Source organism: Micrasema longulum, unplaced genomic scaffold, assembly GCF_059751315.1.
Source record: "Micrasema longulum isolate JH-2025_06_02 unplaced genomic scaffold, ASM5975131v1 h1tg000929l, whole genome shotgun sequence".
NCBI lineage: Eukaryota > Metazoa > Arthropoda > Insecta > Trichoptera > Brachycentridae > Micrasema > Micrasema longulum.
The window spans coordinates 25,209-97,297 of record NW_028278120.1 but is presented as its reverse complement, the minus strand read 5'-3'; the positions used below and the strand labels follow the sequence as shown (position 1 = coordinate 97,297).

Here is a 72,089-nt window from a genome sequence, read left to right as displayed (position 1 = left end):
ATCATCCATGTCCGCTCCCTAGTTGGAGCGTATGGTATCCACAAAGAGCCTCGATGCATCTCAAACGGCTGGCAACTTCTTTGCGTCTTCCCAAGTCAGGTTTTCGTCCCGAAGTTCTGACATAAACTGCCGGCGAACAGTCAGCTGTAGCTGACATAGTCAGCTGTGCCATCAAGATGACAAGAATTTTAAAATATGAAGAATTTGGGAGGGAACGGGATATTTTCAGCCTTACATGAGTTGCCCGTATAGAAAATGTAAAATCAGTACTTAACCTAAGCACTATCGACAAAATCGAGAAAGGAGCTCTGCGTTGGTTTGGACATGTAGAACGAATGGACAGCGAAAGAACGGCTAAAAATATTTACAATACGAATGTTGGATGCAGAAATAGAGGAAAACCGAGAACGACATGACATGACCAAATCTAACAAATACTTGAAGATCGACATGTTAAAAGTCGAAATAATCGACACGCGTGTATGAAAAGATATTTTTTTTTTTATGGATAACTGAAATAGTTCTATTTCCGTAATACATTACACAAGGGCACTTTACAAAGTGTTTATATAAAGAAATAAATTTAATTGTACCTTTTTCAATTTGTGAATGTAGAGGAAGCGAGATCTGTACGCAAAGATAGAGTGATGTCGCGTTCTATTCTCTCTGCCTACCCCTACGGGAAAACGGCGTGATGCTTTGTTTGATATTTAAATTCTTTACATTTTTTTTAATGCCAAGATATATTTATTTCATAAATTTCATGTGTATTTAATTTATAGACGAAATATGTTGTTATTTATTTTCCTAGTTACTTTAGACTTTGTACTGGTTATATAACTTGTTTGGGATTGCACTGCCCGTCCAATCTAGTTGAAATAAAGAATATTTTTATTATGTACGTACATAAGTTTATAGTTATAGATTTATTTATTTATGACAAAATTCATTGTTTTACTTTACATATTAAATATAAAATTACATTATATTTCATATTTTATTTGTACAAAATATTCCCAATCAGAATAAATGTTGGTATGAGGGGATATAATATGACACTAATAAAAGTAAATAAAATAACATCAACAAAAATCACATATCACTCGTCACACGGGCTGTAAGAACAATTTATTCAGGATGTTTTTTAAGTACGTAGATGTTTTGTATATATTTTAAGTCACTAGAAAGTGAATTGTAGAACTTTATTTCTGTATACACAAAACTGTTTTTTTTTCTGTTAGTCATAGGTTGTTCGTGAGTTAAATATTGTAAAGCTCTTGTTTATCTTGGATCTATTTATTTTGTTAATTATCTCTGTTTACTAAGTTAGTCTTCTTTGTTTATTTTCTAATGTAAAAACATTTCAAAAAAGTATATTGTTAAGTGTCTTCGGCACGCGTAACCCCAGTGAGGACACATTATTTTTATTATTAATTATAGTTTGTAAGAGAAAAATATAAATAAATAAATCAATCAATAGTAGCAATTGCACAGAAATATTTAATCCGAGTCATTTTAAAAAAAACATTTCGTTATCCAAGTGACTTGCTCTTCAAAGAATTCAGAGTACTGAATATTATTCAACAGTATATATTGAGAACGGTAGTGGTTACACACATCAATAGAGAAATTTACCCAAGCGTCACCCACAACTATAAAACAAGATACTCTAATAGGGATCTGATACTAAGTGAAGGGGTCAACACTGTTCTGGCATCGAGACAACACTATTACGTATGCAAAAAGGTCCATAACCTTTTGCCAGAATCGTGGAAAGACGGGAGTGTTGTCAAGTTACGGAAGGTGTTGACCTCGCTCTTTCATGACATTGGTCGTAGGGAGTCAGAAAAGTTGATGCATGCCACGGATTGAAAAACCTTACTGGATGTCAAAAATAAAATATAAAAATAAGGATTAATTAAAAAAATATATATTTATAGATGACAACCATGAAGTTTCGCATAAATAAATTGTCTATGTTTTTATGAATGTATGTATGTGTATGCGCATGGGTGTATGTACGTGTGTGTGTATGTACATGTGTATATATGTGTATATATATATATATATATATATGTGTGTATATATGTGTATGTCTGTATGTATATGAATCAAAATGTGTATCCAAATAAGTTTATATTTTGTTTGTCTGTGCTCTATATTAATTTGTTAACTATTATAATATATTAAAATGTAATTGCCTAGCTTGGAACGGGGTATGTACCCTTGTTAGCTGGGCAAAGTAAACATGGAATTGTATTTTGATAAAGAGTGTGAATAAATAAATAAATAAAGAGTGTGAATTATTTATTCATAATAAATAAATAAATAAAGTCATAATTTTATTATTTTTCATCTTAAATACTATCTTTAACTTTTCTATGTAAATCAACTTATTTAAATGAAGCATTTCTGTTATTTTATATAAATCTGTAGTTCTGGTATATTTATTAAAATTAAATGTTACTTCTAGTGCTTTATTCATTGTTTACCTAATTCTGACACTGCAACCAATATAACAATATAACACTGCAACCGTATTATTTTGTTAAGACCTGAAACCTTTATAAATTTAATCTACTAGCCAACGCCTGAATGTTCTCATAAATGTTTTCCCTCTCTGTTGCAACAAATTTCGATCTAAATAAATCGCTAGGGAGGAAACAGCCAGACCCATTTTGAGTATGTCCAAAATATTTGGACAGACTCGAAATATTGTTGATATTTCTACGTACTCCGAAACGACAACTTAGGACTTGTGCCATTAATGTGCGAATACATCAAAATATTTTTCCGTTATCACTTAATAACGACTAATAGAAAGTGGCTGACGATTTCAAATATCTTTTCCCAGTGCACATTTTTGCTATGATCCCGTTCCAGTTATTAAGTGGTTTCTAAACCCAGCGGGGAATCAAACTAGTACTAACTTCATCAGAAAGCGGTCACGTAGCCTACTCTCCGCTGAACCTGTCAAAAATACTTTGGCTCATAATTCCTACCTGAAAAACAATGTATACCTAGCCAATAAAACTTTGTTATTACACCGAAAACAGCCAAGACTGTACAGGAAGCATTTCATGCTGAAAGTTTTCGGTTTTTCAGTGTTTGCAAAGTTGTCTTTTGTGAAAAGTTTTGAAAGTTTTCCCGTTGTTGCTTTCTTTTTTGTAATTCTGGACAATCTAACATTATTGTTTTCGCCTTTCTCATCCTGTAGGCCATAGTAGGACAAAGTTCATAAAAACTTGAACACCATCTAACAATTGAAATGAAATTTCTATTCTTAGCAAGTTGTTTAATCATTGCTGTGCATAGGGCGCTGCATCAGTACACCAACCGTAACTTGTTTTAATATTTCTGTAGAGTTCATAGTCCATAATCGATGACACATACGAGCTAAAACGTTTTACCTGAAATAGTGTGATGACCAAAGAAAGCAATGTCATCATTTTCTATAGAATCATGTTTAATGCAACTCCAACAGTATTGCACATGAAATCGAGAGCATCGTTCTGCAGTACATTCACATCGTCCCTACCATAAAGAAATGAACCACAAAGGAACGTCGCCTATAAAGAGACTACATGGCGTGGCAACCTCAGTATGTTATATATATAATGATGAGGGGATAGATCAGTATGCGCGTTAATGCGCGTGCGCGGAAATTCAAACATTTGCAATAGGACTGGATTCTAAATGAAAATTAGTATCCAGGTTCAAAGCCCAAGGTACCTTTGTATTCAGTACGTTGATATAGGAAATAAGCATACTTAGGTATGTATGCTGAAAATATTGTTTGAATTTGACAATCGCATCCGCTCAAACATTTTTTGCGACCATTTTAAGATTCATAATTTTTAATAATAAAAAACATATTATTCACATATACATACATTCGGTGACCTAAGTAGTGTAGTGTTTAAGACACTTGAGTCACGCACGGAAAGTTTCGGGTTCGATTCCCGGTTAGAACACAAAAATAATTAATTTTTTTCAAGCCTAGGTGTTCTGCTTTGTAATTCACCACTATAAAACCACCACTAAAGAAATTCAAAAAAAATTTTTTTTTTCAAATATACAGGGGATGCGCCGTATCCACAGTATGTATAGGCGGAACGCGCCTGATGAGAATATGTTTATGTGTGGCCTATTTCATGATTCAAAATAATCAAATAATTAGTCAAATGTGCACCTCAAAACTGAACCGATTTTGCTGTTCTTTTTTAGAATCAAATTATCTGTGTCGGTACGTTTTGCTTTTTTCAAAAATAGTTGTTTTATTTATTTTTTATTTTCTTTTAATCAAACAAAGTTAGACTTGTTTCTAATAGACCAGTGAAGTTTCCATATTATATTATATCTAAGGTTATCAATATTTTCATTTTTTCGAGTACAAAAAAGAACGGAAAAAAACAAAAATTAATGTAGTTAAATTAAAATCAAAGTAAAAAAGTTATTTTAAAAGTACATTGTACATATTTACATTAAAATAAATAATATTAAAAATTAAGGAAAAAAACTTAAAGTAATTGAAAGGTATGAGTTAAAATAAATTATTAAATAAACTTGCACAAATCCAAGAAAAAAACATTTTGAAAAAGAAAAAACATAAATATACAAATATATTTTAAGGGATTAAAAAAAAAACGACGAAAATAAACTTTAAAAGAAATAAAAGACAACAAATTAAAGTTAATTTTAAAAACATCTTCAAAAACAAGTTATCATATTTATATAACGTACGTCCAAAGACATCAGATAAAACCGGACGCTTTGAAGGATTTTGGATGATTCTAGTTCCCATAATAAAAAAAATATGAACAAAACAAAACGATACGGACACGCCAATACTAAAATATCTATAGTATGTGAAAAAACCTTATCTAGTGTCATAATCCAGGGAGAAAATACGAGAATTCACGCAGAAAAGCAAAACCGTTTATTCTTAACCACACTAGCCTTCATTAAAAGGTAGCAGATACTCGTGGTCCTGGTTGCATACGGCTGACAGTTCACCACCAGTTCACGTCTGATCTAATAAACGCAGATCTGACTTGGGAGGACACACGGGAGTTAGCCGCAGATGGAGAGGCCCGGAGAGATTTTGTGTATACCATATGCTCCTCCTAGGGAGCGGACATGGAATAAGTAGTTAATTAAGATTATATCGCGGTCAGAATATATCTCAGTCACATTACTTTATCAAAAGTAATTAACTGACAATTTCAATACATTCATAGCTAGAGTATGCGCACAGATAACATCCATCACAAAAATTAAAACGTCGGCGTCCTTAAGAAAATTTGAAAGAAGAGAGAGACATGGTTTTTGATGCTAACATTTTGCGCTGCAAAAAATTCGAAATTTCTGTTTAATTCTGACGTTAATGCTAATTGTTTTTTTATATTCTGAGGGGGAAGGGTGTAAGTGCCATTCTTTAAAAGCTCTCTGATGAAAGTAAGTGCTTTTTGTCGAGATGATCGTATTACGCCCTTCGCAGAAAAGCTTCTCTTCATATTCATTTCTAATAATCCATTATTCTCCGTTCATAATACACTCTGAATCATTATTATAGAGAACCTACATAATGGATCTCCTTTATGTTCGTACAAACAATTTAAATGTACAAACCAAGAGTATAAACATGATTTTGTTTTCCGGTTTACAGCTTGATTAATACGATACGTCAAGGTCGTAATGATTGAAAAGCTGTGTTCAAGATATTATTATTAATTAATCTAAAATCAACAGTTTTCCCCACAACGTTGTATACATTTACAGACGAATGAAAAACATTCTCGCTTAATTTAAATTTTATTTATTCATATATATTTACATAACAAGAGTATCTGAATTCATACATGTAAAAATAATAAAAATAAAAAGTCAATAAAATTAGGTATGCATAAAAATACACGTAGGTATACATATTATCTTGAGAATAATATGAAAAAAAAGTTACAAAATCTTGTAACAAAAAACTCCCTCAGAGACGTAAAAAATATCATTGGCTATTGTTCAACATGGAGATAGCCCTTCAAATAGGCATAACCATTGGCAGGTTGCTCCTGTATGTGAGGTTCATTGTCCATGATCGACGACATACGCGTGTCTCATAATATCACCTGAAATATAGAGTCATGACTCCAAGAAGCAAGTCGGCATTTCATTAACATCGTCCCTATCATGGAGATATACCCACAGGGTGCAGTTAACGCGCAGTTCAGTTCAGTCAGGTTCAGTCCAGTTAGTTCAGTTCAGCCAGTTAGAAGACTCAGCTCAAAGCTCAGTCACTCAGTTCCAGCATGTACTCGAGCTCTTCAACTCCTCATCTCCATTACTCTCGCGCTCCACAACACTGTGTCATATACTTAACCAACATGCACTAAATATACGCATAAAACACCAACACCGTCTCCATCGTCAACTGGGACGGGATCACCACACCTAATCCTACACGTATATTGGAATATGAAACAGTGTACATGTGTGTTGACGCTGTCTGAGGTAACTATCTGGAACATGAAAGCTAGGTAATGCTTCGCATAATTCAGGTTTGTCAATAATACCGCGTAACAATCGAAAGAAATGTGTAGCTAAATAGACATTTCATCTGGTCTTTAATCTGTTGTAACCGAGCATACCCTGAAGAAACTCAGTGGGATAAAGCCATGGATAATATCCGCACTCCCTCATGCAGAGAAACCGAAGAAATTTCTTCTGATCCCTCTCCACCATAAGAGAGTACTTCAACTCACACGCTCCCCAAATCATCGAGATATATAAAGAATTCTTAGTTCTCTTGTATTATCAAAAACCTTGGCAGTACGCAAGACGAATCCTAACATCTGCAATGTAATAAAACACTGATTTTTTGTTTATCTCTTGCAATTGACTTTTTATCAATGACGTACGAGTATGTATCAGGGGCGAACCGTGTATAGAAGCGATTATGCACAGCTTACCATTATATTTGACTAACCATAATAATGTTTTATTGTAACTTTATTTACAGAAAAACAAATAAATAATTGCCATTTATTTTAAATCATTTCCACCGTTGGTATTTTTATCCTAATATAAATATAAATTTTTAAAAAGCGCGCCCAGCGCCTGCGGTGAGTCAAGAAACTAGCCGATTATTCCAGCTTATTTTTTCATACAAATAAGTACCTATACGATATTTTGAATGTATTTACCCCAGTGTGAGTTATTTCTCCTAGATTAAACTTGCAGATTACACAAATTATTTGAAGATTCTTGATTTGGAAAATAGTATTTCAATTTTTTTTTCTCAAGGACTATTTTTCTTTAGATGGTACTTTTGACATAAGACCATAATTACTTTCATGCATCATATTGCAGGACATAAAGCACTCCACGCGGCCGTTTTTAGCACTAGTAATTACTAGAACAATTTGGCCAGTTGACATTTCAATTAAATACCAAATATCGACTGAATTTATAGTGGTATTTTTTTTTTTTATGAATTATATATTAAAGTAATGGATAATATATCTATATAATATGATATATCACAAAGTTACATCGTTTGAGTTGATTTCATGGATGAGAGTTGATGTATCATACAGAACAACAGAAAAATATCAATTTATAGTATATATTACTTACATTATATTCTGTACCTCCTATGTAGGTACAAATATATGATATTTTTTTATCGCTAACCTGTAAATAAAATTACCATTCGCCACTGGTGTGTATACGTCCGCTTCGTGGTGTAATGGTCAGCGCATTTTTTTTTTATGTTGTATATTTATTTTTCATTGTGTATTTGCGCTATAATATTTCATAGTCTATGGACTGGAACCTAAAGCGTAATACTGATCATCTCATGTAAAATGATCTAGTTACGCTACGATTGGTGTACCAAGACAAGGCTCTATGCATCATGTCGGGAATATGGAATTTAAAAAACTATCAAAGCGGATTAACGTATTTTTTCTGAAGTGGGTTTTCGATAAAATAAATGAAAATATCTGAAAAATTTATATTTACTGTCCTAGAATGAGGAATCTGACCCTAGTTAGGCAGTTTGTGTAGGTGATTTGCCATTATTTTAGTATTTACAGAGATTTACCGGAATAGTTTAGGGAGATTTTTTTAAATTTATTATTATAATCTAATAGTTTCGTCAAACACATAAAACCGTTGGAAACATATGAAGTTATGTAAAAAAAAATTGTCTTCGAAATATAAAAAATCATATAAATATCATAATGCTAATCAAAAAGTAAAAATAAATTTACAAAAAATGTTCCTAATATGAGATACTCAGAGTTCTTATCATTATTGGCCCCCGGACACTCAATAATAGCATTAATGACGACAGGCTTTGCACTGAATTCACTCCTTACCTTTGATTGTGTGCCTTTTTCCGAAATGTCCCGTTTCTTTTGCAAGCCTTCCAGTTCTGTTTTAAAACCCGTCTGGAACTTGGTTACAATCTGTAAAATAAAAAAAATAGTTCTACTAGAATTCCATGTTCTAAACAATGTTCCTAATTTCAGACAGTATTCCACATAAGAGTAGCCTAGATATCCCATATTAGGAACAAGGTCAATACAAACTAACTTCAAAATATTATGAAATCATAAAATTAAGACTCCTATATTGCTCTTTCAGTAAATGATTGATAATTTTGAAAAATAATTACGTGTAAATATCAAATCGGAAGGGAACAAAAACGTAATCACTGCCACTGGCACTTGTGGTGCGTCTGGCATCCGGGCGTGTACTAACACATATTGGTCGGTTGGTAGGGAAGTTTTTGAGAAACACCGTCTTTTATATTAGGGACGTATGCCATATTTGGTACATCTCCTCTACATAATATTGACACTTCTGTATCTTATAACAGATGTGGGCAGAATGGTAATAATTTAGCTTAGCCAATGACAGATTATAAGCTCTCTTAAATGCCTTGACTATCATATTCTCAACAGCTTCATCTCTGCTGAAAAATTAAACAATCAAATATCGCAATAATCGCAAATCATCTGATAGAAAATAATCATAACTTCAATAAAGACACTGGATTAAAAGTACATCCTGTTGAAAAAAAAAAATTAAAATTAGACAACTTAGAAATCTTCGAAAAGCGATTCATAATAAGAAAACTATAATTAATAACCAAATAAACAATATTTCTTTAAGTCCTCTCCTGTCTTGCTTCGAAAATAATGATATCAAATTACCACTAGTGTAAGAAAAAACCACTTGATTTATTGGGTCCACGTGTAGTATTTAGTGAACATGATAGAAATAAAATAAAATGGAATCAATTCATTAGTTACGTAAACCTTGACAAAGAAGCTTGTTTGCTTTGACACCGGTCGGTGAAAAATAAAAATTAGTGGTTAAAAACAAAGTTGTTTTATTTATTTTATTTAAAATATTATTTCATTTAAATTATTTATTGACATTGGTTTTTTGGTATTTATGACAATTGGTCAAAATAAATAAGTCTAATTGTACAACATTATTTTTGGTACGTGTACTTGTACACACACAAATCTGGATTTTCTCCCAAGGGAGAGTAGGTATATATTTTTATTTATATCCCTACAGGGATGAAGTTGGATTTTTTTTTAAATTCAGGATTATGGATATTCGAGCGTTTACAGGGCTTATGACCTGTCATTGGCTGGGTTAAGTGGCCACTTTAAGTAGGTACTACAACATTCCCCATTTCGCTTATTAGCGAATATCCACACCAGGTAACATTTTTGATTTTTGTATTTATGTTACGAATTGAGAAACCATCCACAAGCAAAAATAAGTAAAAATAAATTGCAGAGTCATCTGCAGGCGATTACTAGTACTTAATTTAACTCGGAAGAGTCTTAACTACATAAAATAAAGTAATCTGCTAATTAAAATACTTAACTTCAATATCAATACATAGATGGCGCTCCAACTCGCTTGTGGATGGTTTCTTGATTCGTAACATAAATACAAAAATCAAAAATGTTACCTGGTGTGGATATTCGCTAATAAGCGAAATGGGGAATGTTGTAGTACCTACTTAAAGTGGCCACTTAACCCAGCCAATGACAGGTCATAAGCCCTGTAAACGCTCGAATATCCATAATCCTGAATTTGAAAAAAATTCTACCTCATCTCTGTAGGGATATAAATAAAAAAAAAAGTGTAATTGTACCAAGTATTTTTTTAATTAATAACTTATATGTAAATATAAATTATTACATCATCAATCAAATATTAATTCATATAACATTTTTAAGCTGTTTTTTTTTGTTTAAAAATAATGAGCAATCGAGCATATATAAAACAAAGGCGTTATTTTAATGTTTTTTTTTCTTGTACCTTATCTTTATTATGAAAAATCTATCTTTTAATCATGTAGTATTTTACTGCTGTGACAATTATCTGAACAAAAAACGCAGAAAAATTATATTTTGCTGCAGAACAAAACCCGTGGCGCATTTATTTATGTTTGCAGCCATTTCCATATTAAAACAGAAGAAATCCAAGAGACCAACTCAACAATAGCCCAGACAGGCGAGGGGGTGGAGAGGAATGAACGAGCGAGGGGTAGTCGAAGGGGGGGGGGGAATAGACAGATGTAGGTGACAATAATTCTTTTCGTAGGTACATAAATACGTAGGTTTATTAAGACTATGCTCTCTAGTTTTTGAGGACTGTGCTTAAGAAATATTTTAGCCGCATGTCATGTGATGTGCCTAAAATATTTATGTATGTCTTTCTTAATCTTGAGTATGCCTCATGCGTATGGAGCCCGCAATATCAAAATCATATAAATTCAATAGAATCTGTTCAAAAAAGTTTTTAAAGCACCTTTTGTATAAGTTCCAAATTTCTAACCCACGTTCAAATTCAAATTACGATCAGCTTCTAATTCTTTTTCATTTTAATTCTCTGATAAAACGCCGCGTTGTTTTCGATATAAAATTTATGTATAAAATATTAAACTGCAAAGTAGATACTAACCTCCTAAATAAAATACAAATAAATGCGGGATTGAGAACACTCAGACATCGGGAAATATTTAAGCTGCCTTTGTTTTCAAATAATGCTACCTACCACACACCCATGGCCCGCATGTGTCGGGAATATAATATATACTGCCGAAACAATAAAATTTACATTTTTCATAGAACTCTCTCAGCTTTTGCGAATAATCTCTTAGGAATAAATCTTATTCAATAAGTACACACGTACAACTTATTTTTTATTGCATTGTATCCTGTATAAAAAAAATATGTATTATAACTTTATACATAAATCTGTTTTGTGTAATTCTATAATTAAAGATATATATGCATGTAAAATTGTATCGACGAATGCTTTCAAATTGAATGTTTTCTAGTATGTATCTTTGTTGAATTACCTAATAAAATTAAAATAAATAAAATCCCATTGCATCATCAATATTATCATTTTCCTAACCGCATTCCGAAACCAGTAGTGTTTTGAAATGAACTCATGTGGTCTAAGAACAAAGTCTTTAATTAATTATTTATTAATCAGTAATGACTTTTGTTTGTTGATTAAAAAACATGTATTCTTGTATATGGCTTTTTAAGAGCATCATTATCATTATTATAAATGAAACATTTTTGAGAAGGAAATATGGGAGTCTAGGCATTTACAGGGCTAATGACCTCTCATTATGTGCCCTTAGTGGCCACTTTATACACTTTGTAACATTCACCATTCTGCCTATGTGTGAACATCCACGTTTCATCAACTCTTCCATCTGTTGACTTTTGTGAAGTAAAAGAGCTGAAACCTTTCTCACGTGGGTGACATTCATCCGGCTGAACCAATTTACCTACTAGGCAACGCCTAAAAACAATTTTCCATTTTTTTATACTTCTTCTTTTACCAGGTAGTTAATTCATGCAAGCGTTTGGACACACTCAAAACATTGTTGACTTAATTTTATTTTTACAAATATTAAGACAAAAATTTCGTGTCAATTGTTTCGCCTTGTTGGGGCATTTTTAAGCGAATGTTTAATACGGAGCTCTACAAAATAAACACCAAATCAATCAATAATAAATTATTCAAAGATTTATTTATAAATTTGTCAAGAGTTAGTTGAATAAGAGAGAGTTCTATAATATGCTGTGTCTCAATCACCCTACGTATTTGAATATAATATTACCACTATTACTATTGGTACGATTAAGCGTGGGTCCAGATGTTTATTGAAATTTATATTTATGTAATAATTTTCATTTGTAGTATTCTTTAATTGTATGCATGCAAACTAAAAATTTAAGACGTACATATAATAAAAAGACAAATAATACATAAAGAGACTCTTGTCAAAATAGTAGGAGAATCCTGCTCCGGAAAACCCCTTCGGATACATGAAACAGATCAATATCAAGAGGGATGTTGTTCAGCATAGCAGTAGTGTGTATCTTTATATGAATAAATAAATAATAATATTAAAAAATAAATTTAAAAAATACGGGTTGTCCATGGGGATCAAATTCTTCCATGATAATCGAAGATTCTATTTTATTAGATCCCAACTCAACACAGGGCTCTTGGCCTCATAGAGTTAGGGCGTTGTGCTTTTTTGTAATTCATTTATTTGAAAAATACAACCATTAAAAACTAAAAATGTAAGACGTACATATTATAAAAAGACAAAGAATATCTAAAGAGACTCTTGTCAAAATAGTAGGAGAATCGTGCTCCAGAAAACCCCTTCAGATACATGGAACAGATGATGTTGTTCAGCATAGCGATAATATGTATATTTATATCAATTAATAAATAAAAATCGGGTTATGGTCCTGTGGCTAGTGTTTCGGACTCACGGACCAAAGGTCCGTGGTTCGAATCCCACTCTACCCCAACATTTCATTCCATTTTCTAATAGTGAGTTAATTACAACTCGTTGAAAATGGCCCTCAAAATGAAATATTTTGGTAAATCATAATAACGCCAATATTTTATTTTTTTAAATAATAATAATAATAAATTATAAATAAAATACATGTTGTCCATTGGGATCAAATTCTTCCATGATACTCGTAACTTTGTTATTTCATTTACCGGTTGTTGCTCGATTAAGTATTCATTTGGCAGAAGTGCTGAATAAGATTCAATCATTTCATGAACATCTTCGTTGTTGAGGTTTATGTTTACTTTATCCATTCCATCTCTGATGGTTTCCAGAGTTTCTTCAGAATTTATGAAATCACTCATTTATAAGCATAATGGTTTCCAGGAACAGGAACCTTTTATTGTTGACACTTTTATTTCAGCCCATGAATCTCCAATCCGATCTCCAGCTTATTGCGCTCCATATATTACGATTCTTCCGAAATTCTCTAATTTTTTTGAATGCATTTTTTTTTTCGGATAACCAACAACTACATTTATCATATGTAAAAACAAAACAAATAACAAATAACAAATAAGCTAATTACAGGTTTTCAAAAGTGCACCAACGTAAGTTTAAATATATTTTCAAACATAAAATAAACAAATTCAAGAGAAAAAAAAAACTCGTAAAAATGTTAAATGATTTTGTTATTACCTACATTAAAATTATCGAAAATTCGCCATAAATATGAGTTTTGCTTGTAATTAGATGAAACAAGAGGATTATGAAGAAAAAAGTTATTCTTAAGAACTTTTGAAGGAAAATATAGAGTTTTTGGATAGTAATTCAAGATAGTCAACTGAACCAGAGACAATTTTTAATTGATAAATTATACCAGTTATTTCGTGACGTTTTTGCAGACGTGACGGGTGTTTTTTTTTACAAATTTAAATATATTTATCGGATTTAAAGTTAAGTTTCTTTTATATATTTTTAATGCTTGATATCTGCGCATTGTACATAGGATTTCATATTTCTGATGCATATTCCAAGTTGCTTCGCACAAATGTACAGTAAAGGATTTTGAGTGTCTTTGCCATGGCGAACGACGAAGAGCTACGCATCACAAAGTCAAGCGCACGTGAAGCCTTTGTTATGATGCTGTCAACATGGGTGTCGAAAAGTAATTTACTATCATGGTAGGCACCTAAATCCTTTAAAAACAATTAGCGTTGAAGGTCTTGATCCTTTAGCAAATAGTGAGTTGGTAAGAAAAATAATGTAGGCACACCTTCCCCGCCCGTTTTCTTGACAGTCTAATTGATTATTTTTCTCATGTTGTTTCACTATTTGAAGCGGGAACAACTGCATGGAAGCGAACGATTTTTGCATTATCGACAAAAGTCTGAAAAAAAACATTGTTTTTTTTAACGTGAGAAACAGCAAATTGTGCGGAAGTAAAATGTGCAAAAGTCGAGGGCTGCCTGTATTTTTTTTTTTTTGTTTGGCTGTTAGTATCAATTATTTTTTAAATGCCCTTTTTTTAAGAAATCAATCGCCAAGCTTCGATTTTAGAGGCTCGTTAGCAGGTAGGAAAGAGGTGATATTGAACGGAGTTATGAAAAATACACCACTACACCCGGACCAATTAAGAAAAAAAAAATTGCTGAGTTTTTACTTGTAATTAGCGGGAATCTAACCCGCGCCAGTTTCACAGTTGGCCATCAAACGAACTGTGCCACGGCACGCGCCTGTCATATATTTTAAAATATATTTTAACTCCATTTACGAGTACTTGTATGTATGTAGAATTAATAATGTATTATTCAACTTACTTTCAAAAGGCACAAAGTGCACTGAGGTGTAATTGAATAGAGATGATGCTTCATAAAATGATAATTGACATTATTTTATTTTATTAACATATACGGTAAATCTGCCTTTTACAAACATTTATAATACTAACATATTTGGCTTAATTTTTAAATTATTTTTTTTTTAAACATAAATTTCCTTATACCCAAGATTTATAAAAAAAATTAAACCTACAAATTATACAGCATATTCAGTAGAAGGTTTATATAATAAAACATTCTACAGTAATACAACAAGAAAATCATAAGTACTCTTTTATACAGCTGAGTAAAGTGAACAAAAAACTGTATATATTATAAAATCCATGAATAAATAAATATTATTACTATTCACCATCTTTGAAAAAGTTCAAAAGGTTTGTTCTATAGGAACAATACCCTACACTATATACATCAGATACGTGGGAATAACTATTCCCGAGTTCATGGAGTCTATTTAATACGACATTACAAGTATACACTGTCCGTGAATTGTTGCTACAAAACGATGGCTCCTGTCTAGTCATTCTTCCAGGCACCCTGAAATTAATGAGAGATAATAGTTCAGGCCAATCCCATATCGAATTTACAATTTTGAATAAATTTAAAAAGTCTATAATTTTTCTTCTATCGTTAAGTTTTAACGAATTTAATGTTTTTAGTAAAAAATCGTATTTTGAAAATTCATGACTGATTATTATGTTATTATGTTCCAAAAAATGAGCGTTGTCGCATCAACATTGCCGTGCAAAACGCGTAGCAGAATAAAAAAGACCAATACCCGTATGCAGAGACAAAACTTAAGGTGAGGAAAGTACATTACATACATACGTCTAATTTCAAATGCAGAGAATAACCCGAAGGTGAAGACAATAGAATGTACTCTCCTCACCTTAAGGTTTAACTGTCTATGCTAGTTAACTGTAAATTCAAAGCGGTACATCGCGCCTTTTTTCGCTGATTCACATTTACTGCCTACAAGTTAAGTTCAGGAACCTATGTTGAATGTTTGTCCTGTTCCAGAATACAGGTGCTTAGTGCTGCATCTAGTGTATACCAGGGGCGAATCGTCAAAATAAGCGATTATTCACAGCTCACCATTATATTTGACATTCGATAATAATGTTAAATGGTAATGTTATATGTTTATGAGAAAATAAATAAAATAATTGTTATTTATTGTAAATCACCGCCACCTTTTATATTTTCCTACAAAAAAATATCTATGAAGTGCGCTCAGCGCCCCGCGATTAAACGATGAAACTAGCCGATTACCTTCGCTTATTTCTCCATTCAAAAAAGTACACTATATTTTACATCTTTAACCGAGTCTCCTTTTTTAGTACTAAAACAAGCTTGCAGAATACAAATATTATTTGAAAATTCTGTATTTGGAAACTAATGTTTCGAACATTATTTCCGAAGGACTATTTTTCTTTGATGGGATACCGTTGACATATATTATGTATCACATATCACATAGGACATTCGCAGTAATCGTTATTGGCATTATTCATTTTAAAAGGCCAGCGCTCAGTGTTGACAGGTACTGCTGAATGTCATTGTGGTATTTGTTATAGTCGACCTCACTTTGAATATTATTTTCATTTGTAGGGTCGGAATAATAACTTCTAGTGATACTAAACTCCCACACAGACAGTATTGTGATGAAACGTACACCACATAATCAATGATGCTGGGACAGCCCTGTTACCTTTGACGCCTTTTAAAAGCTATGTACACTTAAAAGAGCTTAACCTCTTGACAACGGGGCACACAAATATACTGCCATTATTTTACTTGATTATTTACGTAGAGTCATTTTTATTAGACCTTAAACACCTTTAAGTAAACATTGATTTTAGTAAGTTATATAAGCAATACATATTGTTTAAATAATTTTTGATATTTTTTTACAATTCCCAAGTTCCTTTACTGTGCCAAAAACACATTTGCGTTACAAATGCACAAATTACACATTTCAAAATATTAAATATTAATCGGTAATTGCTTCAATTATTTTTAGTTGAAGTCAATGGTGATAATAATTCAATCTATTTGCTAATACCATTAAAAAACATATATTGGCTCACCACCCCTAACGAAGCTTAGAGTGCTACTGAGGCTACTGATAAAAGTACTAGCAACATTGCAATTAGATTGAAAATGTGTATTACAATTGTATATTCGGTCCTCTTTTACTTCATACGTCACGACATATGACACATCAGTATAATTTTGATTGTATTCGTGATTTATCTCCGATTTCTGATAAAATTCCCTTTCTGTGCCAAAAACGTATTTATTATTTATTTATAAATTATATCATTCGATAAAAATTTGAAAGGGATTCATAGTTTATATCAGATGGGACTCAGTGTTTTTTTTTATTATCACTAAACTAACACATGGACGAAAGTGTCTTTTAATAATCACTGATTCAATTATAATTAGTCGATTGTTATTATTTTTATAGAATTGAGATGGCGAAATCAACCCACAAAATGCAGAAACTCTTGTGCAATCGAGATATGAGTCTTAGCACAAGATAAAAAGGAACTGGAGCCTATGTATTGCCAGTTTTTCCGTATAAAGCGGAAGGCTGGACTCTCAAAGCCTCAGAGATTAACGAAATTGAGGCATTCAAACTATTGTTTTGTAGAATAATGCAGCAAATCTCATGGACTGATCATGTTTCCGGTGGAGTTTAAAGCATCATGAATAAAGAGAGAGAGAGTAACTTACATGAGAAGACAATGCTGTACTTTGGTCACATTTTTTGCAATCTTCTGATTGTTACGACAGGGCATTCTTCTGAATGCCCTGTCACAACTTATTTTGGAAGAAAAAGAAAAAAAGGTAGGACGTTAAATATCATCGTTGTTAGTTAGTGGTTCGGTATGCTGGATGCAGCAGCGCTGATAAGACTGGCCCAGGATCGTGACAAATTCAGGATTATGGTTGCCAACCTCTGGTAGGAGCGGCAAAGGAAGAAGCAGAATTATCATAAAAAGTACAAATAATCACATCACTAAGAAACTTTTAAGGAGTCGGGATTCATTAGGTTGAAGACCAGCCATGATAACACATAAATATATAACTACGGGCTGTGTTGAATTTCCCCCAGAAACACCGACAATGTGGCCCGGACATGCCTGGGGACATTTCCGTTAAATGCCTTTTAGGGGCCTACAATGGGGTATGGCGACCAGACGCAGACGCCACCGGGGCGGGCATTGGCCAACTTTACAACTAAGTCATAAGCTCTAGCTTCACCATTAATTTTAACTTTATAAACAATAACAAAATTTATAGTTATTAACGGAGCTACATTTTTTAGAAATAGCTTTATTCGTGAAATGAGAGTTTATTAAAATACGAATTCGAAATTAAAATTATGTTCACAACTTACATTATTTAAACTTATTCAACCTAAATAAAAAATAAAAATATTTAAAAACTGTATTTACTTTGTATAAATTTTATATTTGTAGCAGTAACTTTGTGATTATTCGTCATTTATTATCAGAAATTTGGCATATCCAGTGACCGGTTTCATCGCTTTCGCGACATCTTCGAGACTGGTATCTTTATTAAGGAGTTCAATGTAATTATGCAAAACAGAGGGAAGGATAGATAATTCAAAGTTATATGAAAGTAAATTAAATAAAGTTATTTTTATCTTAAGGATCATTATCCAAATTTTTCGGGTTAACTAACTAGTTGATATAATGTTATTTTAATGAGTTTAAGTATTTTATTTTTAGTGTCCCATCCTTCGTGAGTGTATCCATCCCATGGATACGTTCGCAACTAGACAGGAGTGGACTAAAGGAAATATTGTTTATTTGGTTATTTATATATTTGTTTAAATTATGAATCTCTTTTTTACTATCATCTACACTATCTACCATTTAAATCCCATTAGTGGTATTTTATAAAGAACTCACACGAGAGGTAGTATCATAGGTGGTTAAAATATTGCAGGCAATTGGTAAAATAAACCAAAGTAGGGCACAAAATGCCGAACACTCTTCTAGTGGAACGGAAGGCCTGTTGACTGCTGTCAGCAGGGCGGCTTCTCCTAAAGAGTTTTAAGTGGTTTCTTTTCCACATAAGCAAATGTTGATAAGTTCCTGATTGGCCCACTCTAGAATATCTTTCCTGCTCCCAACATTTTTATCTAAATTTAAAGTAATGTAATTGCAGAAAAATTCACTTGTTGAAATATAAACGTTGTATATCAAAAGCAAGGTAAAAAATAACGCAACTCCCATATAAAAAATAAAAAAAAGTCAATTACCTATGGGTAGAATGATGAATGTTACACAGGGATTAATTTGGCTACTTAAGCCAACTTGTGACCGGTCATCAGCTCTTAAATGCCCAAACTTCCATATCCCCTCTCAAAAATGCTCTCTAGCTCTGTCGTAATATGTAAATCCATTTATATCATCACACAGTTTGTCTCAGGGTTAAAACACAATCCTCCGCTTCTTACATCATTTCATCCCTTGTTCCCCGTCCTCTAATCTTACCCTTGTTAACTTAATATCTTCCCACACGTACCTACTCACAAGAAGCCAAAGTGAAGAAGATGGTGTTGAACAGTAAAAATTCACTTAGACGTTGAAATAATAGGAACCAAAATATAACGTTATTTATGTTAATCCAATATTTTTTAAATAAACCAATTATAGCGTGAACAATGTTTTGAGCATGTCCAAATGTTTGTAGATAGGCTGAATTTCCTCCCTAGAGAGTTATTTAGATCTAAATTTGTTGCGTTTATTAACAAATTAAAGTACGAAAGTTGCAATACAAAATAAATGTTTGACATGTAAATATTGCAAGAAAATATTCGTATAGTCTGTTCATTTTTATAAGAATTTCCAAATACACAAACCAGCCGCGTGATATCCGATGGAGAGTGGCCTATTTCACACATATCATCTGAATCTAAACGCCACCGTAAAATTATACGGATCGGGTTGTGGTCCTGTGGCTAGTGTCTCGGAGTCACGGACCAAAGGTCTGTGGTTCGAATCCCACTCTACCCCAACTTGATTCCATTTTCTATTAGTGAGTTATTTAAAACTCGTTGAAAATGGCCCTCAAAATGAAATATTTGGGTAAATCATAAGAACGCAAATATTTCTATTTTTTTTTAAAAAAATAGTGGGTTGACATTTATCAGGTTCGTTGTTACCTATTAAAATTTGATAAATCAACAGTATTTTGAGTTTCTTCCAATTTTTGTAGACAAGAACTGGATTCAACTCCCTGAGGAGCCGTTAAATTAAACACATCACAACAGAGATGAAGAACACCTGAGAGAAGATAATATAGAAGTCTAGGCATCTACATGGCTTATGACCTGTCATTGACTGGTTTAAGTAGCCACTTTACACACTGTGTAACATTCACCATTCTGTCCATATTTAAAAATATTTATTCTTTCAATCCATTTGTCTGTTAATGTTTGTGAAGTTAAAGAGCTGAAATATTTATTTATGCGTATGAGATTCATCGAATTGAATTATTTCACCTACATACTAGTCCATAAGCCCTGTAGATGCCCAGACTTCTACATAACCTTCTTTAAGGTGTTCTTCATCTCTGTTGTGATGAGTTAAATTTGATAATAATAACATTTTTCTTTTTTTTTATAAAACTCCATAGATATTATAAAAATAACAAAAAAAACGCCTTGGTTAGTACATTTAAAAAAAAAAAGAAATATTAACGTTCTAATAATTTACCCAAATTTTGGTGACCATTTTCAATGAATTGTAAATAACTCACTATTAGAAAAAGGAAATCAAGTTGGGGTAGAGTGGGGTTCGAACCTGGGACCTTTGATCCGCGAGTCCGCAACACAAGCCGATTCAAATATTAAAGTAAAACTTAACAAAAGAGTTTTTGATCATTTTATCAAAATCATTATTTAAATTTAGCGAGTACTCTCAGGTAAAAATCCTGCAAAAGGAAAGCGACTGGAGATAAGCCGGTCTCATAGTGTACTGGTTATTGCGTTTGCCAGACATTAAATAAGTAAATAATTGTAAAACAATAAATATCGATCCACCGTATTGTATTTTATCATGCCGTGTAGATTTTTGCCGTTGTGTGAAATGGGCCAATCATGCGATATCACGCAGAGGGCTCGTGGTTTGCACGTGCACAGCTACTCGTATCCAGTCTCCGTTAATGAGCGGTAGCAGCTTTACTAGATACAAATATACCCGTTCTGCAGCTAAGTATTTTATATAAACACAATAATAATGTATTAAAATAAAAATAATAATACTACATTGTAATAAAAATGAAGACATTACAAAAATTGAAACAGAGGGAAAAGATTTTTGAGAAGAGAATACGGAAGTTAATTATAAATTAACCCAAAGTTTGACAACAAATAATAATAATGAAGACTGAAAGCGTTGGGCCAAACTTTCGTATATTGGAAAAACTAGTGATATAATTGGACAAATAATAAATAAAAATAAATGCACCGCAGCCTTTTACAATAATGATTCCTTAGTTTATTGGTTGGTTAATTCTAAAGACAAAAAAGGTAAGTTTTCTCACCTTCTTAATTGTAACGACTGTAAAAATACATGCTACGTAGGCCAAACGGGTAGAGCTTTTAAAACACGCATAAAAGAGCACTTACAATCATGGTCCAATAATAAAGAAAATTCAAATTTTGCGAATCATTTAATAGAAAATAAACATTCCTTTGATTTAAAAATAATGTAAAAATAATTAATATTGCACTTTAAGGCCATAAACTTGACAAACAAGAAATTCTCGAAATTAATAGATTAATAAATAAACCCGACGTAGAATGACTTAATGAACAGATAACACACGTGCATTTTCCATTACTTTACCCATTGTAATATATTTTTACTTATGACTTTTTGCCCTTTGTTTTTCAGAAATCATAATTGACAAAATTCGCACTCACGAAGGATGGGGCACTTAAAATAAAATACTTAAACTCATTAAAATAGCATTATATCAACTCATTAGTTAACCCGAAAAAAAATTTATAATGATCCTTAAGATCAAAATAACTTCATTTAATTTACTTTCATATAATTTTGAATTATCTTTCCTTACCTCTGTTTTGTATAAATACATTAAACTCCTTAATAAAGATACCAGTCTCGAAGATGTCGCGAAAGCGATGAAACCGGTCACTGGATTTTCCAAATTTGTGGATTATCAATCGTCTTTTATTTATATAATAAATTATAAATGTTTCAGTGTCTCAGTAAAATATTTTCTTATATATTTTTTATAATATTCCATTTACAAAATATTCAATAGAAGAAGTCTGACAAGAAACAATAAAAGTTTACGTGTGGCAGAAGAGCCATAGGCCATAGATAAATACGGATTTGTTAGTGTTGCCACTTTCTCATTCGTCTTTGTAATTAAATTGTCGGAGGGTTTTCAAAAATAGCATTATGATAAAGCAATCGAGATGCCCAAACGACTATTGTCGACTGGGTGACAAAATGTCATATCTTTCCAGCATCAGGCTCCTGGGATGGTGAAATTTTGCCACATTCAAACTAATTTCAACCTCGCGAAGAAACGAACTTGGAACCTCAAGCATGGTGCGATAATGCGCATAACAAAGAAAAATACGTTTTTAGTTTGTGCAAAATCGTACATAAAAAATTAAACAATTTTTTTTGGTTTAGTTTAATAGTTTATTACCAAATAAAAAAGCAACAAAATAACAATAATAATAATGTAAAATCAAAGGTTGCACCTATAACTGGAGTTTTGTATAGATTTAGGGGCTTACTTCCTAAGTCTATTCTGCTTTTCGTGTATTATGCCATGGTCCATTCACATCTTGTTTATTTATCCTGTATATGGGGATTCTGAGATTAAGGTTCTTCAAAATAGAAGTTTGAGAACATTCTTGGTCTGCCTTGGGATACACATGTAAAAGATATTTACAGTCAAACAAAAATACTTCCATTTAAAGTAATACCTATGCATGATATCACAAACACCATTTTAAACATTTTGAATTCCTCAGCTCATACAAATTTAAAGCAAATTTTGAATAGCGATATCCATAGCCACAATACACGCAGCTCTAAAAACCTGTATATACCTAAATTTCATTCTACCAAGTTTGGTAAAAAGTCCTTGGAGAATATCTCTCGAACTACCGACCAAAATGAAAGAAAATAAAATGCGTAAATTGCAAAGCGAACAGAACGAAGAACGTTATCAAAAACTTCTACCTAAACCTTTTCTTGGAAGAGCTGAGTGAAAATTATATCTTAAAGTTTAATCTTCTTTTTCTTCTCGGTTAAGATCGATTAATTTGGTATCAGCTAAAAGCTAACTCCTGAGACTTTGAGTTTCAGCTGTTCTTCCCTTTCCTTGGTGGTCTTCCGGGCAGACGGCAAACGGCCAGGATTTCGTGGGCATAGGGGATTTTGGAACTGTCCATTAATGGAATTATTGATGTAATCTCTTAATAATCTTTTACTATGCAATGGGTATCGCAAATCCGTCTAACTTCTTGACTCTAGATTCTTTTTTTTTGGGTTTCCCTGCGATTGCCTTTAGTACTTTCATCTCTGACGTTCTGAGCAGTTAGTTGGTTTATCTGTTTAGTTTTTCTACTTGGTTTTTCGTATTTTTTATTTTCTCTCTATCTATCTTCGCCTTTGTTGTATACACCATGATTTGGTCTGACACACGTTTTGTATATTCGAATTATGTTTCCAATAACCATGTGTTCATTGTACTAGACGACATTTCTTAGGCATCCAGATGTTTACTAACTGAGATGGATATGTTCACATCATCACTATGGCAGCATCATCTGCATAGCATGTGATGTTAATGTCCTTATCTCCCTTAGTAGATTCACTACGTTTTTTATTCTTTAAAGCGTTTTTTTATATATTTATTCTGCTTGTGTAAGAAAAGGTTTTTGGCGTATATATTGTGCTATATTTAGTTATAAAGGTGCTAAACTTGCTTTGTTTCTTTGTTGTTCTATTTATGTGTTATTTTCTAAATGTTAATATTATTTATGTCCCGAATTGAGTTGTTGTAACTCCTGGGAATGTAATTCAACGTATTATACTTGTGAAGTACTTTGTGTTATAAGATTTATAAATAAAAAAATATACATTAAAAAAAAACCACTGAACTTCCTCCTTACCCACAAATTGTCTCTATTTAAATATACGTCGTTACTCACAACCATTCCATTATTCAATTTCGAACGAAATACGAATGTGTTTTCCCTTTTATTAGTCCAACTTGGAATTATTAGTAAACGCTTTAAACTACTTAAGCATTTAAATCAGTAAAACATTGAAAGCCATTACATCATAATGCCGCTACAAAACGTAACGTCCTTTTTTAAAAACACCCTCCGCATGCTTATGAGTTGCCATTGTGTCGGCTCTTTGTTATCAAAAAATAAAAGCGTATAAGTACTTAAGTACACAGTAAGGTAGCCATCTTTGTATGCACCAATACCTATCTACAAACGGAAGTCCCCCTATTGGTGTACATATATTCATCTACATTTACATACATGCATATTGTACTTTATGAAGGGTTTATCTTGATCATACTGTACGTACAACCGTAGCGTGTGCGATCCGCGCATTAAATATAACCAATCCTTCCTTTAAATTTGACTTCTAAACAATCCTTTTTTTTTATATAACAAGCGGACCTGACAGACGTTGCCCTGCTCAAACGTTGGCTTGCCTGCTATTAGCTGGTTCACCATTTTTTTTTAATATTTGAATTTTTGATAGACCATACACTAAGTGATATTTGACTTTGACATTTCAATCCTTTCGTTTCGTCATTGTGTGAATTTCTGTTGCCCAAAGCAAGTTTTTTTAAAAAAAGCAATACCACCAGCCATATACATAGATAATCTGTATGTGTGATGAATTATTTATATTCAATTTTGGACTTTCTTATGGTTGAATTTCAAAACAGAAAATAAATATTTTTTAAAAACAGAAATGTTTTTGCAAATGTCAAACTCTGCTCTTCTAACAACAGGGTGCACTTTATTAAGGATTGTGATTTTCAAAAACGTATTGAATGTCATTTTATATTACTTAAGTATTACCAAAAATCAGTAAAAATATATTAGGGCAGAAATTAAAAGGCATTTAAGGAAAGAATCTGACTGAGATCCACAAAAAACTAATGCTGTTTGTATACATTCAAATACCAACTTTTTTTGTATGCAAAAAACATCTTTCCAATTTTTAGTAGTATTCTCGTCTAACGCAACCCTGGTAGGTCGATGAATAAAACACTTTTGCTTCTAATTTTTGTTATACGGATCAAATTGACGACTTTGAGATCTAAAAACATGCGCAGCGCAAAGTTTATTATTTTGCAAAAAACCGCACGTAAATTGGTTAAGCCGTTTAGAAGGCATTCAGTGACATCACACGTACAGGAGAATTATATAAATAATGACGAAATCACCTATAATTTTTTTTAGTAACTACAATAAATATTTTCAATAAGTTTGTTGTTAACCGTATTAATCTGAGAAGGGTTCGATGTTCATTCATTAAAACTTCTAAAAAATGGCGACAAGCTCACACACAACCTTTCGCCTGCGCAGTTATGCGCGAACTGAAGTAAAATTCACTGCGCTCAGTCTAGTTTTGGAAAAAAGAACACTATAAGTCTGTTTATTCCTATGAGGCGGTCGTTCAGTACTAAATTCACAAGTCCGCGCATGCGCAAATTGAGATCTTTAAAAACTTTGTGAAAGCAGTTCTAACAATCCAATCCAAGTTTCATAACAAATTTAGCAATCAAATTGGTTGACACGATGGTATTATAATATTAAACAATAAAATATCACTCTTTCATGCTGAAATCATGGCATGAAATTGCTTTTTAGTTTATTTCAAATCGCTTAACTTGAATTACTATGTTGGTAGTCGGTACATATTTTACCTTTTTACTTAGTATTAAGTGATCTACATTTCCTAATCGAAAACCTCACCGCACGCCCCTGATACGTAGGTACTATTTTGATCATATTCACCCGGATAAATAATGTAGTTCTGTCGGTGAAATAAAATCAGAACCCTGGACGAGTGATTTCGACTAGATTGTTACTCTCGGTTAGTTAGTTACACGCGAAGTCGATCAAAACAACGCTCTCGCATAAACGGTTCTCAAAATTTCGAAAAATTGCTCAATTTAAGAAGTAGTGTGTACTTCCCGGGTCGGCTAGCCCTGTCGCGCAGTTTTTGTGTTATTTATTTTGTATTTCTGCGTACTTTTCTTGTGTTTTTTAGTGACTGACAACGTTAAATATATTCCTTATAATATCTTCGTAAACTTAGTGTCAGTGCCTCTTGCCGAAAGAAACCGAGAGAATACGAGCTAAGCCGAACGTGTCGTGCGAAAGTGGGTACACCCCTCGACGTTTCATTTGGACTCGTCCGCCGAGGAGAACCGAAAAGGTCCGAGACAAGCCGACCCGAGCGAAATAAACAAAGTAAATAAACAAATTAATTGAGCTTAGACAAAGTGATAATAATATTTTTTAATTAAAACCTAAATTATCCTTTAAAATAATTTTTAGTTTATGTTAATATAGTTTTTTCTCAATAATTTGTAAAATAAAACAAAATAATTATCATCTTTAACATCTCCTTTCGTGCAATGAATAATAATTGTTTTTCACTTATTAAAAAAAAAAAGGTTTATAATTTAAAACAATTTTTGTGCGCACATTTTAATTTTAAAACATAATCAATAGGAATTGTAACAAATGTGTACAAAATATCAGCCCCCGAAAAGCACTCAAATGTGCAAGGTGCTATATATATTTTCATCCGACATGTGCTGGAACCACACTGGAAAATTATGAAAAAATGAGTAAAATATATGGAGCACAGTGGAAATGTGAGATTTGTAAAATACATGATCCACGATATAATACAAGTGCACTACATTTTGATGAAGATGATGACTAGTTGAAGACATCCAACAAAGAACCTAAGAACCATACTCAAAATAAAAATGAGGAACCAATCATAACAGATTCATCAATAAACTATAGTAAAAACATGTGGGAAGAAATCTTAAAAGTTAAAGAATCAATCGATACACTTACTATAGAACTAAAATTGCTTACTGTTAAATATGAAGAATTAGTTAAAAGTAAGAAAGAAGAACGTGATGAATTAATCAACAATCAAAAGGTTGTTGAAAATATTGAACCGAAATTGACAAATAGAAAAATTAAATCCAACAAATAATAACAAATAGTAATAAGAAAAAGAAAAAGAAGGATGAGTCAAATAATGAAATAAACGATACAATATCAACAACTGATGATGAAACTAATGATACTTCACAAATTGATAAATACACAAAAAAAAAAAAAAAAGGAAAAAAACTAACAGAAAATAATTTACATTTAATACAAAAAGAAGATAGTATGCAGAAAATGAATATTCTTATAATAGGAGATGAAAGAGGAAAAAAAATCAGGAGAACCATTGAGCAAAATATATCTAACCATGTTCACTGCTGTAGCAACATTTATCCAGAAGCTACCTTAGAAAATTGCCGACGACATTGGATTATTCTATAAAAATCAAACAGACGTATTAACAAACAATAACATAAACAAAGACCTAACTATGTTGACTAAATGGACAAACACAAACTTACTTACACTTAATGAAAAAAAAATGCAATATTATCCATTTTGAATCTAGAAAAAAATGTCATAAAGTAGATGCTTACATAAATAATGAACGACTTACTGAAATTGAACGTGTTAAATGCTTAGGACTAACAATAGACAGACAATTAACATGGACAATTCACATTAACAATTTAATTAGCAAAGTGGCGACATTATCGAGTCTTTTTTTAAAAATCAAAAATTTTATTCCGAAAACGGAAAAATTTCTAATGTATGAAGCCTATGTAAAAAACTAAAATATGTTATACGCAACTACTATGGGGAGCAGGATATCAAAATGATATAAACAGACTACAAAGACAACAAAATAAATATAATATGACCTTCCCTATTTAACTGCAACTAGGGAACTTTTTTAAACAAACTAAGCAATTAAATATAACTGAACTCTTTAAACTAGAATCATTAAAATTCATCCATAAATTAGCCACTAATGTAATTGTAGACGAAGAACTAAAACTTGTAAAAAATTGTGGTCAACATGGACATAATACGAGAATATCAGAAAAAGATCACATGTAACTTTCTAAAACAAAACAAGAACAATCAAGACTAATGAACCAGGGACTGAAGTTATACAATAAACTACCAGACAAAACTAAACAAAAGACTCAGACAAACTTTTCGAAAGATGTAAAAAAAAATATTTTGAACAACAGAGTACAAATGAAAAATGTATATATTATTTTATGTAAAATGAATGTAAAAATCCGTAAGGGTTTATAAATAAATTTTCAAATAATTTATTTTTTTTAAATCCTGAGATAGTTAATACGTGGGAATAAGTCCGCCCCCCCACTAGTGTAGTGGTTGGCGCACTCGTTCAAAATCCCAGGTTCGATTCTTGGCAGGGTCAAGGTGTAATATTTGTTTTAAAGGTGTTTTTACAGTGCAATATTTCACACACGTTCTTTTGTTTTGTCCTCCCCTTGCGGGGGTAGTATTCGGATCCTCTGCCTCTGACCACCCAGAGACTTATTCTTTATTCAGGTCGTTCTCTCATTGTAAATATCCTTGTTTTTACTTATTTTTGTTGTGTTACTTATGTTTGTTATGTTACTATAGTTTTAAGTTATTGTTTTCGTTTATTTTGATACGTTTATTTATGTTAATTGTTTGTGTAAATGTAAATTTTTTTTAAAAACAGAGACATTAAAGGGATCTTGAGGGGTGGGGATGACGTGTTGGCCTCTGTCCATACATCGTTTTCCCCCCTCTTTAATATGCATAGAGTCTGTATTCCTTAGAAATTTTTATAATAACTTTCCTCTATGCGTAGCTGACAGAGAGTCCCCCAGGACTCTATAACAACTGCGGGTGGATGGTGGGCATAAAGATCTCCCCTGGATGTAATATTTCATTCTCTCTGGACTGGTACCGGAAGCGTAAGACTAATCACTTTTCCTCCACGTACGACCAAGATACGCTGCATTGGTGTTCCTATGCAGTGCCCTATGCACCATTCGATGCCCATAGGTGTATGATGATTACATTGTAGTAAACTGTTTTCAGTGTGTGGGTGGTAAATTAAATTGGAATTACAAGATTCTTTGTTACAAGGGTGCATTTTAATTCAAATAAAATATTTACATACTTACGTCTTATGTTGAGTTTTATTCACGAATTTTACGACTTAATTGCTATACAACGATTAGAATATATGAAAGAGAGATGTAGACAATGCTGCATGAAATCTAACCGTGTTAAATGAACGCGAATTGAATTTACGTTTATGGTGAATGTCGTTAGCTGTGTCGTGTCGGTCGCCCGATACCAGCGTTGAGGGAAAGGGTATGATTTACGTTTCCGTTTCACCGCAGTCGGTGCATTGTTAGTTTGGTATTTTAGAGGGCCAGATACTTGGTGTTGTCAGTGCCCAAATACTTTTTAAAAGTACGTAGGTGCGGAGGTACAAGAATTTATTAATTAAGATTATTATTATTTAATATATTGTGTATGTGTATATAGCTAAGAATATTTACAATGCGAATGTTGATGGATGCAGAAATAAAGAAAGACCGAGAAAGACATGGCATGACCAAATCCAACAAATACTTGATGGGCATGTCAAAAGTCGGAATAATCGGCGCGCGTGCATGAGAAGATGTATGAATGTAGAGGAAGCGAGATCTGTATGAAAAGCTAGAGTGTTTTGGCGTTCTACCCTCTCTGCCTACCCTTACGCTGAAACGGCGTGATGGTTTGTTGTTGTTGTTGTTGTTATATTGTGTATTTAAGGCGGTATTTTAATAAAAATCACCTCAAGCGTACTGTAGAAAAAAAATTCTTGCAGCTACAGAGCGCATAGCCGGTTGAAATTCTAGAAGCAATTTACAAAAAAATAACATTGTTTAACGTTTTACTCCAAATACTTATTAAAAAATACGATTTTACACGGCAATATTTTGAAGTCCCTGGACTGGCACCTGAAGCGTAAAACTAATCACCAAAAAAAGATCGAGATTCACCGACATTGATATAGTTTCTAATGCAGTTTCTTATGCACCATTAAGTGCAGAACGGGAATGATGATGATACAATTATGAAACAATTTTAGAAAAATTACATATGTTTAGGCGTAAAAAACTTGAATATCTTCCCTACTGAAATTAAAGAAATAAGAGACAAAAATAAATTAAAAACTAAATTAAAGGAACGCTTTAAAAAATAACTCGATAATAAAAAAACGATAACACTTATTTGCACATATTGGCATATATTTCTTTTTTTTTTACGATATTAATTCTATAAATGATAATTCGGTGAAAGTACCTCTCCAACAACTATTTTTTAGGGGTGAAACAGTATTTTAAACAAAAACATTTAATTATAGTCAAATACGTATTGAAACTAGAGGTGGTTAAAAAAAACATTTGTTTTTAAATATTTACTCTCCCGAAACTGTTAGATTAAAAAACTGACTTGTTTTTAGTTGCAAGTAACCGTTTACTTTATATTTGTGAAACTGTTTCAGCAGCTGTTTGTTTAGATTTTTGGCCCACGTTGTTGTAAACTGTTATTTAATAACCGTTTCACAAAAAAGTTTAATTTGTGAAACGGTAACTGTTACTGCTACTCCTTTTAAATAACCGAAACGCCCATCTCTAATTTTAACTAAAATGTGCCTTAGTTGTTTTATATTTAATAAATTTACGAAAATTGAAAAAACAAACCAAATTACCACAAAACATAAAAAACCGCGAGAAAGTTGAAATAATTGGTATAAAATCCTTGAGTCTACCCTGGACCACCCCAAATTAAAATTCAGAACACAAATCTTTTTAAATGGAAGGTCTAGAAGTATTGCCAGAAATATCGATTTGAAGTTAGGTAGGTAGTTAATATTACATTAACTACTATAGCAGCATATTATTTTTATCAAAACAAGAAAATTTAAACATAAAAACCATATTACAATACAAAGCTTTAAGAATCATTTTTAAAAAACCGATACACAAGTGTAAATCTGATGTTAAAAGAATTAAAAGTATTAACATATACGTAAAAATTATTTTTAATACGATGATGTTTGTGTATAATATTATATATTTTTTTTAAAAACACAGAATTTTAGGGAAAAAAATCAAAGCCAATATGAACATGATCACAATTCTGGAGAAAATATAAAAATCAGACACATATTTAGAAAAAAAGGCGAAGTCGAAGTCACATTTATGAAGAAAAAAAATAGCAAAACTCAAACAGAAGTTCAAGAAATGTGTGTTTTATAACTTATGCATTATATATTACGTACATTGTTATTATTAGAGCATAAATAAGAATATGTTTATGTGTGCCCTATTTCAAGATTCAAAATAAATAAATAAATCAAATATTTTGTTACGATTAATTTTGGCAACACTTGCTACTTGAAAATTCGACACTGGCAGGAACACGCGAGTTGGGAGGTGAAAAGGCCATATAAACGAAGAAGAAGAAGGTAGCACCTACTTATTTTATTTTTGATATCATCAACATTTTTCGCTTTGAAGTATGACATTTGAATCTTTCTTATTTGTAATTTTGTATAAACCACTTTAATTTACAGTTTTACATCGACCGGTTTCAAAGTTACTACCACATCGTCAGGATGGGTGTATTTAATTTATTCACGGTACTTCGTTTTTCGTTTATGGAGACATAAGTGCCAACTCCACGAGACGAAGGACGTGTGTTGAGTTGGGACGAATAATTAACAAAAACAACATGGCGCAGGATATATTATACAAAATCAGAAACATCAAACCTTACCAAACCCTAATCTGCAGCTGATGGTGCAAAGGGCATTGCATGGGAAAAATACATGCAGTGTATTTCAATCATGTGTTATAAGAAAGTAAGACGACCAGTATTACGCTTCGGGTGTCAATGTGGTCAACAAGACAGTGAAATATTGCATTTAAAGCCCCATCCACTTTTCCGGATCTATTACGGAACCGAAGTCTTGTGGTCTCTTCTCAGATCCGCACATTGCAAAAACAAATTTTAAGCGTTAATATTATTTGTAGTGAAACATTATGTACAACCATTTAATAAAAAATAATTTCATATTTTCCCTTCCAGGAATCGAACACAGAACCTCTAGCGTGGTAGGCGAACATGTCAACAACTACCCATTGAGGCGGACTTTTCTCTACTTGATTTCTCTTTTCAGGATTTTTACCTGAGAATATCCATCGAGTCGAAAACTCTCGTCCAGGATTCTGGTTTTACTTCACACACAGAACTGTCTTTCTCATTCCGCCCGGACAGGGAAAATATACCATACATAATGAATTAGACCTAAATCCCTTTCATCAACGAGAAAACACCGGATTTTACATAATACGTTCCCAGGAGAACATGGTGTAGCTAGCCTTAACAATAAACTTAAGTTTTCTGTTTAAAAAAATGTAAGTTTGCAGTTTTTTTTTTCTAAACGTGTTTAATTACAGGTTACGAATATATATATTTTACTTTATACCGTCTCGATATATAACGATGAAGATAGCGTATAATCGTGGTCACCGGAAGATGTACGGACATGATGCACAAATGTGGGAAGATACCCTCATCGGCTTGGGACTTTGGTGCCCAAAGGCAAACCATCAAGCATATTGTTGAGAATTGCCCAGCGAGACGCTACCCTGGAGATCCAGCAAACCTCCTGACTGCGATTCCTGAATCGATAGAATATCTGACTGGCCCTAGATCTGAACCCCAAAATATTATTTTATTTTTCTCATTTTTTCATGTATTTTTGTTTCCTGCCGTACGCTAAATAAATATACCTAAATTATAAAATAACTAAAAAGCTAAATATTTTCAAGTATGTTTGTCACACGTAAACTTTTTATAAATATATTAATTAGGGGGCTTAAAAATATTGTTAATAATAATAATTAAGATGCTTACATATCTGGTAGTGTAGGTACGTCCGTATATTTCAATTTGCCCGGATGATGGTTTGTTTAGGTTTAGAACAATGCATATTTTAAATACTAACCCCAAAGCAAGGGTTGGAAACATGAAGAGTTTTTTATGATCGTTTTCTGTACCGTACAAACATGGGCTTTGCAGCCTTGATCATAAAGGGGTATCCAGTGATTCAAAATAATGTCACTTAGTCAACTTTCTAAACATTAAAACATTTCATTTATTACAAGGAAGCTGTGTAAAATGCTTGACAAAACACCCACTAATGAAAAAAATGACTACTCGAAATTAAAAAATCAAAGATAATTATTTGTTTGTTTATTTTACTTCCATATGTAATTGTCCGCCTTGCGGTCAAATTGTCTGCGCGTCTGTCTACCATGCAAGATGTGAATTTGGGTTCGATTCTCGATATGGTCCACACGAAATATTAATTTTAAATTGTATTTTACACTAGAATATTTCATAGTACCTACCGGGATGGGCTCATAAATTGTAAAACGGATAATCTTACTTTCATGTAATAAAAAATTATCAGGATACGCGTCGGTTAATGTACCATCCAGTCCCCTACTATTTATTTATTTATTTATTGAGTACGATTTACATACCTACTTATCTTTATATATATATATACATATATATATAATTCTTCTGTACGTGTGGTGTCACTGAACTCCTCCTAAACGGCTTAACCGATTTATGCACGGTTTTAAGCGCAATGTAGATCTTTGCGCTGCGAATGTTCTTTGATATTTAATTTTTTTATCGAATCTGTAAAAAAAAAGTTAGAAGCACAAATATTTTTTCATCGACCTACCAGGGTTGCTTTTGACGAAAATGCATATTCAAAAACAATGGAAGGATATTGTTTTTTTGTTTTGTTTTTGATCTTTTTGATGATCTTTTTATGGATCCCAATCAAATTCTTTCCTTACATCCCTTATAATTTCTTCACATTAATTTCTTTTTACTGGATTTTTGGTAATACTAAAATTATATTAACTGACATTCAATACATTTTTGAAAATTGTATTCCTACATAAGTGCAACCCTGTTGGTGAGAATGGCGAAGCTTGATGTTTTGAAGTTCAACTATAAACAAGTACCTAGGTACCTAATTAAATTCAATATTGGAATGTTAAAAAAAAAAGTTTTTGGATTCAATTATAAACAAGTACCTAGGTTAACTTATCAATGAAAAGTCTTTTTCCAAAATAATAACAGGCAAGCCAACGTTCGGGCAGGACAACGTCTGTCGGGTCCGCTAGTATATTTATATATAGGTATTGATAAACATCTTAAAAATTATATACTATTTTTTACTGTTCATTTTTTAACTAGGTAGGTATAATGAGAATGTTCAGCGCTACAAAAAATTGGATATTAGAGTGAGCCGATGATTTATGAAGTTTTTTATTTTTTTATACATCAAAGTGAAAGTTGTCTAAAAAGATGCATTTTCGATCACATTGCACGTAACGACGTCATGGGGTCGATTATTTGGGATAGTTGCTGAATGTACATCTTGAGTGGTTTATGCTATGTATATGTGCCGCATGTAATGTATATGTTTGTGTATATTTTATATGTGCGTTCATGTGTGTGCGTGGATGGCTCGGAGTGTACATTCGGTATTTTTATTTCTTTTAATTTATTACCTCCATGGAAAACGCAAATGTCAACAATTATTCTTTTTTCACTTAAAATTCTTATTTATTTTTTATTTTTTGTCACATGTAATGTTTATATCTTTTTAATTTATGAAAACTTAATTGGTCTTTTTATGTTAAAAAATTGTTGTTTTTAGTACTTATTTTGTATGACTGTATGTTTTCTGAAAAAAATAAAAAAATAAATAAAAAAAACAATTAATTAAAAATTATCCCATACTACTTTTGGCCCTCAACCGAGGTTTGAAGTTTATGCATTTTAGTATTTTCCAATAAAACTTCCAGTCATCACAAAATATCTAATTTCACTTTTATATGTCATTATAAGTAGTTATGTAAATAAAAAATCAATAATAAAACGTGTATTTCACGTGTAAACGTGTAAAAATCTTTGATTATTACAATGTTTTTCATTTTTAGTTATAAATAATCATAAAAACATGAAATTTTCAGATGTATTTTCATGAAGAAGAGTATGATAATGAAAGCAATATTTACGCTTTGTACTGTTTCATACTCGTATTTATATTTTAAGCTTTAGTATTATTTACAAACATTATAAACCAAAAACCTGTCGCAAATAAATATAATTATTACAAACGTATATTCTAATATTCTAAGCTATTATGAGTACGAAAAAAGGTTTGAACTACGTCGTATTTCCGGTTTCCGGGAAATCAACTCACCAATCAGCAGAATTCTCCAACTAGAACTTGTGACGTCACTGGCGGAGTAATTTTAAAATTACAGAACTTAAAAAAACATTGCGCTGAATACAATACATGAAAATATATTTTTTTTTAATTTTGGCGTAATTTAATAATTAACAAATAAACAACCATTTAAAAACCCGGGAACTTCTTCATTGTAGTTGTAAAATTTTCAAAAATAGTAAATTATAAATAAAATACTTTAAAGGAACTAAGCACAGAAAATGAAAAAGTAACTTTGCACTGAATTGGTGCGCGTACACCAAATGCAACATATCTTGATCATCTACTGAACGAAAGTAAGGTTATCAGTCTAACTTTTCAGGTGCCGCCAATCAAGGGACAGTTAAATATTGCAGAGTAAAACCACATTTAAATAAACATCTCGTGTCGGTTTTGCCAGAAATCTAACCCTATGAAGAACTCTTATTGTTTTTTTAGTTCATTTATTCACTTTTGCATTATATAAAATATGAAACATTACAAAATAAAGTGTTTTCACTGGGGTAACCCTTAAATATACTTATGGAACATTGCTGAACGTGAATTGTACATTTCCTGTATCAGAACATCCGAATTGCTGACAAGCACGGATATCAAATTGCTGACAGCCAGGGAAACAGTATACGACCCCACTGCGAAGTAAAGAGAAGATATGGAAAACAGTATATAAGTAGTACTCAGGTCGGTCAGTACCAAGTCAGCACTTCGTCTCATCTCTCCGTGTCTTTATTTTTGTAGCGCATTTCACAATTGTAAAATCTCTATTCCATGTTAAATTATTATACCTACGCAACTTTACTGTGTTTTCAATAAGTAATATTATATTTAGTAGGGTAACTTCTAAACCCCTACATGTTATATTTATATATTTTTTACATGTGCAAATACATATATCGTCGCTTTAGTTAGTTTCTGTGCAACATTCTATTTTTAACGATATCGATTTAAGTGCACAGGAGATCTGAGAAAGCCTTTATTTATAAAATTGAAATTAAAAAAACGTGTTTTTTTATTGTTTAAGGGGTTTCTAAAACGAATTTTGTCTTGTTCTAGTCATTATTTATTCCAGTTTCGTAAAAAAACTTTATCTTTCTATTTCTGCAGATTTGTGTTACAAACTAAAACAAACTAAAACAAACTAAAATTTAAGGCGTACATATTATAAAAAGAAAAAAAATACATTAAAAAGAGACTTTTGTCAAAGTAGTAGGAGAATCCTGCTCCGGAAAACCCCTTTGGATACATGGAACAGATCAACATCCAGAGCGATGTTGTTCGTTCTGATGGCTGTAGCTCTTCCAACAGGCATAACCATCGGTAGGTTGGTCCTGTATATCGGAAAATGAAACAATCTATGCTGACGCTGTCTTAGGTAATTATCAGGAACATACAAACCAATGCTCCTCATAATCTCAGGATTATCGACTATCGGTATAGTCACGGTATCGCCACAATCGATAAAAATGTGTGGTCAAATACACATCGATTCTAGTCTCTAAACTGTTGTAGCCAAGCATACCCTGGAGAAATTCGGTCGGGTAGAACCAAGGATAATACCCTCACTCTCTCATGTAGAGATATCTCAGAAACTTCTTTTGGATTAGTATATAAATAAAAGACGAGTGATGCTTTAATCCACAAATTTGAAATACCCAGTGACCGGTTTCATCGCTTTCGCGACATCTTCGAGACTGGTCAAGCGATGAAACCGGTCACCTGATATTCCAAATTTGTGGATTAAAGTATCACTTGTCTTTTATTTATATAATAAATTACAATAACCTTCCATCAAAAATTTTCACTTACAAACTTAAATGTTCTTTTGGATTTTCTCTATCATAAGAGAGTACTTCAGTTCATGTGGCCCCCAAATCATCGAGCCACTCTCGAGTCTACTTCGCACTAAGAAGTTGTAAAGAGTTCTCAGTGCGCAGGTATTTTCAAAAACCCTGGCAGCACGCAGTACGCAGAACGAATCCTAACATCTTTTATCTGATTTACCACTGACTGCCTCTATATGATCATTAAATGTCAGGGTGCTCACAAATCTATCGCCCAGATCCTTAACATTCTATGTTCGTATTAGATTCTGGTCATTCGTTTTGTAGCGAAAAAATAGAGTTTTTGGGCCCTGGTGAAAGACGTGACCGAACACTTGGAAACATTAAACCTAAGTTAGTTTCGTCTTCCCCATTCACATATATTAGATATATTCGCTTGGCGAAGACGAAAACCGTCCAAAGTTGTCACCTTTAAGAAAAGTTTTAAGTCATCTGCTAATAATTGAAAAAGCGAGTTCAAAATGTCATTTTTAATATTATTCATAAAAATAGAGAACAACAATGAACCCAGGTTAGAGCCTTGCAGGACTCCCGAGAAAGTATAGAAACACCTACTTATTATTTGTACTTGAAGTTTTAAATAAATAAGCTTTCCCGACATTGAAACGCGAGTGGAATGTTTGCTGCTGCCAGACATCCTCACTGGGATGGACTGCTGCGGCACCGGACAGCAGGCCTCAGAGAACGGCTGAGGAAAAGCCCTTACATCATAATCAGCTAATTCGTGGAACATTGCTGCAAATCGAGGTTGTGGCAGCATTGGAGCAGGACGCGTAACTGCGGTTCTTCTTAATTCTGTTACATATTGCATTTTTTTTTCTCTTTTTAGTTAAATTATATTTAAATCCTTTTTGGTTTTCTCTTAAATATTTTATTTGTTTTATGTTGCTCTTATCTATACTATTCTTTGTCTTGTTTTTCTGATTTTTTATAATGTGTAATGTTAATATGGCTTGTTGGATTATAGCACTACCCGCTCAATCCAGCTAGAATAAGAATTGTTATTATTATTTACTCAAGTCAATGCTTTAATACAATTATTATAAGTGGAGCAGATATTCCAAAATTTTGGTTTGGCCAAACAACACAATACATTTTATTTTTACCTACCTTCACTATCAATTTTCACTTGAGAGTAACCTTTGAAGATGCCTAAAATATATAGGTACTTACCCAAAAAATACGTCACAGAAAACAAAGCTTCTTAAAAATGTTATATAACTATTTTATTAAACTAGTTCTTTAGTCAACCTTCCAAATCCCTCTTACATTTCCCTTGGTAGAGTAATATTATAAAACTTCTGACTTTTATTAACATTTATGAAAAGTATAAGAATTCTCCGTTACATGCTTTGTGCCGAGATGAAAATAATCAGGACGTTGATTAGGATGGCAGGATCCTTGCAGGGGTTAAATAATAGTAACTACGAAGGGCAACATCCTTTATGTACATTTTTACATTAACCTCAAACAAAAGGATGCGGTGAATTTACCTTTTAGCTATCTGAGGGAAGGACTTACGTTACGCGAGAAGAATGAATCAACTCCAAAATATTTTTTTATATTAGGTATTTCACAATTTATAAACAGGACCTGATTTTTTATGTGTTTTTTAGTTTTAGTTTATTCAAATAAAAAATATACTGTAAAAGCATACAACTTGAGACAGTTTCCAACTTTAACTGACTATATCATTTTATATATTATTACGCTTTCAAACTTTAACATAAATTTGAGTCTATGTTTCAAGTTACAGAAGCATACTACATGTGTGGACATATTAATATCCTTCAATTCTTTTTTAATTTTTTTGTTGCTGTCCCAATTTACCTGCAAATGTTGCAAACATGAGACACCATAAGAAATGTGTAGTTTACCATGTAGCATTTTACTGCTTTAACCATGAGACAACAAAATGTTTAAAAATATTCCGTTTCCACGAATAATATTGTAAATACACAATTAGAGAAATTAAATAAACCAAATTGTCAGCTTTAAAAGGCATGATATAATTTGAAACGCTTACGTCATCAAATAAAAAAAGACCAATAAAAAAAGATTAAACCTCTTTCAAAAATCGTAAAAAAAACAAATTTATATCTCAAAAAAAAAAAAATTTATATCTCAAAATGACATGTATAATGCTAGAACAAAAAGCCAATATTAAAATGCATACACTGTCTTCACAGTCTGTACTTTTTTATAATAAAATAACTAATGTAGTCGTGCCTATTTATAAAATAATTGAGTTTTCTCCTAATTATTTAACATAACTATCAGTAGAGATTTGAGACAATTTGAGACTTAATAATTGAGACTTATGCACCTAATTTGAGACATAGTCTCAATTTACCTTCCAAAAAAAATGCTTTCAGTTCTGCGAATTTTCAGTTTCACTCTACCAACCTACGCTAAAAGTGTCAATCATGGCGTTGACTCGTTTACGGAAAAGTGCCTCACAAGATTGTATTATTAAATCGGTTTAGGTCACTACAGTTTTTTTTACTAATAGTAGAGTTTTGAGGCATATGTAATTAAGAAATATATTTGAACTAAAAATCAACGTCAATTTCTCAATAAATACTAAATGCTTTGTCGAAATTCCCTCTTGACAGCAATTATACGTTCACAGGCAAAAACTTTGGAAGAACACTGCCAGTGCTGGCTGAGTAGCAATGACACCACTTGTAATATTATGTGCCGCGGAAGTTTCGTCTCAAATTACATTCAAGTCTCATGTTGTATGCTTTTACGGTAAGGATACAATATTACAACTTTTTACTTCTTTCTTAAATATGCTGTATTCCTGACTACACTTTTTATTTTCTTGGTTCATTCCCTTTGTAAATATAATGATGTTTTGCTGTAGTTGTTTTTAATTTTGGAATAAAGTTGTTACCAGTTGCTCTGAATCACGTACTTTCATTTTATGACGTAAAAACAGTCTTTATAGATTTTAAGTAAACAACTATTTTTGAATAACCATTTTATGCCAAAAACCTTTAATTTCTTAAATAATTGGACAGAGGGAAAATGGGGGTTTTTTTCATATGACTTTTATAATAAATTTTTGTATTTTTCCGACCTATTTGATTAAAACTATTTATTGACAATTCTTGGTGGAATCCCATTTTAATGATGTAATAACTTATATGTACTCGTACATATAAGTTACTGATTTAAAATACTCGGTACATTTCCACTTATTTGTTCGACCAATTAGCGCTTTTACCCTCTAATGAGCATCTTCAGACTATACAGTGTAAGGATAATTTATATAAAACTAAATATTATATTTTATGTTATGTTATGATAATTCATAACCGTACAATTTCCTTTGTCGGCTTTGGAAACTACGCGGAAGATAGGCAATATTGTTTTTTAACATGAATAAATAAATAAATATATAAGCATTTTTTATAATTTAAAACATTCATGTTTTGGGGTTATTTGGTTAAATAAAGCTATATCTGTATCTACTGCTAATGTTTCCTACTTGTTATACCACTTTCCGACCAATCGGCAGAAATGGCCGAGAAGAAACGGAAGAGAACTTGAGACGTAACACGCGGAATAATAAACTTTAAAATATCATAGCGCTGATAACACGATACTTTGTTAAAAAAAAAAAAATTTTTTTTAGGTCACTGAACTTCCCTTTTTATTTCTTGGTCTTTTTAAACGGACATTGTTGTATTTATATATTTTTATAAAATGCAATAATATCTTATAAGTGTATATACAAATAGCTAGATACTAACCATATGTATTTTCGACAATGTCCGTTTTGTGGGACAAATAAAATAGAAAATTTTATTTAGTTATTTGTCTACATTAAATTATCATACTCATAATAAATTCAAACATGTTTTCGCTTCCAATTTTACAGCTACATAGATATATGTAATATTTTTCCAAAATGTTTTTTGTTTAAAGCATTTGGACTTGACGCCTTCTATTTTTAGAAAGGCTTCAATAATGAGGCGAACCCCACGATATTTATGCACATTAATTGAGATATTCTAGCCATAGTTTCCGTTTTTCCTGAAGTAGGTACTTAAGCAACTCATTCGATGTGAAAAGAGTTTTTTTTTAATAATGTCGTTTATATTATTTATATATTTGGAACTCTTGGGTATATTGTCTATTTTCTAAAGAGGTCATAGGGTAAAATGAAGGAATGGCGGTCACTTAAGAGGGAATCGAAATAATTCTTTACCCATAGGCCCTTTTCACACATGCCACGCTAATCCATCCGGCCCGGTAATTTTCCGGGTTCACCCGACAAAAGATGACACACGGCTAGGTGGATTTGCGTGGCATGTGTAAAAAAGGCTATAAAATATAAATTGACAAGCTTTTTAGCGGTTGGCCTATTGTTTTGCACCTTGCGGGCTGCGGACTCAGACCATAAAATAATTTGGCTAGAAGTTGAATATTCTCAGCCATTCTTTAATCTTCTTCTGGTGAGAAAGTGAAGTATCTTCCTAGAAAAAGTCCGGCAATAGGAATATTCCTCTTGATCCGTTCTTTGTAAGTACCGAGGGGGATGATGAACTTCTTGGAAACTTTTCGAATAGAATCTCCTTCACGTACAGGTTGAGTGGCGTTCTCCAAGTCCTCTTTACTCCATTTTGTCTTTGTTGTTGTTCTAGGCCTGTTAATTAAAGTAAAAATTCACATAATGATTAGCATTAACAAAAACTACAAAAAAGTTTTATTTAGTCGTCGCTAAAAATTTAAATAAGTTCTCAAAAATCAAATCAAATCGAAAAGATTTTTTTTACGAAACCTTGGCGAGTGGCGTTGAGGGGGGTGGGCTGCTATTGATGCCAATTGTTCAAAAAGTGTTAAAAAGAATTCGGTAGATTGCTCCCAAAACTGTTAGCGACCGGCATTGCCCACTGACCGGCATTGTCCACTGACCACCATACTCCCCTCTTACCCTAATTTCATTGAAAATCTGGACTTTTTTTTATGTGTCAAGTAATAGTTCGAATAAGCTGCTTTTTAATTAAAACCAAAGCGTATTATATTTTTAAAAAAGCCTTTTAAAAACCGGCGACGTTCTCACTGGAATCTATCACGAATCTATGATTCAAAATTAGTAAGTTCTTGTAATAAAGTAGTTATTATATTTTTTATTTGGTACGGTTATTTTCGATAAAATACTCTTTTCATATGCGTGTCCGGGCTTATTAGAAATGAAATCTGTCTTAAATCGGAATTTAGTACCTAGTTAATTATCATTATGTAAATAAAATATTCAACACTGTTTTGAGTATGTCCAAATGCTTGCAGACTGGCTGGATTTTCTCCCTAGGGAGTTGTTCATATTTAAATTTGTTGCAACAGCTCTCTGAAAACATTCTTGAGAAGGGAATATGGGAGTCTAGGCATTTACAGGGCTTATGACCTGTCATTGGCTGGTTTAAGAGGCCACTTTACACACTGTGTAACATTCACCATTCTGCCTATGTTTGAACATCCACATTTCCTCAACTCTTCCATCTGTTGACTTTTGTGAAGTAAAAGAACTGAAACCTTTATCATGTGGGTGAGATTCATCCGGCTGAACAATTTCACCTACTAGACTACTTCACAAAGTCAACAGATGGAAGAGTTGAGGAAATGTGGATGTTTAGGCAGAATGATGAATGTTACACAGTGTGTAAAGTGGCCACTTAAACCAGGTCATAAGCCCTGTAAATGCCTAGACTCCCATATTCCCTGCTCAAAAATGTTTTCCCTCTCTGTTGCAACAAATTTAAATAATATATTGAGTACCTATAGATACCAGCTGAAATAATAACAGTACATAATGGGATTTGTTTATATTTTGATTATTTTGTTATAATTTTTCTAGTTATTAAGTTCTATCTTCCTTTTAATGTTTTACTGTAAGTTTCTTTTTTCTGTTGAATGGGCGCTATCTGGTTTTGGTGGGTTTTTTCTGTTAGTGCCTATTTCAATTTATGTAGAAATTTTGTTAGTTTAGTTATATATGTTTATTATTACAATTATTTTTTTATGTTATTCTGGAACATATATTTTTTTGTCTATTGTTTGTATCTATATTGTTATTTCTTTCTGTTTGTGTTGTTCCTATGTTTATTTTAAATCAATGTAACTTGTTTTTGGCCGATGATACGAGTATCATGTTTTGGTAGAAGGCCATAATAAAGGAAAAAAAAATAATACTGTAAACAGAAAAAAAAGTATAGGTATGTATAATCAGGGATACCAGTAGTTAAAAAATTAACTCGCCGCTTTTTAACTTTGGGAGGTATATGAGTAAATAAATCTCAAATTTCGTGTATGTTTGAATGAACACCCGGGCTGAAACGGTTAATGAGGTCCTCGTTAGTTCCTTTTTATTAATCAGTTAATTTTGTAGGAGACTCCTCTCCTTCGCTTACCTTCGTCTGTCCCTGTTACTACCAGTTTTTTGAGACTCGTTTTATCTTGCAATATTTTTTCACAATGGGCGTTTTATTTTAATTCCATAAATAAAACAAATTCGGCACTTTAACATAATATATTTATTTGTAAAGTTTTTACACACTCGCTTCATTCACTCTTGTACTTCATTACAAAAAAATACTATTTTTCCAAATTAATTCTTACAAAACAAAACTATAGTGGACATTTTATACTAACTGACTTTTTCATCAACTTATAACGTACAACTTATCAATAAAAAAGAGTTTTTAGAACGCTAAATATATCATATTATTAAAAGCAAAAAAGTTAAATATTACGCGTTAAAATTAAAATATGACATAAGACTAAATAAGTTAAAATATTTTCAGTTCCAAGTTGCAAATCTTATTCAAGTGCAGCTTATTTGAGAAAATAGATAAACATACTCAAAAACTTATATTAAAAAAACGATTGTCACTATCCTAAAAAATCTACTTTGAGAATTCGAATTCTGATAGTCATAAAACAAAAATACATGTTTGGGGAATTAATTAACTTTCAACTATGTGATTGTGCTTTGTTTTTCGTCTCCTGGTTAAATAAAGAACGGTTCTGTGTATGAAATAGAACCAGAATGCAATCTGACTGCTCGAGGTCCTGAATTCGATTCGAGGCAAGATTGACATGAATGTTAGTTTAAAAGGTGTTTTTACACTGCAGTATTTTACTGTCCCGGGACTCGGAGCTGGACCTACCATAGGTTCAGTTGGCATAAGAACCAGACGAGGGAGGAGGGAATGATATTCTCGTATTAATTTACTAACATGTATATTCCCGTCCCTTTTCAATAAGCGACTTAGATCTGGCGCTGCGTGGACTAGCACCCTAAACGTAAGACTGATCACCTTTCCTTCACGTACAAGACGATCGAGATACACCGCATTTGGTGTACCAAATTCCCTACGCATGACCGGGTGCGGAGGGTATTATGATGATGATTTATGCTTTCTTATCTGTTATAGTGGAAGAAACATTATAAATAGAATTTTTGTCTCTCTGAAATTATAAAAATGTAGATTATGTCATCTTGTGACACCTTACATTTATCTTATACTATAATACGAGCGTAATGTAGTTTCATAAATTTATTCGAAGACTTTAAAAGTTGTCAGAAAGATAAATATGCATTACTCTATAAAATTTGGTAATGGCAATAAATCATGATTTTTTAATGTACATTTAATTTTATTTCATTCAACTTATTTACTCTCTCATATGACAATAGGGTAGTTCCAAGTTTTTTAAAATTATTCTTATTTTTAAATAAGCAAAAAAAATTTATGGTACCGTATCAATATTTTTTTCGTGCGACGTCAGATAAATTTTAAACAAGGGTTTAAAGTACGCATATTTTGAATTACATGAACACGAAACATTTCGCGCCTTGTGGGAAAACGGCATGAATCACATTTTAGCGTCAAACTTGCACGCAATGTTTTTTAGAAGCGCAATCAGTGGTCATAAAGTGTGACGTCAAAACGACGAGATGCCAACTGCGAGCCGTTTTGTATATGCTCATTTTCAAACCCGAAAATTATAAATGGAAACGCGTTTTGAATACAATGATATTTATATCATTAGAATTGTAAAAATCCGCTTTGAATTTATATTGTATTTTTGACGTTATTCCTAACTGTGAAAATACCCTATTATTGAGAGTTTTTTCAGCAAACAGGATAGGAGAAAAACTTTATAAAGAATATTATAATTATATGACAACAAAACCCATTAAGTAGATTCAGAGGTATAATGACAATCAAATAAGGGTTGTTAGTAGTATGCAGTTGTTTTTTTATTATTTTTACAATTGACAAAAGCTATATTGAAAAAACTTACAGCATAGAAAATCATATTGCTTAATTATTATGGTTTAAGTTAAGCCTAATGTTTTTTGTTACATTGATAAACCACAACAGAGAGTGAAGGTTTTTCATCATGCACAACCAAATTATGGAATGAAAGTAATGAAAACATGTAAGTAATTGACAAACGTACTATTTATATGACAGTTAGGATATTAAATAAATCCAGATTTTTGGAAGAAAAATATTGATAAATAAATCAATACCGATTTTATTAAGCTATATAAATGTTTATCAAATAATCACTGAATGCTTATAAAGTAGAATTTTCAATTCAAACATGGGTTATTAATAGAAACTTAGTAACATAATGGCAAATAGGATTGATTAATGATAATTTAGGTATAACGACAAAGTATGTTTTATAAATAATGTTTTGTATTACATATAAATTATTATTCTTAAAAGATCTTATATTACAGATTGGCTAATGTTCTTGTTGCGTACTATAAAATTTGGCAGATCTGAAAAAGTAACAAAGTTTTTTAAAAATACGAGGAATATTTTAAAGTTCACTTTGCGAACATTTAAAATTAAATATACGGGTTTATTGGAATGAAAAACAATTCACAAACAGCCTCAAATATGTCTTGTTTAAACTTTACATAAAAATCTAACATAGCCACATGCAATATGGACACTTTCAATTTAAAACAAAGTAAATGAAGCGTTAATTAAAAATAATTTTTAAAAATCAAATTTGAAGTTTGCAGATTTGGTAAAAAACGGCTTAATTCATTATCAACTACAACATGTTTGGTATCTAAGAATTCTATTACCCAATATACTAATATAAAAGATTCTCTGTTTCGCATCAGCTTGATTCTTACTAAAAACAGTTCATTCTCATGTTCTGATGCGGTTAAGGCAATTTGAAATGCACGATACTTAAAATTCTTTCGACTTTGGTATTTCGACTCGTGGAACAGTGGCAGCTTTATCAAATGTAGACGTAATTTATTTACAAAGTCCAAATGAAGTAAGTCCTTTCACCAATTGCTGTAGTCGTTGTCGTCCTGGTCGAATGTCATGAAGAAGCCCAACATTGTGAGATATACCACCACATTACCAGCCAGGGTGAGGTAACACGCGCCCCAATGGATCTGAAATCAAACAATCGCTGTTTAAAAAAATTATGAATAGTTGCAAAGCCCAAAAACAATTTCATAATTTATTTCATTTTGTTGTACTTCATGAATTTGACGGTACTTCTATTTTTTTTACAAAAGGACACATACAAAACAAAATTTAACTGGAACATTGGTGACGGTTGTTTTTATGTATCGTAAAAATTATTAAAAGTTAAGTGGAGGGATTTTTTTGATGACATTGAACTCAAGTGAACGAGCTGCCCACTCCAACGAAAGAAAACATAGTAAAATGCTATAAAATATTATATCATCATGCATTATCAAAGCAAAGCATTTTGAATCGGGTTGTGGTCCTGTGGCTAGAGTCTCGGACACACAGACTAAAGGTCTGTGGTTCGAATCCTACTCTACCCCAACTTGATTCCCATTATCTAATAGTGAGTTATTTACAACTCGTTGAAAATGGCCCTCAAAATTATATATTTGGGTAAATCATAAAAACGCAAATATTTCTTTAAAAAAAAAAAAAGCAGCAGACAAACATGTTCCTATAAATAAAAATAAAAATGGAAGCAAACTCCCTCCAGCCCCAAGGTGGGATAGAAAATGTGCAGAGGCAGTTTTAAAAAGAAAAAGGAAAGTCAGGATTTATTCTTTAAATAAATGGGCCTGGAAAATTTATTCATTTTTAAATGCGTTGAAGACAAAACAAAAAGTCAAAACTTAAGAAATAAGAAATAACAAGGATGGAAAAACTTCTGTTGATCTTTGTCACAAGATGTGCCAGTGCCATTTGGTTCTTTAACGTCAGAACACACACGCTTTTAAAAAGCCTTAGAATTTTCAAAGATATTAGTGTTTCTCTTGGTCCCCTCGTGTAATTTGTTATACTGTTTAACTATAATATTGCGAGGTATTTACTACAACTACGTAACTTCAAAATCAGCATTTTTTAGTTAACCGCAAAAAACTCATTTTTGTATTGTCTTCCATGAATGCTACAAATAGACAAGTAGTGCATTTAAATAATATTATCATGATTTAAATGCACTACTTGTCTATTTGTAGCATTCATGGAGGAAGATAAAAAGATATGTTTTAGCAGTTACTTCAAAAATCTTGGTTTTGAAGTTGCCTAATTGTAGTAATTACCCCACAATGTGCTGTATTTGGAGGAATGATATAAAAATATAAAAAAACTGAAACAACAAAAACAATTTGTTTTTTTGAAAAATTGTGTAACATTGTTTACATTTTTGTAGAAGATATTAATTACAAAATATTAACCTTTCCCTTACTGTCCTAAAAACACCCGCGCATTACGGTGCCGTGTAGTCACTACACATATAAATAAGATATTTAAAAAGGGAAGAATGGAATATTTATAGGGAATGGCTTTAATTGACCATAATTTAATTCAAAGATGATAATATTTCAAATCTAACTGCTGAAAACATGAAAAAACCATTGGGTATCGCTAACGACTCGGGCAAAACGTGCACTCGCGCCAATTTCACGAAAGCTACTAAGTAACTAGTACCGGACTACGTGACTGGACATGTAGTGGACGTGTAACGCCAAGTGTTATTGTTATACTGTGAGTATACTTTTGATGATATTTGTAATTTATCCCTGATTTCCGATAAAATGCTTTTTTTGTGCCTAATAAGTACTTATTATTTAATAACAAATTATTTCAGTTGATACGTAAATGTGTAATGAGGGAATACTGAAAATCTAAACCCAATATTTATTATATTTATAAAGCTATTATAGTTATTAGACGCAATGTGTACTAGCTACACATCACCGGGGAGGGAGGGTTAATAAACATACATAATTATTTCGGGAAAAATTATTAAAGTAATTGCTATTACAACTTACTACGGCTTCCGTAAATGGGGCTCGTGCGAGAACAATGGGCAGAGCAAATGAGCTGATCACGATTCCCATAGTTAAGAAGATCGCAAACTCGAGGGCAGAACTGGAACCTGAGGATTCATTGTTGTACCGGCGGGCGAACAGCGTGGGCAGGGGGGCGAGGAAGTAAAATAACACTACGAAGAACGGCCACCATAACCTAGAAAGTTATTCTAATATCAATATCAAAAATGTTTTTCACCGTGTAGTATTACATTTACGCTTTTTTGTTTATAATCAACCGGTGTTGAGGTTACTACCTTACTGTCGAAGAGGTGACTAAACATAAGTGGTTTAAACTTTAAAAATAACAAAAAGTGTAGAAACTTATTAATAATAATATCTTTTATAGAATGCACATTTTTCTGAGCAAATGTATATAAAAAAGGTTACATTTTAAAACAGAAGTATATCTTTTGTATATATATTGAAATGGGTACTTTATGTAATTATTTTAATGGAATCTATTTTGCCAAAAACATAAGGATTATTAAACTTATTTTCTTTTTTGTGCAAATAGCCCTAACTTTAATTTAATTGTTTCATTTCATTTAATTTATTTTTTTGCACAACATCAGGCCTGGAGACCCAATTACAGTTGTGAATTACATCACAGATCACCTAGGATTGAGAAAAATCACATTTAAACCTTGTCGGCCTCGTGGCGTAATGGTCAGCGCGTTTGCTCACCACGCAAGAGGTCTCGGGTTCGATTCCCGACATTGTTGACATAAAATATTGATTTAAAAGGGCGTTTTCACACTAGAATATGTCATAGTCCTTGGACTGGTACCTGAAGCGTAAGACTGACCATCTTACCTTCATGAAACAACAATGATCAAGGAACGCTATGATTGGTGTACCCATACAGTGCCCTATGCGCCATTAGGTGCGGAAAGGAAATGATGATGATAATGATGATTAAACCTAGTAATGTTTAGATCAACAATGTTTAGAATATGTCCAAATGGTTGAGGACAGGCTGGATTTCCTCCCCAGGGAGTCATTAGGATCTAAATTTGTTGCAACATAAAGGAAAAACAATTTTGGGGGAATATGGAAGTCTAGGCATTTACAGGGCTTATGACAGAAAAACATCTTATGTCACCCAGGGCATTAAAAGACCAGTGATCACAAATTTGTGGATTAAAGTATCACTCTTCTTTTATTTCTATTATTAATCATAAGAACATAAAAATTTATTTTCCAATTTGAATATGATAAATAGTTAATATACTTACTTATACTGAGGAAGAGCACAGGCTAAAATGACCAGAGTCATTCCAATGGAGCCAGCAAATGCCAAGGACACCAGACTGAAAAAATACAATAACAAAATACGTTAAATCAGTAGAATATCTATGCCTACTTCAGACCTGTGTTGAACCAGAAATATATCATGCATAAAGAATGTAGAAAGTGCACATAATATATTTTCTCATTTAAAGTCGTAATATTGGGCAAATGGAAGTGTTATTAAAAGTAAATGGGCTAAAATTAAGTCATGTTATTGTACTACGATCAATTTTTATGAGGCAATATCAAAATGGTTCATAATATAAATATAAAAAGTGAAGTGACAGTTAAAAAATATCATTTATATTTTAAGACTTACGCTGATAACATCATTGGGCAGCCACATGAAAAATAAAATTTATCATTAAACACATTTTTAACAACATGAAACAGTCAAAATATGAAGAAATCATTGGAATAATAAAAAATATATTCAACACAGTTTTCATAAAATATTGATAAAAATATTTAAAAGTTGAGAAAAAAATGAAACAGTTTTCTAAATTTTAATTGGTTCTTTCGAATTTACAATTATTGCGCAAAATAATAATAAAATGATCTTGGGATAGTAATAAAATATAACACCTTTTATTCCGGCCATTGTCAAAATTTGTTTGTCATAGACAAGGGTGACTCAGGTTGGCAGTGACTAGAGTATACTTTTTAGTATTTACAAGTATTTGTGTAAGTTGAGCCAATACCTTCTTAAAACTAAGCAACGCAAAGGCTATATTTGAAACAGAATTACTATAGTCGGGTTTTAACATTTTGAAGTAAAGAATTGCTATCATCAAATATTTATTTTACTTTTGCAGAAAAAATCGTGCATTATATAAATTTATGTAGGTATTTCATGATTTTATGAGAGTAAATGTTAGAAGAATATTTTTTAAATTATTTTTTTATGTTTTTCGGTTTTTTAAATTCGAAATAACCAGTAATACACAAGATTGATGTTTTTAAAAAGTATGCTTTTTCTAACGAGTAATCTCATTTGTAGTATTGTAACACTAAAGCAGCTGATAAATTCACCTATCTCATCTGTCGAATATTATCTGTTATTGTAAATTGTAATCTGAATTATTTAAAAATTGTATCTTCAATTTGTATTGTAAGCAAACGACGTTGACTTGCAATGCCTAGTAAATCCTGGACGGATGATTTACCTAAATGTCAATCTACTGGTGTTGCTTTTTGTCAACCATTCAAAGAATCGCAGGCAGAGGAATCTAATGATTTTAGATGTTTTTATTGTCAACTGGAAGATGATACGTAAGGTTTCCATTTACTATATAATATGAAATGTTTTATGCCTTTAAGCATCACAATAATGATGTTCTCCTTTCTAGTTGTCTTTATGGAATATTTGATGCCCACAATGGAACGGAAACAGCTCACTTCGTTCTTCAGAGAATGGCTGCTGAAATACTCTTGGGTCAGCTCAACAATAGATTAACTGATGAAGAAATAAAGGAAGTTTTACGGTAAATACATATTTTAAATTCTAAGTATTAATCAAGTTCTCCAAAACGAAAGCCATTTTCAGGAGAAGTGGATTCAGTTTGGATTTTGTCTAAGGGAAGAAACCATTACAGGAGACGTGTGCTGTCCAGATGTTTATTAAAATTTATGTTTAGGTAATAATGTTTATTTTCGGTATTCTTTAATAATATAAATGCTTCCACTTTCCATTATGTTGTATCCCAACTCAACACAAGGCTCTTGGCCTCATCAAGTTAAGGAAACGTTTTTGTAATATCTATATTTGTATGATTAAATACTAATACCATAGTACTTATGAAAAAATATATGTTATATTTGATTTAGATTCTTATTTACGGTGGTTGAGTTGACTTGAGTTTAGTTGCATTAACTAGGTCTACATAGATACGAGCTTTAGTATACAAAGGTTTGAAGTATTGAACTAAAGCTACTCTATAATACAATAGAACTTCGTTTATTCGAACTCCAGTAATCCGGATTTCCAAATATCCGGATCGTTATCAGGAAATAAAAAATAAAGGAGATGTTATAATAACAAATAAAAAAGGCTGCTAAACTTTGCTGGACATGTTTAAGTATGTTTTTAATGTGATTCCAATTCGCGATATTATTTCAAAAGCAATAAGGTGTTCTTAGAGTAAATTGTGCGTTTTCTTTCATAACATTGTCTTAATTTATTGGTCAATCCAACTATCCTGATTTCTGCATAATATCCAGATAACATTTGGCATTCAATCATCCGGATAATGATATTATGATGTTCACATCAAAAATATTGAATCAGTTCAACATTGATTTTTAAGAAAGATAGACTGGAGGTTGGACTTATCCAGAGACCAATATACGTATGATGAGTTAGAAACCATTTAAATTTGTTGCAACAGAGAGGAAAAATATTTTTGAGAAGGGAATATGGGAGTCTAGGCATTTACAGGGCTTATGACCTGTCATTGACTGGTTTAAGTGGCCACTTTACACACTGTGTAACATTGACCATTCTGCCCATGTTTGAACATCTACACTTCCTCAACTCTTCCATCTGTTGACTTTTGTGAAGCAAAAGAGCTGAAACCTTTATCATGTAGATGAGATTCATCCGGCTGAACCTTTTCCCTCTGTTCCAACAAATTTAAATATGAACAACTCCCTAGGGAGAAAATCCAGCCAGTCAGCAAACATTTGGACATGCTCAAAACATTGTTGAATTAGAAACTAGCTTAAATATATCTTCTCTTCAAGACCGTCGAAATAAATATGACCTTCTAGTCCTGTTTAAAATTCTCAACTCACTCTTTGATGCGCCTGAACTACTGAACTCAATAAAATTAAATATCCCAACTAGAAACCTCAGACAAAACTTACTTTTTCATACCGATAACCATAGAACCAACTATGGTTTTCATTTCCCTGTGCCCAAAATTCTTAGGTCTGCCAACAAACATACCGGTCTTGTTTTCTTTGATAACAAGTTGTCTTTCTTCATAAAATCACTGAATCAAATTCAATTATATACACATCTCTTCCGCTTCCACTCCCACCAAGTCAACTATATACCATTGTGTCTTTTTACTTTCTTTTATAATCATTTTCCATGTATACATATGTCCTTTAAAATGCCCATTGGGCGTATATATATATATAAATAAATAAATAAGTTGTGTTTTACTTTAGTACATGATTAGAGAATTCCAACAGTGTTAGGTATTGTGATGTAAAACAAAATAAGTGTTCATATTTTACTTCCTGACTTTAGGAATGCATTTCTTTCTGTGGAGAAGGCGTACATTGAATCCATAGATGAATTAGTTGCTGAACGAACAAGTTTACAATTTGAGCTACCCGATGGAATCAGTACTGATAAGGTAATTAAACCATATCCCAATAATCAGAATTATTTTGCCTCAGACTGACGGCAAGATTTATTTTATATTATTTTATAAGGTAATTCAACAAAGATACATACTAGAAAACATACAATCCGAAGTTCGTTCAAATCATCATATTATGATTTTTGAACGACTTGCTAATTTGTCTCATTCATGGAGGAACATAAAAAAATGTGTTTTTAGTGGGTAACTCATAAATGCTGATTTTGAAGTTGTAGTAATTTTTTATTTAACTTTTTGTACATAATTTGAATTGTACATTGGCGGGCTTATTGCCAAATGGCAATTTCTTCCAACCAACCAATAAAATAAAAAATAAAAATTTATTATTCAAGTTAAAACATATTCAATAGAAAATAAATTTTTAAAAAGTTGATGATATATAAAAATATAAATAAATGTATTTGTATATAAATTACCTTAAATCAATACTATTACTCAATGGGAAAAAGGAAAAAGAGGAAAGAGGAAAGAGGAAAGAAGAAAGAAGGAGATTAAAGAAGAGAAAGGAGATGTTTCTTCAGACGTGATTTAACCAAAGATACTGTAGTAACATCTTTGATGGTGGATGGGAGATGATTCCACAGTCGAGTGGCATGGACACTATATGAGTTAGAGAAGAAAGAGGAATTGTGGATTATCCCACGATATATAACATTCTCTGTATAATATTTGGTTTTCTTATAATGTTTTTCTATACCATCATCATCTTACCCTATCCACACCCAATTGTGCATAGGGCACTGCATTGGTACACCAATTACATAGTATCTCTATTATTTGTTATGTGAAACTAATGTGACGCTTCAGATGCTGGTTCAAAAACAATAAAATATTGTAGTGGAAATCCGTTTATCAATTCAATATTTCTTGCTGACCTCCCGGGAATCGAATCCGGGACCTCAAGCATGGTAGGTGAATGTGCCGATCACTTCACTAAGAAACTGACCTACCTCCGCTCGATTTCATTTTTCACAATTTTTACCTGAGAGTAACCATTGAGTCAAAAACACTCTTCCAGGTTTCAGATTCTATTTATCACAGAACTGAATTCTTCATCTGCCAGGACATGGATCAAATAGTTTTTCTAAATAGATGTTTTAATCTGAGTGGGTTGTAATCTCGTAGCAGCGGCGATTTTGCAGGTGAAGCAAGTGAGGCTCCGCCTCGAGGCAAACAAGAAACCTGCATGTCGGGAAAAATTATTACTAAAATTCACTCCACGTGTTCACAATGTGGCGGGTTGAATGAAAATCATTAATATAATAATGTAAAAGCAACCATATTCCCCTGTCCAAAAGACAGTTTTTTGCAGCGCACGCAAAATAAATATATTAAATCGTCAGTCTATCTTCAAAAAACTGCAAGAAAAAACATCTTTATTTGAATAAATGTTACGGTCGAGTTTCAGATGATCAAAAATGCAAGTAGTAGGTAATCAATATTGATTATAAAAGTCCAGTGGTATTGGGGTATATTGTAGTCTTACTAGAAATTTAGTACCGCCTCTGTTCCATAGTAGTGTCACTGACTCGCGGATCTGAACCCCGCTGTACCGCAACCTGGTTCTCATTTACTGGCACGGTTATTTGTAAATCGCTACAAAATGGAAATATTTAGGTAAATCGTCAGAACACAATTTTTTATTTTTTTTAATTTGTACTAGTTATATTTATGTGTTAACAATCAAACCCAACTTACTTCTGTACATTTTTCCACATTTAGCTATCACAAAACTATGGGGATATTCTTGAGCGACTGAAGAAAATTGACGAACGTCTCTCTGTTGGAGCCACATCTGTTGTGGCACTTATTCACTCTGGAAAACTTTATGTCGCCAATGTTGGTCAGTATTTATTACCCTTAAGTCCTAGTTTGTTATTTTAGCTTTAATTTTATTCAATAATATGGCTATTATTAGGTGATTAGCAATAGACCTTCTACTCCAAGACTCAAGAAAAACTTCCCCTCCAGCAGAGTGGTTTGAGACTGGAACAATTTACCAAACATAGAGGTAACTCTGCGTACTAAAAATATGTCACTTAAGCTGTTCCATTTTTTATAATGAAAAGGCAATCAACAAAATTAAAATCGACATTTCGAGAAGAACTAGATTAGAACTGTCAGACGACCGTTCTTTCAAAATTCTTACTATGGCTTACGTACTGAAATGTTGGTACTTGACATGACTATCTTCCTTTGTAGAATGTAATGTTTCATTGTTTACGTTTGAGTTATCTCTATTTTTACATACCACCTTTTTCATTATTTCTTTTATGTTTCAGGTAACAGCAGAGCTTTGCTTTGCAAAACAGATGACAATTATGTTTTAAGAGTTGTCCAGCTTTCTGTAGACCACAGTCTCTCCAATGAAGATGAATTACTCCGGCTAACTCAACTTGGTCTAGATGTCACTAGACTCAGAGAAGGTGAGAGAAGATTTATTTTAGAACAATACATCGCAGAAATCCATGCCTTGTGTAATATTGTAACGATTCTAGTTGATTACTACAAGTTATCAATTTTTGTATTGATAGTTATATCAACAGAGATGGGGAACTTCGAAAAGGTAATATGGAAGTTTAGGCTTTTACAGGGCTTATTGACTTTTATTGGTTAAGTATTTCACCTACTAGAAAATAACTAAAAATATTTTTTACCATTCCTCGAATTATATACTAACTAGCAATATTTGGCTAGTAGCGATACTAGAAGACTCACGGATCAGAGGTCGGAGATTCGAATCCTACTCTACCACAAATAGATTCCCATTTTCTGATAGTGAGTTATTTACAACTCATTGAAAATGGCCATCAAAATTGAAATATTTGGGTAAATCATAAAAATGCAAATACATAATTTTTTTATAAAAATAAAAAAATATTGGAACTTTCTCGATTTATTATCAGTTTAATAGTCGGTGTTTATTATTATTTTTTTTATCCATAGGAATTAATTGTTGTTAATATTTCTCATTCTTTTAAAAATATTTGAAAAATTTATTAAGTGGTGTTATTCTACCTAGCCGAAAACCTGGGGAATCAGTCCAGCACTCGGTGCATCGGTAACTACCTGGTGAAAGGCCTTTACCGTGCCTTCCCAGACATGAGGAGTGCCGCCAGCGAGCCCGTCATCGCTCTCCCTGAAGTACACGGACCCATCTTATTGGATGAGTCATGCAGGTTTGTAGTTTCATACCAAGAGGCGGTGACAGAGCGCAGAAGAAGGGCTGCCTTTGGAAAGCTGTCCCATATTCTTAGGTCCAAATGTTTAGCAAACCATTTAAAGAAAAAAATATTAGACATGTGCATCCTCCCACTTTTACAAAATGCACGAAGCAAAAACTTCATATAACGCAACGAGCAATGGTGAGAAGGATGTCGAACATTAGTTTGCGGGACAGAAAACGGAATTAATGGAATTCTCTAAAGAAAAACCTAGGGTTACAAATGGAGCGTATAAAACATCTTCGCTGAAGTGGAACTAGGTTGGCCATACTATTAAAACTGCATATGATAGATGGACCAATCAAGAACCAGCTACAGAAATCCAGGCAGGCCACAAGCAAGATGGTCTGACGTTATTAAGAGGGGGGCAGGGCATCAATGGCATAGACTGGCGATGGACAGAGCTGTGGATGTCGGGAAGGGAGGTCTATGTTCAACACTGGACGAGTGAAGGCTGATGATGATGATGACTAAATATTGTATAATCTTCCATCAATGAAGAAATGGATAATTCATAGACGCGTATAAATTTTGTATCAGTACGCATTATTATTTTTCTAACAATTTTCTTATTTTTTCAGATTTCTTGTATTAGTCAGTGACGGATTATACAAAAGGCTACAGGAATCAACAGACACAACACAAGTCAACAAAAGATTTGCCCAAATGATAGTGGAACAGTTCAGGACACAAGCATCCCTCAAGGCGGTTTGTCAAGCTGTTGTCGATCAAACTATTAGCATCTACACCGAATACTGTTCACAATCGTCCACCAATCCACGGAGAAACAATCGCAATACACTTCTTATAAGAAATTTCAACTTCCAATTGCCCAATGCACCGACACATCGTTCACCACTACTCGCGCGACACGGTTTTGGAGCAAAAGTGAATAATCTACTTCAAAATAAATCTAAATCTCCTTTCGATTCTAATCAAAATTCCCTAACTGTCCCTAACGAAAGTAATTTACAACCGATGCAAGGCGATGGCATTTTATTGTCTGTTCCAAATGATAAAAATTTGAATTCCACATCTCCCGAGCACACTGGAAAATCACCAAACAATGCGACTGTTAGATTCAATCCTATAATTCAAAGTCTCTCTCACAGTTCCATCAACGATGAATCTGAATACGATTCTTACACTAATGGAAGTTCAGAACATAACAGTATGTTTTCTAATTCTAGTCGCGGAAGCAAAGAGAATTTTCCAATCAACAGTGGTGATAATTACATGTCTACAATTACTTCTCAATTTACTCAAGAATCCAATTTTTCTGATAGTTCATCCAAAACTGACCCGAATTCGGTTCTTTATCCAAATCGAAGAATAGAGGCTTACGTCGACTTTTCTCAATATTATGAGAATATTGAAAAGGCGAGGCAAAATGGAACTCTACATCCAAGCCTCAACAATGCATAACATAATACATATGTCGTATGTAAAAATAGACTCCAAATGTATTTTACTGGTGATGTCCACATGCTCCAATTAGGAGCGGATGTGGAAAAGAAAGAAGAAGTATATTACGTACTTCACAGGCTGCCTTATGATGTTGATTTGACTCGCTCAGTAATAGTTAACATAAAAGTATTTAAAATTTGCTATGAATTTACTTTCATATTTTGTCAATCAACAAATACTTTATCTCTATGAATTTATCATTTTTTCAGGTACTGTATGAAAATTATACTTCGTGCACATATCTATCTGTAAAATTGGAAATACTTTTAGTACAAGAATATTAATATATGTAAATAGTTAGTATTAATTTAAATCTCCACCAAGAAGCCACAAAATGTGGCTTGGTGGCATTTTAATTTTATAAAAATAAATTTAAATGTTTTTAAGTGTACAATGTATTAAAATGTTATTAGAAATATAAAAAAATACCTTTACCAAAAAGATCTACTTAATTAAAAACTTATTTTATATTATTTATTGTAATGTTCAACTCGATCTGAAACTGAAAAAAGATCCTGACTTAGATTCCTAAAACAATGATATAATTTTCGGGTATGCTTTAATTGATGGTGACTTGAGAAAGACATTTCTTATTTCTCATCATTGTGATCGTAGAGCGAAAAATACGACATTGACTTTCTCTTATATTTGATCTTGAAAAGGTTTTTATAAAGGCTTTTTTATAGACGCTTAGGTTATATTTATATATATATATAACCCAAGCGTCAAAGGATATACTTTTGTACTTGCCAAGTTATGACAGGTCAAAAAAAATTATCTGCTCATGTAAAGTTAAAGAAAACCACATGCGTCATTGTTCTACGGATCATGATGATTTGTATTGCTGATTTGTTTGTACATCATGCATATACATACACATTGTTGTTATTTTTTCGTTAGTCAATAAAGGATTTTATATTGAGAGTAATCTCTTTTTCTTTCCACCCTTTTACCAATCCTCCTTTTGACTTAATTTTTTTAAATTTCATGGTCCGCAACAAATAAGTATTTTTATGCAAGCATGAAGAATGAGGAACTTCAGTGTTTTTTATTATTATTTGTTATTAGACTATTAAACTAAGTCAAAAACATTTTTTAAATATTTTTATGTATCGTATCAGAACTATGATTTTTAAAGTTATGTATTTCTGAAATTACTCTGCGTGTGAACGTCTCAAGTTCTCTTCTGCTTCTTGGTCATTTCTGCCGATTGGTCCATTGACGGTAACTCTCTTAACATTGGTTGCTTCATATGAACTAGTGACGTCATTCAAAGTAGTTCATTTTTATTAAAATATTTTTAAATATTTATTACATACATTTTCAAGAAACTTTGCCTTATAATTTAATGCTCTAATTTATACTGCGCTTAATAAAATATTTTTTGTATCCAATTTCTCGTTGGACTGGAGTTCCTCATTCACCATTTAATTTTATATGTATCTAAAAAATAAAAAAAATTATTACTTTTGATTAGATATTCCCATATTTATTTTGTTGCAAAGAATAATGTCACTTGACCAACATCTTACATGCATTGCACATGGCACGACGCATAAATGATTTCACCACTAGCAGTTTATGAAGCCTTCCTTCAATGGCTCCAGCGGCCTGATTCTGGGTCCGTGCTATCGCAAGTTAAAGCTAAAATTAACACGGCCGCGCTTTACTTCGAGTGTAAATTCAAATCCGTATTCTGGGCGGTAACGCTCTCGTGGCCGTATTATCTTGTGTATTTTGTATGTAAATATATGAGAAAAACTGTTTTCTCGTGCCACGAGAGTGGTTCAGAATAGCACCCCTATTAACACGAGCTCGTGTTAAATTATCGCGAACTTAGAATCAGGCCGCTGATTAACGTTCCACTAATGTGTGTGTTAACTGCGATGTTCTTTTCAACTAGGTGACCTTGCTTTGTGTTTAAGAAAATAAATTGTTTAGTAAATATGCAATTTTATTTTCAGTTTCGTATTTATATTAGTAAAAACATGTATGTATTTATAAATCGAGATAAGATGACGTCTTCTTTAAAGCTATTTTTATACAGGCTTATAATCCAGTTTGCTTTCTAATTTCTTATTGTCTGCGACTTTACGAACTGCCTTCATTAAATCCTCCTGTAAGAAAATACAAAATTATTTTGACAATTATGAATTTTAATGAATGTTAATTGTTAAATTATTTATAAAAAATGTAGATATCAAAATAAATAAAAGGGGTTTTAGGGTTGTACATAAACCTTTCTCTTGTAAAAAAAAATACAAAACTTGTCATGAGTAATCCTAGTTTACTGGAATCTGAATTTAAAAAAATACACTTTGCTTCTTTTTAGTGATGACAAATGTTTTTCTTTTCCCGAAATAGTGAGACTGGTTAGTGTTTTCATATGTGGATTTCAAATAGAAAAAGCAAACTGCATACACAGTTCCAACAAAATGATCAAGTCCTTTCAACTATAATTTGTTAATAATATAGTACCTGAATGATGAATTCTCTTTCAGCTCGGATTGCAAACAGCCCAGCTTCGGTACAAACATTTCTCAAATCAGCTCCATTAAACGCATCTGATAATTTCACAACAGCTTCGTAATCTATCTCTCCGTGTTTTGCAATAGGACCAGCGTGGATTTTCAAAATTTCCAACCTGTAATATTATTTTTGAAATGTGTCATCAAAAGAATACAAACAATATTTAAAATGTATATAAATTTATTGAAATTATGGTATATAAAAATAAAAATATATAAAAAGTTATTGTCAATCATGTTGAAAAATGAATTTTCAAAAGCTCAAAGGAGGATTATTTTGTTTAAACAATAAATTGTATTTAAATTTATTGCAAGAGTTAGGGAAAATGTTATATAGTAAGGAATATGGAAGTCTAGGCATTGACAGGGCTTATGACCTGTCATTGGCTGGTTTAAGTGACCACTTTACACACTGTATAACATTCACCATTCTGCCCATGTTTAAAAACATCCACATTTCCTCAACTCTTCACCTTCTTACCCTGTAAATGCCTAGACTTCCATATTCTCCTCTCAATAATGTTTTCCCTCTCTCTTGCAATAAATTTAAATATGAATAACTCCCTAGGAAGGAAATCCAGCCAGTCTGCAAGCATTTGGACATACTCAAACATTGTTGAATAAATTATATTTTCAAATGATTTTAAACTACATATTATATTCTTGGAGTCCGCCTCATGTCATAGTGGTCAAAGAGTTAGATTAATGTGCATGAGGTTCCAGGTTCGATTCATACAAGGTCCACATGAAATATTTCATTCTTTTCTATAAGATATAATATGTACCGCGCTTGCTCGTTGGGCAGAGGAATTTCAATCTTCCTGTCAAGACGTCCCGGTCGGAGTAGAGCAGGATCCAGTGTATCGGGACGGTTGGTCGCCATTATGATCTTAACTTGACCCAGAGAATCGAAACCATCCATCTAAAAGTCAACAACGTAAAATATAAATTTTGATAAAAACATTTCACAGTTAAGGGTATCCACAATATTATAAATCTAATTTCTTTGATTTTCACGAGTGTTTAAATGCTAATAGAGTTTTTCCGTTGTTATTGTGGCGTGTGTCATTCGCACTCTTAGCCAACTTTTTTACTCTATTGCTGCGTATATTTTGAGGGTTAATATCACATCCAAGTAGGTTCTCACTCGGGTAAAGAGTCAGAACAAGAAAAGGCACAACAAACAAAAAAACTCAATTTGCTATTAATATACATAGCGTCTCACCTGATTAAGAAGCTCCATTAGAGTGCGCTGAATTTCTCGATCAGCTGAAGTACCTTCCGAGAACCTTCTTCCTCCTGTAGAAAAAACCTTATATTAATGAGGGTTGAATTCAATACTTGTCTATAAAGATTAAGACACCAAAAAATACTGCAGATTATATCTTTAATTTTCACCAATAGAAAGAGTATTTTGATCAAATAGACAGGCGCCATGGCGCAGTCGGTTAGATGCCAAACTGTAAAACTGGTGTACCGGGTACAATTCCCGCCAATTTCAAGAAAGGTTTTTTTCTCAATTAGTCTGGGTGTTGTGGTGTATTTCTCATAACTTCCTTCCACATCCTCTCATTCCTACCTTCTGACGCACTTCTAAAATAGAAGGTTAGCGGTTATTCCTTGAAAAAAAAAAAACTAAGACCCAGTTAATTGATTTATTTTTTATCATTACTAATACAGAATTAAAAATCAGAAGTAAAATCGACAATATTTTTTGTGTAAAAGGGGGAACACTTGTTCAAAATTTTAGCTTTAACTATTACTAATGATCAAATAACCGGTCAATATGCCTAACATACCAATAGCATCAATCTCATCCATGAAGATAATGCAGGGCTGGTGGTCTCTGGCATAGTTGAACATCTCCCTGATGAGGCGAGCACTCTCCCCAATGTATTTGTCTACAATGGCGCTAGACACAACCTAGAAACATTACCTGTGTTATAACAATTATTAATGGAAAGTCCTGTTTTCATACAGAAATTTTGAATCTCAAGTGAGAATTCACATACAAGTACCCCTTCTAAAGGAAGTAATGTATCAACGGTGGAAAGGCAAAAATTACAAAGCGGCATGTAGCAACTTTGCAGAAGAGCCAATTTAAGTCTTTTTGTTTTGTTTTTATTAATAAAAAATCTCATATATACCTATTTTATTGGCGTACACAAAAAAAATATATTTTTGAATGGCTAAAAAAAACTTGGGCTCTTCTGTGAAGTTGGCTACATGTCGCTTAGTAATTTTTGCCTTTCCACCGTCGATATGTTTTGCTATGGAAAAAAATACTACGGCAATCATCTTTTTGTAGATATAATATTCTTTTGAACACGTTAGATATAAACCAGACTAATATATTGTGACATGGCACAGGATGTTAATGCAGGTAGTCTTAGAATTTAAAAAAAAAAATAGTATTTGGCTGATTTATAGTGTCATTTTTGTGAAAAATCACCTCAAGAGCACATTACAATTTTATACGTGAACTTAAATTCTAACTTAGCTAAATTACATATTATATTTTATGATTTTCTTACGAGTTTCTGAACTAATTTAATTCTTAATAAAACCGTAATAGTAATTCTTGGGAAGTTGTACCGAGTTGTATACATTTTAAACTATTAAATTTTGTATTGAACAAACCTTGAGGAAGTTGGCATCCAGTTGACTGGCCACAGCTCGTGCCAGGAGTGTTTTTCCTGTACCAGGTGGCCCGTAAAGAAGGCAGCCCTTAGGAGGTGTAATGCCCACACGGATAAACAGCTCTGGATTCATCAGAGGTAACTCGATAACCTGTAATAAAATAAACAATAACGTAAGTTTAATTTTGCATGCCAGAGGCAAAAGAGTCGATAAAATCTTCAATAAGATTACATTAAATTAAATACTGAAGAATTTTAAGAATATTGGTGTAGTGGTGCTTTCGCCTACCATACTCAAGGTCCCGGGTTCGATTCCTGGGAAGGTGGAGATAAAATATTAATTTAAAAGGTAGTTTTATACTGCAATAGTTCATTGTTCCTAGACTGATCACCTTACCTTCATGTGATAGATGATTAATATACACTGCAGTGCCCTATGCACCACAGGGTGTGGATAGGTATAAGATGACGATAAATTTTTGATAGTCCCCGAATTGGATCTGAATCATGAGACTGATTATCTCGCCTTCAAGTACCACTGGGCGCAGTTGGGAAATGGTGACATACCTCTCGCAGCTCCCTAATCTGCTCCTGCAGACCACCGATGGCCGCGTAAGTTACGTCGCCGGGGTCCTCGTGGCTCATGTTGTACACCAGCGGATCCACCTCACGCGGCAGGTGGCGCATGACAGTAAGCGTGGTCATGTCCAGCGCCACGCGCGTGCCGCCGCGCAGCTTCGCCTTGTCCAGCTGCCGACGGCAGCCCACTACATAGCGGGGGCCATTCGTTGCCTTGACGATGACTGCAAAACGAATTGATAACCGAATTATACTAACCACTTAATGAGCAAGTTTTAGTTGTACAGTTCACACTTCTATTGGTCTATTTGCATTCATATGAATTACTTACATATGCTTTTAATGGTCTATTTGCATTCATATGAATTACTTACATATGCTTCTATTGGTCTATTTGCATTCATGTGAATTACTTACATACGCTTCTATTGGTCTATTTGCATTCATATGAAATACTTGCAAACACTTCTATTGGTCTATTTGCATTCATATGAATTACTTACATACGCTTTTTTTATTGGTCTATTTGCAATCATGTGAATTACTTACATATGCTTCTATTGGTCTATTTGCATTCATATGAATTACTTACATATGCTTCTATTGGTCTATTTGCATTCATTATGAATTACTTACACATGCTTCTATTGGTATATTTGCATTTATTATGAATTACTTACACACGCTTCTATTGGTCTATTTGAATTCAAATTATTTGTTAGTAAGCTTCTATTTATTTTTTAAAAATGGATTTCCAGATTTGGACTTCAATTTAAAACCTATTCAAGATTTTATGTACTTACACAATCCCACATCCCGCCTTACATTTTTCAAAAAAATTACATTTCAAACCGACGTTTGCCAGTGCTAAGTTTTTCTCTGAACTGACAAATAAATTGATATATTGTTAGAATTATTTCAGGACACCGCCGCCAGCTTTATATCAAAACTCTGATATAAATTTGCATGGAGACAGGCGGCTCCAGCGTTCTGAAATATTCCCAAAGTTTGATAACAGTGAACATTTCATTACATCGAAGCGGTTTTAATAGACTAGTATTTGTATAATTATTTTATCTGGGATTATGAAAAGCGCCAGCGTTTATTTCTTATGGGATTTAAATAATTTCAACCAGCTTAGATTCAACAAGGTTTTGAGTATGTCCAAATGTTTTCAGACAGGCTGGATTTCCTTCCTGGGGAGTTATTCCGATCAAAATTTGTTGCAACAGAGAGGGTTAAAGTGGCCACTTAAACCAGCCAATGACAGGTCATAAGCCCTGTCATCAGTAATATTGCTCCTGCTAGCACAACGCAAAGTGATGTTTCTAATATATGCCTAAAACGACTAGAATAATCAAATGCATTATAATAGTTTCTTTTGAAATTCAGACATAAGTATTCACCGACCTTTTTTATCCAACCAGTATGGAATCATTTATTTTTTTAAAGAAATAAATATTTGCGTTCTTATAATTTACCCAAATATTTCAATTTTGGTGGCCATTTTCAGTGAGTTGTAAATAACTCACTATTAGAAAATGGGAATCAAGTTGGGGTAGTGTGGGGTTCGAACCTCGGATCTCTGATCCGTGAGTCCGCGACACTAGCCATGGGACCACAACCCGATTCAGAATTATGGTATTAGAAACCTCACACAAGGAACCAAACGCACTGACTGCTACTACAAAACTTTACTCAAATATTAACCAATGTTAAAAATAAATAACTCACACTTTTCTTCAGTTAGCTGTTTTAGAACTTCTCCAACGATCTGTCCGACACTTTGTAGAGCTTTTAGATCATTTTCACTTTTGTCATATTGTTTTGTCAATTCTTTGAGCTGCTCTCTCACTATAACAAGAGCAAAAACACAAATGATAATTTTATATATTTAAATGTTCACGGGTTAGATAAACGTATTTATGCACTTTACAACATGAATAAACCGTTTTATCACTACAGCAGAAATATTAAGGTTGTATTTTAATGAAATTGCATATACTGAAAGTTTAGACTTACTATCTTTAAGTCTTGATTCGACCTCTTTGTGCTCCGTTAACTTTTTTCTGTAATCTTGAAATGATTTTTCTCTAGCAATATCAACAGCCGCAGCAGCCATGGTTAATCAGTTAATATTTATTACGAGCACTTTTTTACTGAAATAAAGAATGACATCCAAAATTTGTATAAAGCACAGATGAAAGCACGATTAAAGACAGATATGTAAAATTAAAAGTATTATTTTTGTAGATATAGACCATAGACAGTGACCAGATTGGCTTTGGTCAAAGTCAAAACCTCTTCTTTTTTTAAATACCATAAATAGGGAAATAGGTACCTGGTCTATGGAAGAATATATAAAAGTGTCCTCACACAGAACATTAAATTTTCGATATCTAGTCTGTCAAAAAAAGCGGAAAATAATATTAAGGTTACTACATAATTTGTAGGCTGGCAACAACAATTTAATTGTCATATCGATGACTCAGTTCCATCGAACGACAAGTTCAAAATATGAAGTTACATTCTAAAAAACACTACTTTTCAAACTCTATAAAGAGATAACTTTTAAAAATTATTAGTTTTTTCTTGTTAGATAGATGTTTTCACTTGGGAATAAATAAACTGCATCTTTCAGCAAGCCAACGAATTAAAAATCAAATTTTGTTTATTTTTCACATAAATATATGTATATTTATCCACTTCAATAAAGATAATGAAATAATACGATAATTTTAGTGAATAACACGCACACGTTTAAAAAACGTAATCACACACATACATAAACACTTTTAAAAATTAAGTTGACGTAAACTGCGATTCAGGACTTTTAACATGTGAGTCTACGATACAAGCCAAAACATCATATTCCGATTCATTTCAATAATTCGAGGTTAAAAAAAACTTGTGTGTGTTGCAAATAAAAACAAATTTCTATACTTTCCCAAAAACCAACGCTGATTATTTTTTTATGACCACAGCCAATCATAAAATTGTATTGAAAAATAATTTAATGCAACCAAGAATAAATACTTACTTTTCTTACTTGTTTTTCTAATTACCTACTGATGATATATACATTGTACTTGTATTTTATTGTACATTTAAATATATAAACAAATAAAATCAAACTCAAATGATTTTTTTTGAACCACCTGTCCAGGGCTCTGGTGTTAGTGAAAGAAATAAAGGATACAAAAGAGTGAGGCAGTATAAACATTGTTTTGAATAACTCGGTAACCAATGTCTACTGTCTAAATGACCTAGGTTAAATACCTATTATCATCTGATGGACTGTGCAAAAGGCGAATCGTGCAATTCCTTTACATTAACAACTAAATAATCTAAACTTTCAAAATACTAATAACTTCTCTAGCACGGATAAATTTGGCAGTAGGTCAATAAAAAATGGTCTCAATTCCCCTCTTGGAAGTAAATATAACATTATGGCCAATTACTATAAAACTAGCTGCGCTTTTGGGTACTATCAGATAAGTTCAAACAGTTTGCAGTTCTCACCGCCATTCTTGCGCTCCATTGCCGGTTCTGTATAACATTATTAAATTATTTAATCAATTATAAAATTTAAAAAAGCGTATAAAAGTTTGCATTAGTTTTTGTTTGATTCATCTGTTTAGTCTTAAAAAAACTGTCTGATGATTTACTTTATTTATTTATAACTAGTTGGAAAAACCAAAATTACTGCAAATTAGTTACTAAAATAATGTTTATGACATATTTTTTAATTGCCAAAGTGAGTGAATGACAGTAACAAAATACGTTAAACGACTTTACTAAATATCAATAATACTTCCTAAATCCAAGATTTTCACTATCATTTCCCCCTGATTATTAATTTTCTTTTAAAGAATATTCTTTTATCCTACCGTTTTTATCATTTTACGTTGCTAGTTCAATAACTATGAAACGTGTTTTTAAATATGTATTTTATTTTATTAATATAATTATAAATTTTTAGAGTTATTTAATTATATTTAATTATACATTTCAATTTTCATATTTTTACTAAAACTAAAATTCCACCAAGCCACTTTCCGTAGCTTGTTGGTGAAAATATATTTTTATGCTCACTCATATAACATAATCTACATTTGTAAAAAAAAAAAAAACTGATATAATTAACGGCCGAAATGATCAAAATATACATAAAATATTTCTTTATTTTTTTTTACAAGAAAATATATGAAAAATTAAAATATGTAACACATAAGCTACTATTCAAATATAAACTTTTGATCGAGTAGCCACTTTTTTATTTTGCTCTTGTTACATTGTGTGTTAAATTTAAGTTTTTTCAACCATAAATTAAAAATGCTAGATACTAAATATTTGAGAGTTCTATTACCATGCTTATTACCACAGAGAATAGAATTAAGAAAAGTTTAGAAACCGCATACGCACATCAAACAGAAGGTGACTAAACTACTCATAAATGAGTAGGTTTACGTTTTGACCCATTAGTTTCTTTGTAGACGTCGCTCAGTACGCAACTCCTGATTTTAATTCAACTATGCCGTGTTGTGTCCTTTTAAAGTGTAGAAATACTGCCAGGATCTTAAAGAATAGGATGGTATCACATTTCATGTGTAATTAGCAAACGAATGTTTAAGTAGCAAATGCGTTTTTTAAATATTGAATTATTTTTCCATCTGTCAGATTGTCGAAGAAACAAAATAGAAATTTCGTTAGTGTTGCCAGGTAAGTAATTTTTTTACCCTGCTTTGCTCATCTAATAAGAGAAATAATGAAAATTGGACCTCGGATTAAACAACTCTATGGTGGAAAATTGACCGACATTATCTTCGAAACATAAAATATTATTGAACATAATATAAAAATATCCGTTTTATGTAAATTAAATTTGTTTTATATTTAAAGTTAAAAGTTCATTAATTCAATAACTCTTATTAAACGACCCTTTACTTATCTACTCTGTTGTGTCAATCAATATTTCCGCGTGGACAATAAAATTTTAGAGAAATTAACAGATTGCTTTTTTTACCTTACATTTGTGTTATGATTATTTTTTTCCCATCGTGCAACATTACGCGGCAACATCACGAATGCACGCGGCGAAAGTGGGGCATAGTGAGTAATAATGCGTAGCTTGGCGCATTATTACTCTGAGCTTATTACACACTTTTAATACTACCAAACAATCATTATACGTGAAACGTGTATTATGGTTAGGTTTGAAATATGATAATTAAATAAATAAACATATCGTAAAATATTTCGTATTACTGTTGTTGGATATTGAGTTCGGTACCTCACGTATAGTAAATAAATGTACTAAAGAAACATATTGTTTTTTTTTAATAAAGCTCAAAGTGGTTCACAAATAAGGAAGTTAGTTTTGCAAGTATTTTCAGTGAAATTTTATATGCTGTATTTTAGTTACCAAGATTTTGTAATACTTTCATTTCACCAAAGCTGCAGCACCCTACCCATTAATCTAGCCTATTGTTGGTATACCTAAGTTGCACCTAAAAAAAGTTTTACCACATGACAATTGACACTATATTTTAGTCTATGATCAAATTCGTAGTTCACAAAATCTCTGACGCAAATTTCATTTTCGATTCCAATGGGGCTTGTCATTTGACGATAGTTTTTAATTACTATTTATTATTGATTTTCAGTCTTATACGAATAGAAGTTTACTTGCAGTTAACACGATGAAACATGGTGCAATAGTTTTAACTTTGTTTTTATATTTATGTAATGCAAATGCTGCTGATTTGACTGTTGATGAAGAACCTGGCAATGGCAGATATACTATCGAAGGACGAGTATATCCGCCTGATACGTTTGAACCTATCAACTGGCAAGCCGATACTAAAGTCCAGGTAAATGCTGGAGAATTCTTAGGCTTTCTCAAGCAAGATGGGTCTTTCATAATCAGTAATGTTCCTTCTGGTTCTTACATAGTAGAAATTATTAACCCTGACCATGCTTATGAGCCCGTTCGAGTAGAGATCAATTCTAAGGGGAAATTCAGGGCAAGAAAAGTGAACCACATACAGACATCTCTCGTTATTCAAGTTCCTTATCCTCTGAAAATGAAGGCTATCTCAAGGTTCAAGTACTTTCAAATCCGGGAGCAATGGAGGATGACCGATTTCCTCTTTAATCCCATGGTTCTGATGATGGTGCTCCCACTTCTCATCATCATGGTGCTGCCTAAGATGATGAACGACCCAGAAACAAAGAAAGAGATGGAACAGTTGAGTAGTTTTAAGATGCAGGATATGCCGGAAATGTCTGAAATGATAACTTCCTTCTTCAGTGGCGGTTCGGCACCAAAGGCCACAAGTTCTAAAGCTGTGAAAGCCTCTAAGAAGAGACAGTAAATTAATTAGTTTAATGTAGTTATGCTTGATCAATATTATTTCTTGTGTATTTATTTGACATTGTTTTGTAAATAAATTGATTCTTTAAACATTTTTGTTTTTATTAAATTTGTGAAATTTATTGAATAAATATAACAATATTTTGAGTTTGTCCAAATTTTTGTAGACAAGGACTGAATTAAACTCCCCGGGGAGCTGATAATATTAACATATTACAACAGAGATGAAAAACATTATAGATAAGATAATATATGTCTAGGCATCTCCAGGGTTTATGACCTGTTATTGAGTGGTTTAAGTGACCACTTTGCACACTGTGTAACATCACCATTCTGCCCATATTTTAACTATTCCTTAAACTCTTGTGAAGTTAAAGAGCTTAAACTAGCCAATTACAGTTCATAAGACCTGTAGATGTCTAGACTTCTATATTACCTTCTCTAAAATGTTCTTCATCTCTGTTGTAATATGTTAATAATAAATACAAGTTTAAATATATTTCAGTTTATTTGAACAGTAGCAATCAAATCTGCAACCATAATCAAATAACCTTTGTGTGAACTATACGCAAACTAAGAAGCTGTTATGCCGTTTTCCAACAAGAGTAGGCAGAGAGGATAGAACCACTCGGTCGTTACATGTAGATCTCGCTTCCTCTACATTCATACATCTTCACATGCCGATTATTTTGACTTTTGACATGTCCATCTTCAAGTATTTGTTGGATTTGGTTATGCCATGTCTTTCTCAACCATCCTTGATTTCTGCATCCATCAACATTCGCATCTAAAATCTTTTAAGCCGTTCTTTAACTCTTCATGTTCAAACCATTGCAAACGCTTTGTTGATTTTGTTAATAATGCTTATTTCAGCCTTACATAATGTACGGATCTGGACATTCTCGATACTCTAAATTTTATTATCTCAGTAAAAATAATTACAAACAAGTGTTTCGGTAAAGATGGATTCTCTTGTTTGTTTACTTTTGTGCTGATGAATCTAAAGTTAAACATTTACAAAATGTGTGTTCTTTACGGTCTTAAATTGTAAATAATGAAAACCACGAATTGTTTGATCTCAATCTTGCAGGATAGCCTAAATCGATATTTCCAATGTAGAGGCTATAAATGTTATTAAAAATACAACCCTTTCCTGTGTATGTAGGAATCTTTCCACACAGAAAGGCTTTAAGTCCTGGAGAATTGTAATTGGGCACAAAAACTAGCGAAGGGATAATTAAGTCAGTAACCGATCGAATGCCGGAGCGCAGGCCAACCGAAAGTTAGGATCGCAAAAAAGGCTCTAAAATCGGTGCGCGAATGCAAAATGTTCGGCAGTTAGGGTACATTTTGCGCCACGCTAGATTGGCATTCGAGCTGTTACAAAATAATACATATGAAATTCGCGGAGTATGTGGTAAAAATTAAAAGACAAGAATTGTAAATCACACTTTTATTTCAATCGTCATTTAAATAACAACTGATCCACTTCAAATCCAACTCAATCAAACGAATTGGTTCATACGAATTTATACAAAAAAAAACAAATGTTTGTACTGACCATTATTGTGTCAATGGTGGATGAAATAATGAGATCTGAAATAAATGCTTCAAAACATGTTTAATTAATTCAAAGTAAATTAAGAGATTGATATAAAACTCCGGGTAACCTCAAATACAACAAAACAAATCTAATTCTCGCCATATTTTCACAAAACATAAAATGTTGCCATGAAAAGTGATGAATAAAAGCTATTATTAAAATTATTTATTTCTTTATAAAAATACAAAATTCAATCATCAATAAAAGTATCAATATATATTCATTTAAATTACTAGCAAACTCATATTGGGGGAAGCTGATGTAATGTGATGATTCTATAAGTTTGAATATTCAGGCACATATATTTTTCTGTTTTACAGTTTTTGTGCCAGAATAATAAAATACAATAAATATATTGCGCAATGGGTTTTTCTGGGTTATTATACCATGTGTCGTTTGCAGTCTTCTGAAGTTTCAGATTGCATTACAGAGTCATCAGGGTTGATGTTATTTATGCGACGTTATGTAATTAGGGTTTGTTCCGTGCCACAGTCGTTGCTGTATGCAGCTTG

The 72,089-nt window shown here is 32.3% G+C and overlaps 4 protein-coding genes across 5 annotated transcripts; 2 read left to right on the top strand and 2 right to left on the bottom strand.

The window, feature by feature from the left end:
* Window positions 1-43,640: 43,640 nt before the first annotated feature.
* Window positions 43,641-50,482, bottom strand: LOC148278097 (leptin receptor gene-related protein). Of its 2 annotated transcripts, none has more exons than XM_088231893.1 (4): window positions 50,355-50,482; window positions 49,715-49,789; window positions 48,438-48,633; window positions 43,641-46,565 (listed from the first exon to the last, which is right to left on the bottom strand). In XM_088231893.1, exons 2-4 carry the CDS (start codon window positions 49,753-49,755, stop codon window positions 46,452-46,454), a joined length of 351 nt encoding a protein of 116 aa, XP_088088019.1. In that variant the 5' UTR covers window positions 49,756-49,789; window positions 50,355-50,482; the 3' UTR covers window positions 43,641-46,451. The 2 variants fall into 2 exon arrangements, with proteins under 2 accessions (XP_088088019.1, XP_088088018.1); XM_088231892.1 differs by having other exon boundaries at window positions 45,368-46,565; window positions 50,089-50,388.
* A 283-nt stretch (window positions 50,483-50,765) lies between these two features.
* Window positions 50,766-58,773, top strand: LOC148278096 (TGF-beta-activated kinase 1 and MAP3K7-binding protein 1-like). Its single transcript, XM_088231897.1, has 7 exons — window positions 50,766-51,041; window positions 51,119-51,253; window positions 53,026-53,134; window positions 54,884-55,004; window positions 55,444-55,587; window positions 56,184-56,340; window positions 56,967-58,773. The coding sequence occupies exons 1-7, from the start codon at window positions 50,905-50,907 to the stop codon at window positions 57,808-57,810; spliced, it is 1,647 nt and encodes a 548-aa protein (XP_088088023.1). The 5' UTR covers window positions 50,766-50,904; the 3' UTR covers window positions 57,811-58,773.
* A 1,015-nt stretch (window positions 58,774-59,788) lies between these two features.
* Rpt4 (Regulatory particle triple-A ATPase 4) lies at window positions 59,789-65,789 on the bottom strand. Its single transcript, XM_088231890.1, has 9 exons — window positions 65,621-65,789; window positions 65,333-65,452; window positions 63,587-63,822; window positions 63,021-63,170; window positions 62,180-62,303; window positions 61,606-61,679; window positions 61,166-61,302; window positions 60,331-60,496; window positions 59,789-59,969 (listed from the first exon to the last, which is right to left on the bottom strand). The coding sequence occupies exons 1-9, from the start codon at window positions 65,718-65,720 to the stop codon at window positions 59,892-59,894; spliced, it is 1,185 nt and encodes a 394-aa protein (XP_088088016.1). The 5' UTR covers window positions 65,721-65,789; the 3' UTR covers window positions 59,789-59,891.
* A 3,362-nt stretch (window positions 65,790-69,151) lies between these two features.
* Window positions 69,152-70,064, top strand: LOC148278094 (endoplasmic reticulum membrane protein complex subunit 7-like). The gene has a single exon (XM_088231895.1). It carries the CDS (start codon window positions 69,301-69,303, stop codon window positions 69,973-69,975), a length of 675 nt encoding a protein of 224 aa, XP_088088021.1. The 5' UTR covers window positions 69,152-69,300; the 3' UTR covers window positions 69,976-70,064.
* The last annotated feature ends 2,025 nt before the right edge of the window (window positions 70,065-72,089 follow it).

Coding starts and splice junctions, on each gene's coding strand:
- LOC148278097 (XM_088231892.1), bottom strand. Junction 48,634..49,714: donor TGTGCTCTTCCTCAGTATAA/GTAAGTATATTA, acceptor ATAACTTTCTAG/GTTATGGTGGCCGTTCTTCG. Junction 46,566..48,437: donor CCCCATTTACGGAAGCCGTA/GTAAGTTGTAAT, acceptor GTTTGATTTCAG/ATCCATTGGGGCGCGTGTTA.
- LOC148278096 (XM_088231897.1), top strand. CDS start 50,905: ATGCCTAGTAAATCCTGGACGGATGATTTACCTAAATGTCAATCTACT. Junction 51,254..53,025: donor GAAATAAAGGAAGTTTTACG/GTAAATACATAT, acceptor TCCTGACTTTAG/GAATGCATTTCTTTCTGTGG. Junction 55,588..56,183: donor TGTCACTAGACTCAGAGAAG/GTGAGAGAAGAT, acceptor TATTCTACCTAG/CCGAAAACCTGGGGAATCAG.
- Rpt4 (XM_088231890.1), bottom strand. CDS start 65,720: ATGGCTGCTGCGGCTGTTGATATTGCTAGAGAAAAATCATTTCAAGAT. Junction 63,823..65,332: donor ACAGCTAACTGAAGAAAAGT/GTGAGTTATTTA, acceptor TTCGTTTTGCAG/TCATCGTCAAGGCAACGAAT. Junction 60,497..61,165: donor CTGCCCAACGAGCAAGCGCG/GTACATATTATA, acceptor ATAATATTACAG/GTTGGAAATTTTGAAAATCC.
- LOC148278094 (XM_088231895.1), top strand. CDS start 69,301: ATGAAACATGGTGCAATAGTTTTAACTTTGTTTTTATATTTATGTAAT.